Raw genomic sequence first — 72,089 nt, 5'->3', positions numbered from 1 at the left:
CTTAACCTCAGGTTAAGATTTGGTGTTGACGCCGCCGCCGCCGTCGGAAAAGCGGCGCCTATAGTCTCACTCTGCTATGCAGGTGAGACAAAAATGGGTTGGGTTTTGCGGCTTCAGCGACACACTCCCATCAGAACCAAATCTGAGTCCCCCCCCCCCCCCCCCTTGGGTTTTAACATCATATTATGACTGTTCTGTGTTTCTTTGTGGAATTCCTGGGTCTAATATGATTTAAACTCAAAACAGTGAACCAAAATTCACTTGTTAATTAAACAAAGATGGGTTCTCTTCTATAGAAACATCATGTTAAAAAAAGCCCATTTATACAATGAAAACAAGGGAAAATTTTGACAAGAAGAGCCAATATCAAAACAAAGTGCAGTGTATCAAAATGTACAAAATATTTGGCATATTATAGTCATTGAATTTAACACCATCATTGTACAAAAACATTGATATTCTACAGTCTCTTGAACTCTCTTCGTGAACCAAATTGGTCCTACATTAATCTAATTCAAAATGAAGGTTCTCTTTAAGTGTTTTGAACATGATATGCCTTGTATCATGTACATTTTAACAACAGATCATTTTAATTATAGGGTAGAATACCTCATTTCGATTACTTAAGAGTGAATCGACATAAAATCTACCTATTTTAAATTGGGGCTTTATTGCTGCACATACTTCTTTCTTTGGATTGGTTTTCAATTTTGTCTCTTTCTGATGTCAAATACCATTTTGATAAATTTGAGCTCATTATTAAAAGGAAAATTGAATAATGTACATACATCTATATTCATCCAATCAAAGCATATTCGGAGCAAGAAAAAAAATGCAGCGGGAAGTGGTTGTCTCTATGGTAATGTTAGTAAACAGATTTTCCAAAAGTGACACAGAAGATTTGTTCACCTTTCACAAAAATCGTCTATGCCCACCAAAGAGTGAATGTAATGGCAAAATGAGATCATCACTGAATCACGCACACCCAAATTTATCTGAAATGGTGAAATACGTTTATACATTTGGTACCAAAGTTACTTGGGAAGCCATTTTCTGAGAGTACACTTTTGTGATACACTACATTGTATGTATAAATACCAGATTGATTTCTGCATATTAATTCATTCAATATAATTTTTTGGTGTTTCAACACCATATCTGAAGCATGAAGATGTTTAATACTAAACCTTTGCAAATATGCACAATTGCTATCACTGCCATATGTCTCACACCTACAAATTTCAAGCTAATTAATAAATGTAAACAATTAGAGAAGACAGCCTACTTTCATCTTCATAAAGCAATGAGTTGTTCTGATGAAGTTTAATAAAGGACAAAAATAAAGGATTTTCTGCAAAATGTAGTCAGGTAGTGTTATGTTTATGCTGCATATTTAATTAATGATGTATGCTGCGTACGGGAAGTCAACTTTGAACTTGGGTAAGCCTTCATGTTTCTCAAAGCCAATACACCGATATTTGACAGTTTCCCGCATTAATTTAAGATATAAAGCAACAAAATTCAAGATTAAACTTGAAACTGTGCAGTACCCTGGAGGAAATGTACGAGTAACCAGTAACCATTAACCAAAATCAAAGTTCATATACCCTGATGCTAATACACAATCCCACTCTTGGCGAAATTCCCGGTAACTTCCATAGGTACTTGGAAGTTCAAGAGTAGGCCCACATGTATGTGCCACTGGTCGCCTGCCTGCACCTTCTAGAGACGTGAATTGAACCATTATTTTGGAAACGCTCATCACTTCAGATCCTGTCAGAAAATGCATTAATTTTTTCAATCCTTTCTTGTCTTGCCCCTTAATGTACTGCATGAGGAAACGCACCGAGTTTGACTCTTCCTGGTTGGATGGAATAGCTGAAAAGATCTCACAGACTTTCTTTGTTGTAGGTTGGAGCTCTTGGTATATGCTGAGAACTACCGAGGGGGTTGGAAGCTTGCTTAACAACTGAGGAGTCACAACTTCCCTCATACACTGTATCGCATAGCTCCCGTTCTGGATGATGACCTTGTGCGCCAACTGGAACATAAGTGCTAATGATTCCCCTTCTTTTGGTATGGTATGCCCACCTTCTCGGTCAAGGAGGTCAACGAGTGCTTCATGCTCTTCCTCTGTTGTGTTTCCAGACAGTGCAGACTGAACACAAGCTCGATCTCCATCATTTAGGTAAAGCTTGAAAGACTCCATCAAAGTGTCAGGCAGGACTGCATCTTCACCAAATAGCATGCCAATGACGAAAGCTGGTGCCATTCTAAGAGGGAAAATTTTGTGGTCTATGAATCCTTTCACAAGGATTCTTCCAACGGCTTTCCACTCTTCTGGCCCTAGTTCTGGGCACAAACCTGGAACTCTGAAATCTTCCCCATCAGCATACATTTCAAAAAATTGTTTCCAAAAGATTGTGTAAACATCTCTCGACACTCCTTCTGCATCAATTCCAAGTTCGTCCACAAACTCGAATTTTAGAGGGGATGTCATCATATCAGGTGCTTTGAAAATACACAGGAGTTCAGTTATAACCATGCATCTGTGCAGCTTTACCAATGAACGCTTTTCCAACTCTTCTCCCAGAATTTGTAGACCTTGTGTTAGTAGTGGTTCCTCAATAGCAAGACCTTCAGTTCTTGAGGGTGGAGCATTGCTAGTGCTCGGTTGCTCATGATCGGACTCCATTTCCTGCTCCTGTTCTGGTTGTGGTACTAATTCAAAGAGGGTTAGATCAATTACTGACTCAATGGCAGTATGGCTAATACCCGTTTCCGGAGTCAACGGAATCATTGGTAATGTTTCATCCAAGTCCTCATCTGCCTCATCAGGATAGAATGAGATGTCTTCGTCAGTGTCATTGGATGTCTTTTGACTCTTTCCCTTCTTCTTTGAGCAAATATATATCCGCAACATTTTTACTTCTGTCTCTAGGTACAGATCTTCTACATTACCCTCGGAAAATAGCTTTCCTCGAAAATCTTCCACATGGAAATAGAAATCATCCACATGACCTCTGAATGACATATTATCTGGAAAGAAAAGTCTCCTCCCCTCCTTGATGACATCGCCAGCTGTTGCATTTTTCCCCAACTTTAGATGCCTCGTTCCGCCACCCTTAGATGTTCGAATCTGCTTGTACTCCATACTGGCCACATCAAAGTCTTTCCACCCTATCTCCACCCTCCTTTCCTCTTTTTCTGCATTCCTGTTACCAATATTTTTCTTCTGAGATTTCTTGATTTTAATTTTTAATCTGTCTACCATTGATGGCTTTGCTGCTTTTGGTGAACTAGTAGAGTATGATGGCCCTGATTCACACTTGCAAAATGTTACCACTGCTACCCGGTCTCCATATGCTGGGATGTACTGGGATGTTTCTTATCATCAAGCAATGGGATTATTTCAACATCAACCTAATAAGAACAAACAAAAAGATAAAATCTTAGCTTTACTAAATATTGAATTAACATAAAATAATATGATATGATAGACACCTGGATATCTTCCCCAAAAGTCAATATTGTGCACCACCCCCTGCAACCAATCAGAAGCGCACATTTTGGACTTGAGATTCAATTTCAACCAATCAGAAGCACGCATTTTGGACTTGCGAATATTTTTTTTGAGGTGCAATATTAAATGTAGTTTTCCTAATTAAGTTCTTTCTTCCCCATCACAACTCATTGTTTTTTTCTTCTCCAAATTGGTACTGTGCGAAAGGGTGGGTAGTGTCGCGTCATGTTGCGTGGAATGCCCCCACCCCCCTCCACCCCCGGTTTTGCCGAATGGGTGCATTAGGACTTTTCTATTATAATATTGATATTTGATAATAGGTCTTCTGATAATAAAAATAATGATGATGATGATAATAATAATAATATTTATAATTAATAGAAAGAGAGGAGTCTAAAGCCTCCCCCTCCCCTTCTTAAATTCCCATAAAAAGTATCCCTTTATCTTAATATTTATAATTCATTGATTTTATTCATACCTTTTTTAAATTCAAATCTCATGTGCCCCTCTGGGTTATCAAAGGGCATGGCCACAAATGATGTCAGTTCAGCATTCACTACAAATTTTGTTGGGGGAGTGGGGGGGGGGTAGACATTTTTTAATTCGAAATTTAGTCCATAAATTACTGTTAAAAAGACATTTTATGTTTTGAATTTTTGGAAATAAAACCTCATTTGAACTGTTGAACTGAACTGTATATGTCTCTCTTCAAACCCTGCCTTAGTATCTTGTTAGATGTGTGCTTTGTCTTCTGTGTGTGTGGGTGTACATGTGTCCAGGTGTGTTAGGGTGTGTGTGCATTTTTGTGTCTTTGACACAAGACTTGCACCCCAAGCATCACTTCTCCAACAGCATTTCATCACATTTCCAGCAGATGGATGAGATGGTATCATTTTGCCTTCTTTGGAGATGAAGCAATGTAGGGTGCTTCCCAGGCGCCCTTTTGTCATTGGACGGCAGAAAAGTAGCAACACTTCTTTACAGTTATGCTCAAAACTCTGCAGCCAACTCTTGTACAGGTACTAACCTTATCTTCAACCATTTTCTGGATTATGTCTTCCTTCAGCCCTCTCTGTCTGAGGAAATCTTTCAATTTCTCCATGATGACTATACTGCAGATGGAAAGAAAAGTGAATAGAAATAAATAAATGAAAAGTGATGAATAAAAGAAAAAAGTTTTGGGTATGCATAATGCATCCTTACCAGGTTCGAATGTGAAGGGATGGGATGTTATACAGCAGATATATCACATATATTCCACTAATATTTTCATAACTGCAGTATTTTCTTTCATCATTGATATGCTATGTGGGTATCCTAACAAAGTTTCTTATAGTCACATAGAACATTAAAGATGTACTTTTCCTGTATGTTCAAGCCCAGTTACCGGTACTCGCAATGACAATAAAAAAGAACAAAAGTAACAACAAGAATACTACTATAATAAGAACATTAATAGATGTGAGATATTGTGAGTAGGCTATGTACCACATGTTTGTGTACACACACTTGGGTCGACCCCCGTCAATAGCAAATAATCCCTCCAGCCCACGATCATCATTCTATCATTGTCATAAAGTATCCATACCCCCCCCCCCCTGGCTACGCAAAACACATTTCTATACTCTTTCTCGACTGTGAATACGTCTGACTGACATTATAGTTTTATTTTCTCTTTTTGTCTTAACTGAGCACAGGGGCGGATCCAGCCGGTGGCAAGGGAGGGGGCCTAAAAAGGGGCCCACTTCGTGCGAAAAATTGAAAATCGTGCCGGCCGATTTTTGGCCTAGTGGGGGGGGGGGGGGTAGTGAGCACAATTTTTTTTTTGGGGGGGGGGCACCCGAAAATTTTTTTACTATGAGAATACTTTTTTTTTCCACCGCCACCCCCCCCCCTTGGGCGCCAGGGGTAGTGAGCACAATTTTTTTTGGGGGGCACCCCAAAAAAAATTTACTATGAGAAGGCTTATTTTTTTTCCACCGCCACCCCCCCCCCCCCCCGTTGCCCCCTCTCTCCCTCTCTCCCCCTCTCTCTTTTTTTCTCTCTACCCCTCTCTCTATATTGATAGGTTCACATGGTGTGATTACCATGATAATCAGAATAGATTGATATATATGATGACGGTACGTAAATGTAAGGTGAGGTAAATGTAAGGTGAGGTAGATCTAGGCCTATATCAGTATATGTAATTAAGAAAAGTAATATTTCAAAATGATATTGTGTGGGTTTACGTTAATTTTTAAACTCACCTAGCTGGCAATCACATTAACAACAGTACTTGGAAGTGTAATTATTTAAGCTTTGGAAATGTCTGACTTGTTATAGTTATAACAGGACCCCCTCCCCGCCCCCCCCCCCCTTCTCTCGATTCCTCTCTTGATCCAACTCTCTCCCTATATATGGATCGAGGTTGATTAATCATGATATTAAGAAGAGATTGGTAGATATGACCACGGTATATAAATGTTTAGTAAGGTATTCTTAATTAAGAAAATAATTATTATGGGCCTACTCTTGATTTTGGGTATGTTTTAGTAGGATATCTCCACGCCGGAGTTATGGGTCAAATCTAGATACGATTCCGAACTAGCGTCGGCTAGGCTAGACAGAAAAATCTGTTCCGACTCTGAGGAGAACAGACGGATTTTTTTGTCTAGAGCTATAGGCCTACGTCACTCAAGGCTTGGTGATAATGTGAAATATTGATATCAATATTTCACATTATCACCAAGCCCTTAAAGACCCTGACCGGTGTAAAAACAATCATACATCAAAATAAAGGTAATGATTCATACAATACGAATATACCAAAAATATTACATATATCTCCTTCCAATAGTTAAAAATATTAAATAAAAATCAAAGAAACTGCTCCTCCAAAGTACGCTTCGATTGAGCACCCCCACGTCCCCTGGAAATGATGACGTCACGTTGTGTCAGGAGGGTTGTGATTCCATAGGTTTGTGTACAAAAGCATTGGGTATTTTCTTCCATTTCCATGTTATGAATCCATTTTTTTTTTTCGTTTTCGGATGAAAATGGCACTCAAAATTATTCACTGTTCAAATTGTTGTAAACCTACAACTATTCACTACCTTTTTTGTGATTTCTTTGTTTGGCTCTTATTGGGCCTAAATTGCTATGTCAGGAAAAGTTGTTATACATAATCTAAATGCAGATAGAATTGAAATCTGCGCCAAATAAGCAGGAAATAAAATATGGCAAAAACTAGTTCAAAACTGCAGATTTCATAAATTCAAGCTTGTGGGTAAAAATATATGTGATATCCCTCTGTGATAGAAGTGAAGAGAATGAAATGCGTTATCTGGAAAGCAAAAAAATCACCCAGTTTTTCTGTGTACAAACCTATGGAATCACGACGCTTCTTACACAACGTGACGTCACGGTCTCGAGGCAGGTGAAAAGCACAATAAAGCCTATTTTCTAAGCGGGGTTCGAAACCCGATAATTGGAATATTCTTAAGCAAAATACTCAGCTGGGAAGCGGTGAAAATGCATAAAAGCATACCTTGGTGTATTTAGTAGCTTAAAAGCTTTCGATTGGTATATAATTTATCAATTTCATTTCCGGGTCCGGTCTGGATCTTTAAGGCTACTCAAGCCAAGACCAAGCCATAGCTAGCTTCAAAACAATCAAGCTGCATACATTCGGATGGCTAAGCGCTGAAGGAGGAGCTCGCCGGCGATGGCTAACCGGCCTGGGGATGCAGCGGCACCCTCCGTTGATACCCTTTTCGCCGGCCTGGTCGGAACGAAGTCAGTCCTAATTAGACCTAACGTTACAAGACTGTGAAGACTCTCAATTCAATATAAATCGCTCTATCCTAGGCCTATAGGATAAAGGTTTATAGTCGATCTGTAGTCGCGTTAAAAGCAGTAAAATAAAGTAAACGTACCAATACATCTATCCAGGTCTTACTTGTCTCCGTCCTCGGCATGCATGACCGACCCCACTCAGAAAATCGTCAGTAGCATGCTTCTTCTTCTTGTTGTTATAATGTTGGGTACCCAGGTCTGTTGACGTTGGCGCTATATCCATCGATTTCGATGATTTTCGCCAGGCTTGGTTTGAGAGCTTCGGCGTCGGAGCTTCCTGGAGTTAGGGCGCGGCGTACTGCTCCCTTCTTCATAATTATATGCCATCAGGTGGTAGTTATAAATAAGTGGTGGGAACGACTTATAAGTGGTGGGAACCACTTATAAGTGGTGGGAACGACTTATAAGTGGTGGGAACCACTTATAAGTGGTGGTAACGACTTATAAGTGGTGGTAACGACTTATAAGTGGTGGGAACGACTTATAAGTGGTGGGAACCACTTATAAGTGGTGGGAACGACTTATAAGTGGTGGGAACCACTTATAAGTGGTGGGAACGACTTATAAGTGGTGGTAACGACTTATAAGTGGTGGGAACCACTTATAAGTGGTGGGAACCACTTATAAGTGGTGGTAACGACTTATAAGTGGTGGGAACCACTTATAAGTGGTGGTAACGACTTATAAGTGGTGGGAACCACTTATAAGTGGTGGGAACCACTTATAAGTGGTGGGAATGACTTATAAGTGGTGGGAACGACTTATTAAAAAAATATTGTCATGCATGTCCCCTCCCGGGCTCCGTACAAAACAAATCCATTTTTTCCAAAGTTTAATCTTCTCTTCAAATTAGCCTTTCTGAAAGATTAAATTTTCTTACCAAAACAATGTTCATACAATGATATGACCTCTCCGCTCTCCCTTCTCTTTCGTTCCCGTTCCCCCTCCTTTTCTTTCCTATCTCTCCTTTTCGCTTCTCTCCTATTTTGTATTCTCTCTCTCTTTTTTTTACTCTACCCACTGCCGGCACCAAGGAATTGGGGAAAAGTCAGGACCGTGGTTCCCCATGCTTGAAATAGCCCTTTATTCCGTTAATTTTGTTAGTTGCAGCCCCCTAAAATGTGCATGCACCGGGTCAAGCTAATGTTTATCTGGTTGCCCGAGTCGAATTTTACAAGTTATGATACGTGGTTACCCTGGCTAGGCCGTCAGAATATGCCTGGGGGCCTCTTGAAAAAATACTTTTTTTTAATTTAAAAAAATGCTCTAAATAGCCTTTATTCCTTTAATTTTGTTAATTTGAGTCCCCTAAATGTGCATGCGCCGGGTCAAGCTAGTACTTATCTGGTTGCACGAGTCGAGTTCTACAAGTGAAGATACGTGGTTACCCTGGCTATGCCGTCTGGATATCCCTGGTGGCCCATTGAAAAAAAAATAAAAAAAATAAATAAAAAAAATGCTGTAAATACCAATTTATTCCTTTAATTTTGTTAATTTGAGCCCCGTGAATGTTCATGCGCTGGTTCAAGCTAGTGTTTATCCGGTTGCCCGAGTCGAGTTCTACAATTTAGGATACGTGTTTACCCTGGCTAGACTGTCGAGATATCCCTTGGGGTCCCTTGAAAAATTATTTTTTTTAATATTAAAAATTGCTCTAAATAGCCCTTTATTCCCTTTAATTTTGTTAATTTGAGCCCCTTAAATGTGCACGCGCCGGGTCAAGCTAGTGCTTATCTGGTTGCACGAGTCGAGTTCTACAAGTGATGCGTGGTTACCTTGGCTAGGCCGTTACGTAGGGATATCTACGGGGCCCTAAAAAAAAATCATGCCCTTTTTTACTGACGTTTGTCCCCTAAACGTCCTCGTACTAGGGTAAGCAAGTGTTTGTATGGTTGCCTGAGACGTGCTGCACCTGATAAATCCCCTAGTTAGCTTTCAAAACCATTAATTTTTTAATATCGAATATTGGTCTAACTTCACACGCGTTTGAATATCGAACATCCAACCAAATTCATGCCGGTGCTTCCGGCGCGGCGGCTCCAGCTCCCTACTGGCCTGCTGCTAGCTGCCTGACGCGTCCCGTCCGACGTCCCGGTCCCTACGGCGTACGCTAGCCCGGGCTGCTCCACTGAACTGAAAATACGTATTTCTAGTTCAGTGGGCTGCACTAGTACTATCGGCCGGTATCGCGATCGGTGGCCCAGCTGCATGAGGATTTGTCGAACAAAGTTTTGTAGTAAAGTGAAATTTTGCCGAATTAATTGATATTTCATCGAATTAATTGTAGTCGAATAAAATGTTTTTCGCTTTGAACACTATTTTTTCTAATTAAATAAAATGTTTTTCGCTTTGAATACTATTTTTTCGAATTAAATTTTGTCAAATATAAAATTATCAAATGAAACATTGTCGATTTTTTTTTTTATTGAATTTTGATGAATATATTTTTGACATCGCACGTATGGTACGCCCAATGTGTAGGTCAAATGAAATTGTGTCGAATGAATTAATTTTTGTCAAATGAAATTGTGTCAAATGGAATTGTGTCAAATAAAATTGTGTCGAATATAATTTTGTGAAATATTTTTTTGTCAAATATAATTTTCTCAAATATATGTTTTGTCGAATATATGTTTTGTTGAATATATATTTGTCATATATATTTTTTGTCGAATATATTTTTTGTCGAATATATTTTGTGTCAAATATAATTTTGTCAAATATATTTCTATCAAATATATTTTGGTCAAATATATGTTTTGTTGAATATATGTTTTGTCGAATATATGTTTTGTCGAATATGTTTTTGTCAAATATATTTTGTCGAATATATTTTTTGTCAAATATATTTTGTGTCAAATATATTATTGTCAAATATATTTTTCATCAAATATAATTTTGTCAAATATATGTTTTGGCGAACACATGTTTTGTCGAATATATTTTTGTCAAATATATTTTTTATCGAATAAATTTTTTTTCAAATATATTTTTGTCAAATATATTTTGTGTCAAATAGAAGTTTGCCGCGTCAAATAATTTTTTAGTTGGTGTCGAATATAAATATTTGATTACCTTCTGGCGTGCCATAGTATACAAAGGAACGAACTTTTCTTTCCAAAAATATTAATGTTTACTTATGTTTGAGAAAAAAAAATGTTTTTGACCTTAACCAAAAAAAAAAAAAAATTTCCTTTACCAGTTCCTCTCAGGTAGATAGGCCAGGGCATGTACTGACTGATACAATTTTGCATGAAGTTTCCAATGCAATTGATCGCGCGATTTATCCACTAAGTGCATTTGCTAACGATCTGGGATTCGGTAATGCCACCGCAACTGCTGCAGAACAAGTGTCAATACAGACTATGGATCCGCCGAGGAGATACATGATGATTCTTGGCAGGTTTGTCTTGGAGAATGGGCAAGATGCTCAGAAACTCATTAATATATTTACTGTGAAGAAAAAGCAGCTCCTCGTAGACATTATAAAAAAAGGTAAGCTGTAAGATTTACAGATGGAATACCCCCTCCCCCATTCGAATATTCTACATTTATCTTAATAAAACATATGAAGAGGAATTGAAAATCGTGGGTTCCCTTATAATGTAAATATTTTACTGTATATCAGTATTTTTTCCCTTTTCTTAATTTGAAAAAAGGGTAGTCTTGATCAATTATAAATCCAGGCTTTTCTTTTTGTATAAAGATTTTTGTGTGCATGGAGTTAGCTAAGAAAATGTTTATGTAATTAACAGTGTGATCCATCTTGACAGGGCAATGTATTTAGTGCGTCTTTAAAAAAGAAATACTTTAATTATCAACGTGTCGGAATAAGAAATTAGCAGAAAGACTTAATTATCATCACATAATTTTTTCCCTTTTGTTCCCCCCCATCGCATTTTAAATTAAGCAATTATGTCACTGGCAGAGGGATTCAGATAAGTACCTCAACTGCTAAACATCCTCCAAGCCAGGCGCATAGCTATTGTAGGCGGTTAACTAAGCAACTCAGACGGGTTGTCCTCTATTAATATGTTTTTTTTTTATCTTAGGATATTTTTATGCCCCAGCTTACGAAGTTCGGAGGGGGCATCAAGCAATGCCCCTGTCCGTCCGTGCTTCCGTCCGTCCCCACTTGTTTTCCGCGCAATAACTCGCAAATAATTCAATGGATTTTAATTTTTTGGGGTGTGTAGGTAGATGACACCAAAATACAGGCTAAGTTCGAATTCTGAGTCAGTAGGTCAAAGGTCACAGCTCATTGAATTTGCAAATTGGTTTCCGCATGATGACTTATGAAATATTTAACAGATTTAAAAATGTTTGGTGTGTAGATAGATGATACCAAAATACAGGTTATGTTCCAATTCGGACTCCGCAGGTCAATGGTCTCAACTCATTATACATGCGAGTAGGTTTCCGCACGATTAATTTCAATCATACTGAATAAATTTCTGATCGCGTTAAGCGGGGGCATCTGTGTCCTTTTTACACATCAAATCTAGTCACTCTTTGTTCATAAGAGTATAGAACTACGGTACTATCAGGGGCGGATCCATGATTTTTAACTCGAGTGAAGGTCTTGCACAGCAGACTAGTGAATAATAGTCCACTACGTGAACACACTGTGATAACATTGTGTGACACAGTGTGTTTTTCCAGCTGGGAAATAACGTAATGAATAACGATCGGTTTGACTACAACATTAAATTTGGTTTATATTTGTTCCCGTACTAAGGTCTGCAGAAGTCTTAGCGGATTAGACAACATCTTGATCCCATAAAGGCCCGACGAGACTGGGAAATTGAAACATCTGAAGACATCAAAGGACAGTGACTTATCATAACACGTAAACAATTACTTGGTGTGGAAGTCTTCAAATGCTTTGATATTGACGACTGTCACAAGCAACCCCCAGGACACTTCCGCAGTCACTCGTACAACAATGCGTTTCTTGCGAACATAATACCAACCACCGAATAAGAACAATTTAGCAAACTTGTAATACAATAAATCATAACCCCTAACTCGAAAATAACTCGGTACAGACAGAAAATGTCTGAAGACTGCTCTGGAACATGATGAAGAATGCAGGTCAAATTCGTTTTGCTGATACATTCATTCATTCAAGTGATTAGAAATGTATTACATGTATGCCGGCCATATATATATATATATATATATATATATATATATATATATATATATATATATATGCAAACTAAAATACAAAGAATGCATTGAATGGCCTCTGAAAACTAAACATCATTTTGTTATGTACTAGCCGCGTGTGATACAATTATGATTGATTTCCTGTTTATCATCAGACTTGCAAATCTTTTCTTTGAGGGATATCTCTAGACCGTTTTCTAAGCTTTGTCGTAAACCCTTGTCAATCTGATACATCTTACCTTAGAGTAAACATAGGTACTTGTCTTTTCTTGCTTCCTTTGCAGTTTCATGTAATATACTTGTTTTAGCTGTACGTAGGCGTTTTCATCAATGAATTTGATAATATACATTTGATTTTTTTACATGTGTAAGATTTTGCTGAAAATTGAAATAATGTGAATGGCAGCGGTTTATCGGCAAACATACTGAACAAACTAAAAAAAGTTTTTAGCTTACATCCCGTATATCTTTTTAAATATTTGATGTTGCTTTTGTTTATATTCTTCACACTCTCTTGGTTATTTTAAGTTTAACATTTTGTTTCAAATTATGTTTATTGTCTGGTGTTCGTAGATGTTCTGAAGTCGTATATTTTAAATGCAATTTTCGAAAATAGGTTCCGTTCATGCTTGAGCGAACACAAACTGTTTTGGCATGGGATTCGAAAAAGGTTCTTGCGTCAAAATTGCAGAAATTTTGAAATATGATCATCAGATGTTACTTTTGTATATAGCTACCACTTTCTCTTGGTTATCAATCTATTAATGCAAAGGTCAATTGATATTTATAGGATAATTTTTGTATCAATGTAACATTAGTTGTGTGTATATTTCATATATACAAAGACTAGCCGAGAATCAACAATTAGAAATTGATTATATATATGTGATCTCATTCTAATTTTAGTTGCGATTCAAGATTTGATCTTCTAAATAATATTTGTTCCGTTTTCCTTAGCCGTTTCTTATATATATTTAGATTAGAATAAACATAAATATGTAGCTTTATTATGTTAAGACTTAGATACTTGTTTGAGAAAGTTTAAAGCTGTAGGTTTGCGTTATAGTAAGCAATGGTAAGTGTAGGTTACTTGTTGTCGGTTACCAAGGAAAGGTTTATTATATAATTGTATAATTGCAAAACAAATACTGCCATTAAGAACAGATAATGTGCATGATGAAATGATAAGTAGATATTACATACTGGTAACCTTTATGGTGTATAAAATTATTGCAACTCTTTCCACCAATAAGTATTATGAATCTGAGAGAGCTGTTTAACTTTTCAGAATTTGAACGTAATACTTTGAATGATGTCCTGTTTTATCAGTCTGTTTTGCTTGAGTCATGTTATTAAATTCAAAGGCCCTGTAACATTAGTTTTGCCCATCCAAAACATACGAAATATGCACAGATTGCAACAATAAAGTTTACATGTACGTCAAAAATGTTGAATGGAGATTGTTATCTGCCAATATACATGTGCATAAATTGAAATCCAGTCCAATGAACTGAAAGTATCTCGGATAATTACATTAGTGATTTGTAATTGCCTACACTCTATTTTATTCACGATTGTTATATTTGCATGTATACTACCTAAAAGATAACACTTTAAATGTTAAGTAGATACTTGGGGTAAATTCCAAGTTTCTAAACTAGCAATACCTCTTGTGTAAGGGAATGTAACAAATATATTCATTTGAACCCTATATTCATGACAATATTTCGGAATGCTATTTGAATATATTTAGTCACTGTTTATAATTTCGTATGCCTCGCTTTACTGTTTGTATTCATTTTTACAGCTAATGAGTATACCGATATTATAAACATCGACCTTCCGACAATCACTTTTCTTAGTTTAGATTACCATTTTGTTTGTTTCATCAGCACTAACGAAAGGTACCCCTTTTAAGAATAGTCGAGAATCGAAGTCGAGGTAATCTTATTATGATTTTGTTTGTAAATATAGATTTGCTCGTCTAAATTATTTTTTTCTCTTAGTTTCTTTGCAAATATTTTAGCTTAGAGTGAACATAAGAATGTACTGTTTTGCTTATTTTAATCTTAAATAATACTTTGAGGAAGTTTAAAGCTAAATTATGCGTTATGGAAAGTGTGGTTTAATTGTCGGTTACCGCGGAAACATTTATTGTATGATGTATAATATTGCAAAAAAAAATATTGTAATTTCGAACAAATAGTGTGCTAGATGAAATGATAAGTGAATCCCACATAATGGTAAATAGTATGTTGTAGTTACGGAATTCAATGCAACTCTTTCCACCAATTATCAATCTGAGAGAATTTGGACTGGTTAGGTTGGAAGATGTCTTGTTTTATTAGTCATTATGACTTATGCAGTATAAAGCATATTAGTCATGTCATAAAATGTAAACAACCTTTAACATTGTTAAATGAATTACAGCAACAGTTATCTGTTTTGTTTTCTGTATTGCACATTATTGTAAAAATAATTACGCACAGGTTATACTAATAAGGTTTACATGTACGTCTAAAATGTTGAATGATAATTATTTTCTTTCAGCATGTTCAGTAGACATGTGTACACTTTCAAGTACAATCTAATGAACTGAAAGTATATCGGATAAATATATGTGTGATTTGTATTTGCCTCTACTCTATTTTATTCACGATTATTATATTTGCATGTATTCTACCTAAACGATAGGTATATTCTTTTAACTCTTTGCAAGCTGAATTGATTTTGGGGGGGGGGTAATAATGACAAATGTTTCCATGTTATTTTCTTTGATTCAAGGTTTCCATATTGCATCATTGTTACTTATTATTGTACAGATGTTGTCCAAGAACTATTGCCTTTTATTAGCTTATCTAATTCGAATGTAGGGGAGAAATTTAATTATTACGATACATGAATGTAATTGTACGAATGTGCAAGATTGCAACATCAGCACGCAAAGGGTTAAATAGATACTTAGGTGTAATTCCCAAGAATCGAACCAAGCGTTACCACTTCACTAGGTAAGGGAGTGTGAAAAAGACACTCATATTAACAGTATAATAATGACAATATATCGAAAAGTTATTTGCATATTTTGTTCGCTGTTTATAGTTCCATATGTTTCCTTTTATTGTTTGCCTTCCATTGCTTTCCTTTTGATTGTTGATATTTATTGTTCATGAACATTTTACTGATATGTTAAACGTCGACCATGGTACAACCAACATTCTCAGTTTATTAGATTACAATTTCAAAGTTATTTTCTGTTTGTTTCATTCAGCACTTGCAAAATGTGCCCTTGTGGTTCCCTTATGTGCATAGATTTTCAATTTATACCCACTGATTTATCAACATTGCCGTTATTACCTTAATCATTACATTCAATTCAATTTAAATCTCATCTAACATCTGAATGTTTTGCCAAAAGTTTAACAATGTGAATTACATCGATGTATCAGTGAATTGTTAGTCTTACCATGTCCATGACCTTCTTTCTTGTAAATATTTTGATGTTTCTTTTGTATATAGCTATCGCACTCCCTCGGTTATCATTTTTTCAATGCCAAAGTCATTTCATATTCTTTGAAATTTAGTGGTACCATATAAGAAAGCCATAAACAAAGATTATATATCGACATGGTCGTGCTAATTCCACGCTTGAAGAACCTTTTCATATCAGCACGACGAAGAAGACGGAGAAAAAAATGTGCGTGATCAAAACATTCCATAGCAAAATACATCCACTGGATCATGCCTTTAGTACATACCACCCACATCATAATAAAAACTGACTTGATAAAAAAAATAACGAAATACAGACTCTTTTGGGGGATGTGGTGCCGTACTTTATCATAATTATCCGGTTTACTCATTAACGATGTAGCCGTGTTTAGGTATTCAAATATACTGTGTGTTATTTCTTGTCAATTGGTATCATTGTTCAATAGTGTACGAAGCATGATAAGTGCATGTTATAAAACAAATTGACATTCGGCAATCACAATTAAATCAATCTGAGTATTCATAGTCCCCTTTGAACATACATGTATTATATCGGTATATTGATATGTTGATAAAAGACTCGCGGTTTTTAACAGACAAGCAAACATTAGTTTATACTTCTGCCTGTACGTGTCATATTGTCGTTTATCTATTGATCCTACATAATGACGTTCATTCAACCGATATCATATTGATGATAAGGCTAAATGACCATATCAAAACTAGCCATGTATAAATTAATAACAAATCAAGCGATTTCAATTTTGTCGACAAGTATGTTTAAAAATGATTTGAGAACCTTATCTAAATAAATCATTTTGTTAGGTTTAGGGTTCCGTTTACATATCTCTTTTTATGAACTTAAAAATTCATTTCGCTTGCTTAGTATAAGACTTCTTTGAAGCAGTTTGTTGTTGTATCTTTTACTAAGTATGCTTATGGCACTAAGATTAAAGGGACACTCGGGGTGAAAATAATTAAATCTAAATAAATAGAGTAAACTTCAAAATGCAGAAAACTTCATTAAATCTGATAACAAATAACAAACTTATTGAATGATAACAGAAAAGCAGTTGTATGCATATCGTCATGTTGAAATGTCCTAAATTCCTTATTTCTAATGTTGTTACAAGAAATCACAAATTTTACACATTTGTATACATACATTCTATATGTACGTTATGATATGTTTTCCTTGTACAGTTGTATAAGATGGGTTGCAGCTATGACCATTAAATACATTAAAAGGGAAAGTTCACCCTGACAGAAAGTTGATAGTGAAAATAGCACGAATGATAATAAAACATATTGCACAAGGTTTGAGAAAAATAACCATCAAATAATAAAAACAATTATTATAATTTTAATCATTTGATATGTGACGTCATATTAAAAAAGATCTCCAACATATCGTACGGTAAAAAATATCAATGAAATGTCATTTTCTCAGAAAATTGAAAGTGGCCATTACTGTGAATTGAGTATAATTATCACTAATAAGCAAATCATTTTACACCCATTCCTGAAAAGGAAATATAACTTAGTCATTACGAACAATTTATAACTTGAAATTTTTGCATTTTATAACGTATGGGGCGGCTGCTCGTTTATGATGTCACACATCCAAAACTTCAAACTGAAAGAACTAAATCTTTAATGGATTTTTCTCAAACCTTCGCCAATATCTATTACATTTTTTGTGCTGTTTTATAACAATTTTTCAGGGTGAACTTCCCCTTAAAATATGTTGTCCATCCAATGTTTTCTACCATTGGAGGAAAAATTTGAATGACCATTATTTCATATAATACAATACAAAAAACGGAGACGATATGACATCATCAATTTGCTCATGTAAATATCTCACTGAAATAATGAAAATCTTTAGCATGCAATGGTGTTGTTATTGCTTGCACCATGTGTACTTTCGATAGATTGATAGTGTAAATTTCAAAAGAACTTGTTAAATGTATCTTGATAATAAATTGGGAATATACAGTACGTATGGAAATAAAAAAATAATTTATAGATTCGTGTGTTCATTGCATGCTGTTCTTTATGATATTGTACTATAGCCATGTTTTGTGATTTAGTGACCAGAGGGGGAGAACAGTATTATGTCAAGCAATGCAATGGGAGCGCTGTGTTTCATAAATGTTAGAGACCCCCATCACAATGTTAAAGCATCTGAAATTATATTCCAATGTGTTCAAGATTACTTACCTCAAGAGCGATCCAGCGATCACCTTGATTGCCTGACTTAGCAAACACTAAATGCTCTGATGTCAAGACGGTCGTTCAACTATATTACCAACGTTAACGGAACAAGAAGCATTGTCATGCGAAGGTATACTTACTGGGGAAGAATGTCGTAATGCTTTACTTTCTATTAAAAACAATAAGTCGCCAGGTAGTGACGGTTTATCTGTTGAATTTTTAAAGTATTTTTGGGACGATGTTAAATCCCTTATAATAGATAGTGTTAATGAAGGTTTTATTCAAAAAACAGTTATCAGAAATTACCTATATTAACTTTGCTGTACAAGAAAGATGATAAACAATGTCTAGATAATTGGAGACCTATATCATTGCTCAACACTGATTATAAGATTGCAGCAAAAGTATTGTGTACAAGATGAATAGGTGTTATAGATATTGATTTATTTTGATCAATCAGGTTATTTAAAACAGCGCTCTGCTATGCAAAATCTACGTTTGGTTAAAGATATTATTAAATGTTGTGAATATAATAATCACCCAGGCATTTTTATTTTTCTTGATTTTCGAAAAGCTTTCGATATGGTTACCCATCAGTTTCTATTTCAAATATTATACAAACTTAAATCTAAAGAATATTGTATTACATGGGTTAAGGTCCTTTACGCAAATGTTGGAGGGAGTGTCATGAATAATGGTTGGATTTCGAAAAAAAATTGAAATAGAAAGAGGAATTAGACAGGGTTTCCCTCTGTCCGCTCTATTGTTTATTCTTGTTGTTGAAATTATGGCATTAAAAATAAAGCAGAATATTGATATCAGTGGTATCACTGTAGTATCTACTGAACTGGTATTTCAAAAGAATTTAAGATATCTCAACTTGCAGATGACACTGTTCTCTTTTTAAACAACATTCAATCTGCCAACTTATGTCTTGAAGAAGTAAAACTTGTTGGTTTCCTTGCTGGGCCAAGCCTAAATGTGATGAAAACAAAATCTGTTAAGCTCGTCTCGAACTACATAATCATAAGATTGTGAAACATATAACGCAACGCCCCCACCCACCCTATTTTGTCTGTTGTTAACTAAAAGATCATAACCATCGAGAGCGAATGGAAGGCTTGAATCATGAGAAAGCCATGTTTCGGTTAAACCTACTACTGAAAATGTTTGCATGGTGGGATTATCCAAAAGTAACCGTAATTCATCAAAGTGTTTGTTAATGCTCCTAATATTAAGGTGTATAAGAGAAAAAGAGGAGTTATCAAATTCCTTAACAACATTATTAAACTGGTTATGGGTGACGTATTCAGAACATGGACCAGGAAATTGGTTATCAGTGTCAAAATCATAATTCAACTCTTGTGATGATGAATTAAATTTGTCTGTAACATGATTTTCAAAGGAAGTAACATAGGGATTTATGTTTGATTCACTTTCTACTAACGGTGGTCTAAACAAGTCAAGAAAGTCATCATCGTTAATTGTATTGAATGGTGTATCTACCGAATTTGCCATATTAAAGAAAAATCAGAAAACTCATTTTTTTTTTTTTTTAGATGACATTAAAATGTCTATAGCAGGAACAGTGAAATCTGAAATACAAGTCCCGGTCAGAAACAGATAAACAACAGTCACGTGCATGAATGAGAAGAGGTACTGATGACAAACGAGAAATAAGTTGTGTACATCTTATCATGCATGCACTATTTGTTTTATTGAAATCGATTTATCCACCAGTTTTCAAATTGATTTTTTTAATCTTCAAAACAAATAAAAATACATACAAAATGATACATGTGAAATTGACAAATAAAAATGGGAGGATTGCCCTACTCAGCAGTACAAATCATGGTGTTGCTGGTCTACCGAGGGGTCCTCGAGGTGTCAATTTGCCGCCATTGCAATGCCCTATCCAGAGTCACGTGTATGCACGTTGAGATTGTTCATGATTGATTGCCACCCCCCCCCCCACACTATCATTAAAAGAACTAAATGTTCTATCCCAAAAATGACAAAGGGGTTATGTTTTTTTATAACTTTCAGCTGTTAAAATGAGATAACACCAGTCTTTCACAAAAATTAAGATGGTTGTTTTGTTTTAGATGTTTCGTATCATTTCTATTATGCGTGCATTGGATGCTGTGTCTGAAATATGTAATAAACATGCTTCCATACGTTACGCATGTGAGTGAAACTTATTACATGAAGAAGTAACTTGTTAAATTATGGATTATCCATTATGAATATTTCAGAATACATTTTAAAATTAAGATGTACATAAGGCTTAGTATTTTCTTTACTCAATCTGCTTTTATTTTTTATACAGCAACAAGTCATTTTCAGCTTTGTATTATTATTTTACATATTTTTCATGTATATTTCTCTGTTATTTACAAATTATCTCATGTTCTTGTTTTAGAACAATGACTCTTCTAATGAATGTAAATATAATCTTGTTTTAGAACAATGATATAAAACCACTATACGTAAATTAGATTCAATTTACATAAGAGGGATTACTTGGCAATATATATATATATACATGTATATAGGTTATATATTCTACAATATTGTGCTCCAGTCTTTCATAGCATTCTTTAATGCAACAAAGTAAAATAATATTAATTAAAGAATACACGGAGAATTTGTAAAATTATCTTAGGCATTAGGATATATATACAAATGCACGTCATATATGTATTAACCAACACATGAAGAGAGAAGATTGGCAAGGGGTAAAGAAAAAGCAGAAAAATCATATCATCCTCTGTGTAAGACAAGGTTACCTCGAAAAAAAACTATACCAACGTTTCTCTTCGTTATAAAATCATCAACAATTTTAAATAAGAAAACACGATTTAAAAATAGTCAATTGCCTTTTTCGAATGACTTTTTTACTAGAAAAGGCAATATACTATGGCCGCCCCTCCCTTATACAGTTACTTTTGACATCATTAAAATGTTGCACAAAATGCCAGTCTCCTCTCCTTCAAGTTGTCTTTTTGTTTGAATGTACGATTCATGTCATGTTATACTCATTCGTCTTTTACGATTTTCACCTAAATTTGTGTTAGCTTTTTAAATGTGCGGTTTCTTTTTCACTGTGTCATTTTATTGTGTCTATAGAAACTTGTAAACATAAATTTTCCAGCTTCAGCTCTTTTTTCATGTGCGGGAGCTATAAATATATTTGATAATCACAATAAAGACCATTTGTAGTTGAATCGAATGAATTGTTAGAAGATATATGAAAAATGAATAATGCAAGAATTGTATTTTAACGATGTCTCAGGTATAGACCTATTCATGGCCATACGCAGCAGGGGGGGGGGGGCAGTTGACTTCAGAAACTTATACCTTATACTGAAACTTTCAAAATTCACAAAAAATGTGAACGAAATTCAATTTCACTATAGGAAATGCAGAAGTGCCACCCACCCGACAAGCACAGTTGTCCCCCCCCCCCTCCCCGGAAAACATATCTGCGTACGACCATTGACCTATGCCTCGCAAATTTACTTTTTTATTGCAAGCTGCTCCCTTGAATAAAGAACACATAAACACGTTCAATTCGGTAATGAAGAGATTTAATGTAGAAATCTCTTTTGTTTGGATTTCACAGAGATTGTACATAAAATGTTAAGGCGGTACTTTGGAAAAGGTAGATGCATGAATAGGGGATGTGATATTATGTTTAGAATAATATTTGTTTTTACCAGGTAATCAGCAGGATTGGTAACCATGGTGAATATAATCAAAGTACAATAAGAGCCAGGTAGAAATTCAGTGTATTCGTCTTTGAAATATTATTCAAATGATAACACTGGGAAATTGGAGAAATCAAGAAAAAAGTTTAGGAATTCTCTAAAAAGTCATTTATTGTCATAAATTCACACCATCATCATGTAAGTCTACAATAGATAATTAATACAATTAAGATACTTAAAAAATGTTGATGATAATCCTTTAAAAGGGATATATTGCAATTTAAATTTTTGTTTTGTTTTGTGTTTCCTTCTTAAAAGTACATTTTGTAATATTATGGGGCCAGGCTCGATTAGCACCTGTGCTTTTTTCTGGTCCCATTTACCATCGTATTGTTATACATGTGTAACTGTTATGCAATTTGCTTCATAACCTGTAAACATGTAAATATTGTTGGTAAATAAAGAAATCGAATCAGAGAAATAAAATCAAACTTGCTATCCTATCATATGTCAATATTTGAATACGATACCTCATCAGAAGAGCAAACCAAGTAGAATTCATCAGAAAACACTTGACCTTATTTTGTCTATTGCGTATTGCGACACTTGTCCAAGGTCCAAATCATCAATAAATGACTCTGCTCTCATAAGTTATGTATATCCTGACTGTACACAATTAAAACGTGTTTTGAATTCTACTTTGAGTCAATTTTCTCATGTGTTTTCCATAATTATTATTACAATCTACGTGTGGAACGTTGTGGCCCAGTGGATTAGTCTCTGGACTTTGAAACAGGGGGTCGAATCCCAGCCATGGCGTAATTTCCTTCAGCAAGAAACTGATCAACAATGTGCTGCACTCAACCCAGGTGAGGTAAATGGGTACCGGCAGGTAGTAAAGCCTCAAGAAGCTGTGTGCGCTGTGAACGCCTAGCTTAGCCGTGTGATATAGGAGCGCGCCTTGAGCACCTAACAAGGTGGATATGTGCGCAATATAAATACCCTATATCATTATCATTATCATTACTTCAGAGCTCATCTCAGCCTGATTCAACTCCAACATCTAACAAATCAGTACTGGGGACTACTTGAAATCACCCAACTTGTTTAAAACTTAATAATTAGCGCTCCCCAATGGTGTATTTTGCATTTTCACCTTCCATAACAATGATGTAAATGTCTTCATTAATGTTTCTCTATCATTTCTTACGTAATAATATCTTATAAATACACGACTGATTGCATATTTCAATGCTAAGTAGATATAGGAGCGTATGAGGCGAAAATTAAATAAACAAACAAATATGAATTGTGGTTGTTCATAATATACATATATGTATCTCACTTGAAAACGTTTGTATAATATGGCACTGTACCAGTCTGAACATAATTCAACACAGCGTGTTTACATAGCGGATTATGTGAATATGTGATTGACACCGAACAATGTTCAAATTTAATAGTGTGAAGATAGTCGTCCTACACTGTGGACGTATCTATATTGTAAACATAATGTGAACGCAACGTGGGACGTGCACGTTCTTTTACAATGTTTATTTTTCGAAAATGTTATTAATATGAAATATATTGAGATATTAGTCTCGCTGATTTCACAAATTTGTTTATTGACTTAATCTGCTCGAAGGTCTGAAATTTATTTATCAAATGTTATGCCCTTTCTTGGTACTTTGAAAAAAAGTTAAGAGATATTCTGAAAATGTTCTCTCAATTAACTGATGAAGAAATTTCTTTTAAAATCTCTACATTTAAAGGGGGGGGGGGGAACGCCAGGATGAACATACAATTATTTCATAAAGCTTAACATACTTAACAGTAAATTATACCCACTGACATCAGATTTTCTCTAAGATAATGTGTTTATGATTTTACTTTTTCCATTTTTCAAATGACTATTATTTTTAGTTTGGGATTGAATACGTCGTGATCTACAAGGTTAACAACAAAAACAAACAAATTTAATAGGCAATATATAGGTGTATCGCGGGGGTACCTGACACGAATAAGATATGGTTTGTTACGAAAAGGAGCAATGCCATAAGCAATCGATCACTATATATTAAGTCTGCCTACTAATATTTCCATTCAATACACGAGCATGAAAGGCAACGCAAGCTTTCGTTAATAGCGTACCTACATGTACAGACGAGTAAGTAGTGTCTCACACTGAGTACACTGAAGAGTTGCTGTCCCTTCTCTTTGTACCGATCTGTTGTTTTAAAGCAATTTCTAAGTTTTGGTAAATACCCCTAACGTTTTTCACTGTTCCAGGATATAAACATTATATGAACGTGCATGTCCTAAAATCGTTGCGGTGTTTATGATGTTACAGTGGATGCATTTTACGTTACATAGGAATGTTATTTCTATCCGTACCATATATGTACCTAATAAAATAAATCAACGATTGTATAATGATTGTGTTTTTTCTTTCTTTGTTGAAATATCCAAATACTGCTCTAAAGTATGGAAGTGGCTGATAAATTTAGGATATGATGTTTGAATCAAATCCAGTTGGTCTTCTGATACATATACATGTATAATGACTATTTTTGTAATATTAGTGTTCAGATGAAAGTACTCCCCCCATAGGGTTACTAAAAGAAAGTGCTAAAAGTGCAAAAGAAACGAAGGAAATTAAACTTTTTACAAAGAATCAACCTTACAACGTTACATATGAATGTTATTTCTATCCGTGCCATATATATTTAGCTAATAAAATAAATGAACAAATGAATAATTATTGTGTTCTTTCTTTTTTTGCTGAAATATCCAAATACTGCTCTAAAGTATGGAAATGGCGGACAATTTTAGGATATGATGTTTGAATCAAGTTCAGGTGGTCTTCTGATAAGTATACATGCATAATGACTATTTTTGTAATATTAGTGCTCAGATGAAGGTACTCCCCCCATAGGGTTACTAAGAGAAAGGGCTAAAAGTGCAAAAAGAAAAGAAGGAAATTCAACTTTTCACAAAGAATCAACGACTTGGGGAAAAGGTTCTCTGGCGATTTACATTTTCTGTATAAAGATGTGAATAGATGAAACTCCAGTTTAACGCACATTGTTGAACCCTTTACAATAGCTGTAAACGGGCTTTGGTAAAGGTTGCCTAAAAGCATATATGAAACATGAATTGAAAGTGGGTAATAGTCGAAGTACTTTCAATCAAATGTGTTCGGATAGACAAATCACATCTAAAAACAAAAAAAAATTACCCCTTTGATGAACAAATTTGACCTCCGATTATGGCAATGCTGCGCGGAAAAGATTTTAGATATTATACTCGGATGAATTATAATGACAGATGTTTCATACCTCTCGATGATTAGTTTCCTCTTTATATGTGCGAACTTTCGGCTATTCTGGTTCTCATCCGGCGTATACACGTGCTAATAAACTAATCAGGATAGAGTGGATATTATTTAGTGGCCCGTAGGAAGGATTTTCATGGGTCGAGCTGAATGATGAAGAGTAGACAATTCAATACAATTTTATTCGGCAAAATAATAAAAGCAAGAAATTACAAAGAAAAGAAAAGAAAAAAAAACCAGGACGTCTTAAAAGCAGCCTGTGCTTGTGTTTGTGGCTCATTATTAAATAAATACAATGAAATACAAACATATATTAAATTAACTTTAGTTTAAAAAGCATTACCATTACAATAAAAGCGCATACACCCATACACCCACAAGCACACATTGCAATAAAATAATGAGTGGTGAGGAAAGTGTGAATGAGAGAGAGAGAAAGATAATAAGAGAAGAGAGGAATGTAATAATTATAGAGAGAGTGAGAGAGCATGCGAGAAAAAGAATAATTCGAAATAAATTTTACTTTCATAGCCTTGTGTCGTGTTGGGATCGGTAATTATAAGTTAGAAGGGAAGCGTAATGAAGAAACTTTGGAGAAAGTTATACAGTTCAAAATCACAGGGTATTTAATCATCAGTTAATAAAGTTTACAGTTCGAAGTGCATGAAGATTCGGATATAACACGAGACGATGAATACAAAAAAATTTAGAAGTATAAGATTGAGATTGTGAAGGTCAGATAATATTTGATGGACGTCTAAGTCTTGAAGTCAGTCAGTCCATCTCGATGAATCTGGGTCTAGTATTATCTGTATTGTATATCTTTCTAGGAATCAAGAAGTCTTATTTATGTCATTAGTTTTGGGGGTGTAACAATTTAAGGTGGGAGTGATCTAAACGTGATCTGATTGGTCTACAGGTAACTGTCTATCAAACTTTCTCTGGTATGAGGTGTGTGGTGATGCTCTGTGCAAGTGACTGGGGCTGGAAGTGTGAGTCATACTTCTATGAACTTATGTTCCTCGAAGTTAGCTGACGTCACTGAGGGTTGGTATTTTTATGGTTAAGGTTGAGGAGTTAAATGGTATTGGGGGTTTGAAAATTCTTAGATGACATTGGGGGAGTTTGTAAACAAGTGAAGGTGAATGACTGAAAGGATAACATGAAGTTAAATACATACTACATAGCACTTGAAATCAACTCATATTTTTACCCGATTTTTTGTCATTGTTTTAGTTTCCATTTTAATCCAATTAGTATTTGAATTTTTAATTGTCTAATATTCATCACTTTCTAATAGGCCTATTGCATTTTTTAAATTCTGTTTTATTATATTAAATGATTTTTGTGTACCCTTGCTCTTTATAAATTATTATCTATGTACATCAAAAATCCTAACATGTAACTTTTTAAATTGTAATTGTTGCTTTTACCCATGTATGACTTGTAAACATTTTATTGTAAACATGTTAATTTTAGCCTTTTGGCTATGTAACACGTAACGTTTTGATATGAAATAACCCATGATTGAATTGAATTGAATAAGATTAGATGAAGAAAATGAAAGATCAAAATGGAAAGAGGACTTTTTGTAGTTTCGGATGAAACTTTCGGCAATAGGAAGACGGTAAAATATTTTAATTAGGACGGACATCTGAACAATTCTTGCATGCGGGCCAAGAGGTAAAAATTGTTGGAATTTTGTGCTAAAAGTCGAGTTTTTTTTGCACATTTTCAATAAAGAACAAAGTATACGAGCGCGAAACGCGAGGTGAAATTCTGGCAATTAAGATATAAAAATGGGGCATTCTAAGCACTTTTCATAATTTGTAACATGATGGGCATCTTATTTAACAATTTGCAAGCGCAAAGCTTAAAAACGTCCTTTATAAAAGAACAATTCATCAAATAAAAACGATTATTGTGAACGCGAAATGTTCTTTTATTTTTATTTTTTTCAGGTTTCTACCTAAACTGGGATAATGTAATCAATTTTTGTAAATCGGAAAAATGATGGATATCGTGCTAAATGTTGATATTCCAATCAGAAATCTAAACAATTCCAGCTCATTTTGAAATAAAGAACAAGCTGCGTATCTCAACACAGATTAATGTTAGCACGAAGAACGAGTTTAACAGTAACACGCAGTGCAATTATGGAGAGGACATTGTTGTTAAATATGAATTATGCGAGCGCGAAGCGCCAGTTAGATTGAACAGGATTCTGAAACAAATAATGAATCTCGAATCGCAAGCAGAATGATGTGTGCATATTGACTCTAAAAACATGATATTTTAAGGTCTATCTTATGCTCTTCAGCAGATTATCATTTCTCTCAATGCAATGTGGTCGCGAAAAGCGAACGATTTTTATTCGTTTGGTGTGTCGTGACCTAGTTTATTGAATTATTCTTTTTACCTCTGGTTTCATTTTCTTTTCTTCCTTTTCTGATATTTTTGTTTTCCTTCCTTACATCCTCTCGTGCTCTTTTGTCTTCCCTCCTTTTTTGCTCTTGGCAAACGGCGGGGTTCTGCGGAACCACCAGAACCTCTCCCTTGGCTATTGGCTTGAATTGTAATACCAGAAAATGATGAAAAAATGAATAATACATGTGTACATATCTTTTCTTTTTTTGGGGGGGGGGGTGGGGGTGGGGTTGTTTATTTACATTACAAAACAATTAGAGAAAAAATATGTGTCATCTTTGAAAGGGTGCCTTTATTTAAAAGGTTACTGAACAAACTTTGGGTCTTATATTTGAAGAAATACGATTCAATTTCATTAAGACTGATCCATTGTGGGTGTGTTTAATCAATCAGGTTGGAATATTGTCTTAATACTTAATGTAATACGTATCTAAAAAATAAGATAAGCCTTAGCACGGACAATGGCAATAACATCATTCCCAAAATGAAATATTTTATATATGGTTAACTTATCATTTTATAAAATTTAATGTCTACGGCACTGTGTGGACTTTGAACTTTACTTTTCTTGAGCAGTTGAACCAGTGTAGGTCTAGACTCTGAACTTTGTCATTTAAATGTTGAATATAGTCAAACGGATATGTATAAGAACGAGAATGTATTTTTTTTCCTAGGATTTATTACTTGAACTGTTTACGGAGGCAAAATATGAAATTGACACACATACACCAATGGTAGAAGGCAGGCACTCATTCTTTGTAAACGCGTGAAGCAACCACGAGTAGGGTGTATAATCATGATAATTACACGCCTAGGAATTTAGCTGAGGTAAGACCACTACTCCGTTAACTGCGGAATTTGATTTTTTTGACGCATCAAGGAAGATTGTTGCCTGAATTTACTTCTTTCCAGTAAGGTTTGTTTTCACTAATTTCTCTCAGTTACTTACATTCTAAAACCCTTAAGTAAGAAATCTTCCCGAAATAATGATGTTGCATCTTTTAATTGTTTCCGACTATAAGCCATGTAGTCTGAGCGTCTTGGGCAACTAACAAGGTTGATATGTATGTCAGATATACAAATACCCTGTATTGGTATTATTATTGTAAAAATTAGTATTATGACATGTCATATTTCTCATCGATAATCATAAATATGTATAAAATCTTGTTACAGAGAATAGTCAGTTTTTTTGTGAATTTTGCATGTTACTAGTTACTAGTTACTTGTTTACACTGTTTACAACAGTGGTGGTAAACAAGTGACATAATCGATGATGTTATGAACTGTTTTAGTTTATATTATATTTCATTAAGACTATTTGCAGGTTTTTAAATAGAGATTACTACATGAACCCGCCTTAGTGTCATCTATACCTGGAAACTCCATCAAAAGAAAAATGCCCAAAAGGGATGAGAAACTGACCAAAGTCCGCATTAGAAAAAAAACAGATATCATTTCGTTTTTCTTGATTATCTCAAAATGAACTATATTACGGAGGTGACACGATATTTGCTCTTACGACAATTTCTCCAGTTTGAATTTCGTCTAGGATGTATGGTTAGGGTAAGGGTTGCAAATAGGTTTTATGTTAGGTTTAACATGTTCAGGGTAGGGTATAGTGTTAAGCCCAGAGTTGAATTTGGTAATTCGATTGGTGTGTGGAATCTATAGCGGAGCAATCGTCGCCAGAGATAATGTAATTGAAACATCACAGAACTGCATGGGCTGTTATATTGCACAATGGATATTCTGTTGTCGCCATTCAAATTAATATGCTGTTTTGCACTTGAAACTTCCCAGGTGTATATTCCCCCTTATTATCCACCTCTGAATATCGAACTTTTTAAACTATAATTTCGGACATATGCTCCGCAGAAACTGTCGTGTTGACCGGTGTAGATAGATGAACATACCAGTCATTTGACTCCAGTATTAAAATTACGGTGTTAGTAAACATACACCCACGGGCGTTTAATTCAACACATAAAGGGTGTCATTGCAGCACCTTTCGTAGTTACTTTGACACTATTTTGTTTTAATTTATGTATATCTTAAAGTATAAGGCAGAACTTTGACACCTGTGGTCCTCTATTGGTACACCAAACTGGTGTAAGTTTTAAGGTTTATTTCTAATTCGTCTGATGCCAATTCGTCCAATTGCCAACTCGTCTACTATCATTTCGTCTACCATCAGTTTGTACCCTTTCCACATGGTCTAATTACCAATTCGTCCACTCACCATTTCATCTAATAACCAGTTGTTCCAATAGCATATTAAAAAAAACAGATTTGTGTGTTCTTTGGGCCTGGTGTTGCCATCATAAAATGATGACAAGCCGCATATGACTGCCACGTAATAAACCATAATTAAATTAAAAGTACAATGTTATACATGAAGCTTATTATATATATATATACATATAAATCTGTCCATTTTGGGAGCTAAAGGGATGTGTTGGCGGAAGGTGAATTCCACAGCTGAGCCGTCCTTGGTATATATCAAGATTGATGAAGAGAAGTGTTTGATTTTAGGACAGTGACTTTGTAGGGGTGGGCCGCTGCAGTAGAGCGCAACGGACATTTGGGGCCAAGGGGAAGACTTCTAGACAACTCAAGAGATGGTTTCAGGAAGAAGTGGCGGTAGAAAGTACAGAGAGATGCAGCATTTCTCCGGTGCTCGAGTGGATAAAGCCCAACCTTGGAAGGGTCTTCAATTTTCAGGAGATGGAGTGCTTTCCGCTCTAACCAATCAATACGTGTGATTACACAGGTACCTGCGCCAGCCAAAATTGGACATGCATATTCCATTAAGGATCTAATATAAGTTTTGTAGACTGTGACTCCTGCCTTGAATGGAAGGAAATCTCTTGAGAGGCTCAAGGTTAACAACCTCTTTGCAACCTTTTTGGCAAAGTATTGGCGATGGTGACACCGAGTAGGGTGATACTCTTTGTTGGTTTTAGGGCTGAGTTCATAAAGTAGAGAGGAGGTTGGTTCTGGTTTCGTTTCCTACCGATGATCATCTCTTCTGTCTTCCTTGCATTGAAGGTGATGCACCAATCTGTTGCCCATTTCTCAATTATCAGCAAGCCACGTTGAAGACTCTCAGCACAGATGATTCTGTCGTGATAATTTTTATGACAATATGTAGGGTTAATTCATCACCAAAGAGGTGAAGACCGTGTTCTACTTGGGAAGTCAGATCGTCGATGTACTTAAGAAAGAGTAGGGGCCCTACCCCATCTCCCTATTGCACACCAGCAGTGATGGTCTTGGATGTTGAAGTCAAGCCATCTAGAACAACATCTTACTGCCTACTGGCTAAGAAAGAAGAAATCCATCCATATATGTTGCTACAAATGCCAGAGAATGACAATTTGGACACAAGACAGAGATGCCAAACACGATCAAAGGCTTTATTGATGTCCAAGGCGTCGTTCCACCACTGAATGATATATGAAAGTATGTCAACGTTGGATATCTTTTCCCCGGAACCCATATTGTCTATCACTCAAAAGTTGGTGACTTTCAAGATATTTTCGAATTTGGTCGCCAATTATGCTCTCCATTACTTTCGAGATAATCGAAAGCAATGACATGGGGTTCTAGTTCGATGCATCATATGTGTTCGCTTTCTTTATTGCTATCAGTTACAGATTTGACCAGTTTCCACCACTGCTTACTGTTAGCATGCTTGAGTTCTTGCTCTACGTGCTGCGAGAACTTAGGACGAGCTCTGCGTATAGTACGCTGGCATTCAGATTTAGATTCCAGGTATAGGATCCAAGGATCTCTTGTGCGGTTCTTTTCCCACCGTTTTGTGGGCCTTCTGTTTTTTTTTTAACAGCGTCATGACATCTGTCATTGAACCATGGCTTTTCTGAGTACTTGTGTTTGATAGCCCTGGATGGTATGAAAAGGTCCATAGCCTCACCAATGTTTTCTTTCACACTGTTCAAGGCGATATCGATACTATCAGCAGTGTGTGCCTTTGAAAGGGGGGGGGGGGACCAGTCAGCTTCAGACAGGAAAGAGCGCATACCATCCTACTCAGCCTTGTCACACAGCCAGGTTTTGCGCTTGCCAGCTTTGCTTGTAGTCGGAAGTCTGTAGTTAGCTACATCCGCAACCATATAGTGGTTAGGAGTTCCGAGGGTTCAACAACTGATACCACGTGGTTGCCAGAAGAAGTAGTCAGGAAGAGGTTCAGTTTGGAACAGCTTCCATCCCGTCCAAATCTGGTTGTGTCATTTACAAGTTGACAAGTTTGTTGAGTGTGGCAAAGTTGTATGCAGATTCACCATGGGCATCTGTCTTTGTGCTTCCCAGCCACTCTTCATGGTGAGCATTAGGGTCACCCAAAATAATAATTTCAGATCTGGGGTGGAGCTCTTGGACAGTGTCAATGTAGTCTGATATGGCATTATAGACGCTGCGTCAGCAGATGCTGGTCTATACACACAGAACATGAACACCATGGCCCGAATTCTCGAAGGGTGGCTAACTTAGCCCATGGTGCTAAATCGCGTAATTTGACGTCATTTAGCCCATGGTGCTAAATTTTGCATTTCTCGAAGCTCGGCTAACTTAGCCCGGGCTAAATCGTGGGCTAAATCGCGTCATTTGACGTCACAAATTTAGCCACCCCTTTGGCCATGGGCTAAATCGTGGGCTAAATTAGCCCACTGATTTTGACCAATCAGAAAGCAGATTATCAACATAAACAATAATTGTTTTATTTTCTGCATCGCGAGAACGAGCCGACGATATGGACGGGAAGGGGGTCGTAATGCCGTATTTATCTTCACATCTTCGAACAAAACCGTAAGTATGCATTTTGACGTAAGAGTTTTGATCATTGTAGAGCCTTCGGCTGATTTTTCATTTATCTGTGCCAACGCGAAATATCAGAATATGATTCGGAATACCTGATGATGCGGAAGTCTTACATCAAGAGTTACAGCATGAAGTAATGACACAGTCCCATACTTTCAATTTTGTGTGTGACTGACTGACTGTCCTGTGCAGTCTGTCCATACACACTCCAAGGATCACGATCGACCGCGTTCAGAAAAACTGCTGTAAATGAAGTGAACGGTGTTCCCAATATCATGATAATGTCCTTATAAAGCTTAGATCTGCATGGCATGGGCCATTGGATAGGCGGGGGGGGGGGGGGACCTGCCCCCCCTGAAATGTTTGTTCCCCCCTAAAATTTACTATTTAGGTTGTTTGATGACTTTTTTTTTTTTTTTTTGCTTGTCAAAATTTTTTGCGATCCCCTCCTAAAATTTAGGTTTATAACCTTTTTTTTTGTCTTGTCTTTCCGTTAATGCCCACAATCATTATTTTGATTATTATGGCATATGAATGTCAATATTGACTTGACCTGAATTTTGCCGGGACCGGCAGGTGCAATACACCGGGTGAACACCCTACCGTACTCTTTGACGAATAGTGACGGTGTATTGGATTTAACGTGCATAGGTTGGGTTTCTCCTATACATGGGACCAACATTTGCGTCCTTTCCGATGGACGGAGTGCTTTCCAACTGCATTCACACCTGCACTGAATACAGTGGTGAGGCACGCTAACACACAACACTAAATAGCATCAGATTTTTTTGTTAGACGCGTTTCGGCATGAGCGGGACTCAAACCCCTCACGAGTCACGTTGAGATCTACGATCTTATCCGAAACATGCGCTCTAACCGACTGAGCTACACTGCCTTTTTTGGGGCTTGTCAAATTTTTTCCGTGTCCATCCAAAAATTTCAGGTGGCCCCCCCCCTTAATTTTTTGGCTTCCGCCGCCAATGTAGCTATGGCCATGCTGGCCAGGGCAGGGTTATCATAAATGACTAGGCCTAGAGTATAGTAATTACGGTATGGCAACTGCAAAACTCACTCGGTCACTGGCATCGCAAAGACAAGCTAAGTAAAGTGACCTGAAAGTTTACTTTAAAGTTTGATGTTTTCTTTATTTCAATTTTTGAGTCATTACTCATCACTCAATCAATGAACAAGGTCATGATAGAATGATTACTCATTTCTTGGGGGGGCATTCACCCAGGTTAAAAATAGTGGTGGATTGATCCACATGATGGAGCCTGTGTATAAAACTATAAAAAAGAACTGCCCACTCATCAAGTTTTGTCCCCAACCCCTCCCCCCCCCCCCCCCCCCTCCAAGAAGAAAAAATACTGTGACTTTGTGTTTGGGAATGTTGATGTTTCTTTGAAAAAAAAATAAATGCACCCGTGAGGCCATGACTCATCATTATAATTTATAGACCCCTGTATTTCTTATTTTTTTGTATTAATCTCTTCTATAAAGTTCTAAAACTTATGTCACCTAGTACTGTGTATAGATCTAGATTATTTGGAATGACCTTTGTTTCTGGGGATTGTTTTCTTTAACAATTTTTTTATTTACATTGGGAGGCAGCGTAGCTTAGTAGGTTAGAGCGCATGTTTCAGATAAGATTGTAGATCTCAATGTGAGGGGTTCGAGTCCCGCTCATGGGCGGAAATCTGTCCCGAAAGGTAGGGGGGGGCAACGGGCTGATCCAGCCTTCGCCAATGGGGGGGGGGGGGTGAAAACATTTTCAGCCATATGTTAATCCCTGATCGGCTGGTTGAAGGTAATTTTTGTCTGTTTCATTGAAGGAGTAGTCCTCATGGTCACTTTTTAGCTTTATTCTTATAAATCAACATAAATATATGATATCATTGTCCTTATATAATGCTAGCGCGAAGCGCGAGCAAAATTTTTTTGGAAAATTTATGTATTTTTTTCCTAAAATTTGAACATTCTGGGCAATGTTTGTTATCTTGAAAAAGATGTATATACAACTGAATATATATTACGACCGCGAAGTGCGAGCAGAGATTAACTGATGGAAAAGGTACCTGTTAAAGACTGTTTGCAATTAGCCATGAAGACGTTACATATTTCAACAATCAAATAATGCGAGCGCGAAGCATGAGCGAAAATTTTATATAGTGACATGAAAGATTGTTTTTATTTTCCAAGTTTTTCCCTCATCTTATTTTATTCACTCTGGAAAATTTGACAAGCAAAAAAAAAAAAAAAAAAAGGGTTTTCACCCAAAATGTAAGGTCATTTAGTCCAAAATACATGTATTATTTCGAATGTTAATGATGCATTTTTCTCCATCATAAAAGACCAAAAATAGTAGGGGGGACATTTGATATTGTGTCCCCCCTACTATTTTTGGTAGGGGGGACATATCTCCCCCTGGGATTTCCGCCCATGGTCCCGTTCAAGCCAAAATTTGTCTAACAAAAAATCTGATGCTATAGCATTTTGTGTTCCTGTTAGCATGTCTCAGACTCTCATCACTGTATTTAGTGCAGGTGTGAATGCAGTTGGAAAACACTCCGTCCATCGGAAAGGACGCAAATGTTGGTCCCGTGTATAGGAGAGTCACAACCTATGCACTTTAAAACCAATACACTATTCGTCAAAGATGGGTGTTCACCCAGTCATGGTATTTATTGCACCTGCCGGTCCCGGCAAAATTCAGGTCATTGAGGTCAAGTCAAACTTGACGTTCATATGCCATAATAATATAATGATTGTGGACATTAACGGAAAGACAATGCTACCATCAATCATCCCCACTGTAGAGCCAAAGAAGTTCAGCGGAACAACCAATATACAGAGAGTAGAGACTGAAATTTTTGGTCTACCATTTAATTAACATGCAGGTAGACAATTTTGAAGTCATTGTGCATGTTTATTATTTCTATTTGATCCCTAGATCAAATAAATCCCTTTAAAGTACCAACAGGAGCACACAAAATATTACTATTTGTACTAACAAGTAGATTCTAGATTAGACCAAAAGCGTCAGTCTGCGACTCTATCTATGTACATTGGTTGTTCCGCTGAACTTCTTTGGCTCTGCTTACCAATTGGGATTATAGTAAAATGTCAGAAATTGTTGAATAAATCCCCCAAAACAACAGTTATTCCTGTCTAATTCTTGATAAAGATAAATATCATACAGTATTACGATATCAGAATTTATCAAGTCTACTACTGATTGTTATTCATATCATAGTAAGATTTTTATTTCCTTTTTATTTCTTCATTATTAGGCACTACCTAAGCCACAATACTGAAAATGGCTAATGTTCTCCAACAGTGTCGTCACTCATCATTGTTGAGTATGGAGTATGGAAAGAGAGGTTTGTTTCATTTTTTTTTATTTCATTAATTTTCTAACCATAAGAAAATCTTGATATATCGGTTTCCTATTTTATGCCAACTGTAACCAATTATATTTTAGGGGCCATCTTTTTTTGTTATCACAATAAATGAAAACCTGTTTGATGGATAACTGTAATCTTATTATGTTACACTTACTGCAGAACATGTTAAAGTCATTTGTAATTTCCTTTCCATTATTTTGATTGGGTAGGCAGTTTACCTTTAGAGTGACGATGTTCGGAATATGGCAAAAAAGGTGATGATCTCGGAATGCATGTCCACAATCCATATTATTTAACTCGTCCACATTTTAAAATTTTATTTTTTACTTTATCTAACCCACAGATACTTGAACATGTTGGAATGTCACCTTGAGGACCAAGATATGGGGAGAATAATGCTTGAATGGTGCACAGATGAGTCTTTTCAACTCTGGTATGCTTCTCCAAGAAAACGGCCATGCACATCACCAGAATGCTAGAACAGGATCAGGGAGTGAATATCTGAGGAAGGGTTCTTTTCCAGTACTTTGATACAATTGTCTTCACTTCATTTTTTTGCTGTTGGTGAGTTATTTCCCATCTACTTAATGTCCCATGATAATGAGCTTTTGTCAATAGTATGTTTTTTTTTTCCTTAATACAATACAAATCAAACTTATGTAAAAATAATCCAGAATAAAGACAAAATAGTCATAATACATTATGAATACAAAATAACGATGTGAGCTTAAAGCCATCATGAGCGGTTATGCAACTTCACCCAAGCTGACATGATCTTACTTGTATGTATGCAGTCAACTTGGCCCTTACATACTGTATTTCATCCTTTTTCAGTCCTGTTGTTAGTCAAATTTTATTATAATTTGATTCTCTTCATATGTACGATCAGACAATTTTAAAGAGTTAACTGCAAAATTTTCTATTGCAGGAGAAATGAGAAATCGAAAAGAAAATGCATTTTGCTTCTTCAGGTAAAAGGGGTATTACTATTAATTGTTACATCAATGAAGATATATTTCTAGAAAGAATACTGAAGAGCAATTTTTTAAATATGTATTCTGTTCTTGATCCTTACTGCAGGTATCCTTTGCTCTTCTTTTTTGATGAATTCCTGCCTGCATTCTCTCGTCAATCAATCAAGATAGCGTGCTATTTCGCATTCCATTGGCCATGTCATAATCTACGCATGAACATGGACACTGAGTTAAAACTGGTAGCTTGCTCAATCCGGTACATCTCTTGACTGTCACCAGCTAGTTATTCCTAGAGGTTTTAAAGCTACTGTACCACAGCCAATTTGGACAGCACCATCTCAAGACATAAACTCCTGTACCTTGTAACACCAGGATGTAATAAATTGACAGGTTTATTACTTATTTGCAAAGAAAATAATATTTTCTTAGTTGTTGGGGTGTTTCCACGCATTCCTGTATTTCAATAGTGATCTAATGACCATCTTGCTTTTAAAACCCAAATTCACAATATTTTTCTTGTTTGATAAAAGGTTAGGTACTTCTGGGTGGATATAAATGACACACATGTTGGGTTAATAAGCAACAGTTGTATCATACTTAACTCAGTTTTGCCAAGAGATGGACTGACTTTAGGTCATTCTTATTATTCAAGTCTATTGTCTCACTTATCTTTTTTTTAATTAAGAATCAATGCTTAAATCATCATGGTTTCAATTTTAACCCTATAGACTGGGCTATTTCAACGTCTCAGAAGACTGGGGGGGGGGGGGGGGCTGATTCAGCCCCCCCCCCCCCGCCACCCCCAGGTCTTCTTAGGATTAAGACCTGTTTATTCATAAAATAGTCACTTGCCTTGGCATGTGCAGCTCCCTAATGTGTCAAATTTAAATCATATAATTTCATTTTGGTGAATTAATATCCTTTTACTTTCCAGCTTTTCGTAGGCACTTCGATACACTGAAATGAGCACTATATAAATGCAAACTACCAGTAATATTATCAATTTAATATTACTATTATTATGATTGAATCATCCTTCTTTAGTGTCTTTCAGAAATATATTTGACATTTTTTCCGAGTATCTTATCATTCATAGTGATAAATGTAGACAGTAAATTAAATTTTTTGTGTCATATAAACGACTTTTGATCTAATTAAAAAAACAACAATGTACTGAATAAACTAATCTATCTACTATAAATGTACATACGTTTTGTTTATATATTGTATTCCAGGTGTGTTATCAGCAGAAAACATGATTTTTTTTTCTCTCTCTCCATGTGCCTGTGTTCAGTTATTACAGGAGGCAAAAAATAAATTAATATAAGAAATACTTTATTCACTTTCAGATTAAAATTGTGCCAAGGAAAGATTAAGGTTATGTGTAAGGCAGGGGTGGTAGTAATGTGAATGATATGTTGGTAAAGGTTGTGTATGAAGGAAGTAAACTGACTGCTTGTGCAAGAGGATACAATTAGAGAAAATTGCTGTAGTGGGTACTACAATGTTATTTATTATAAACTTTTAATTGGGAGAAAAGTTCTTTGGTATGTAAAGATACATGATAAATGTGCATGTGATGAAAGCAAATGAGAAGTGAAAGGAGGGAAGGTAGCTATATCACTGAGAGAATGACATGTGGGGTTAGCATATCATAAGACTTTGTTTAAATGTTAATTTTTATTGTAGGAATTGTAATCCCCTCAGAAATGATTTTATTTTTTTTCTTTAAAAGCAGGGGCATTTTGACCAAATATCCCAAATTAAGCAATTGGTCTTCGGGAGGGGATGGAGGGGGGCAAAGTTATTACAAGGCAGGGGCTGCGGAACAGTTAATCACAATCGGTCAAGGCCCTCCCCCCCCCCCCCGGTTCCGCAGCCCCTGCAAGCTGGACACCAGGCTGATAATTTCAAAATTGACCATAATTAGCAATTATCTTTCAATCTAGGAGTACCTTGGACATTTTGTCATAATTTCCTCCAATTTCAAATATATTTTTATGATCGGTGGAATACCGTTTTTACTCATCCAGGGTTCATAAGTCAACATTTTTCTGGCTAAAATACTGTATTGCCTTTGAAAAAATGAATACATGCTCTTACGAATGTGCAAGCATGGTGTCTAACTTGGTTACCCCCCCCCCCCCCCCGCCAACTGGAGTAGCAATAACAGAAATAAGTTAGGGATAATGCAATTACGGTGACCAGTGAGTGCTCTTGGAGGAGCTTACCAATTAATATCTTGGCTCCTTCCAAAATTGTTAGCTCTGGCACAAATGTTGGAAGTTTTTGCTCGCGCACAACTTTTTCAAAATTAATTTTACCAGATACGCCATATCAAGCCCCCTTTAAATTTTTGGTTCATCCAGGACTTCATCGATCATGGGGTGCAGAAATTAAATGTTCCTCCCCCCCCCCAAAAAAATAGATAAAATCAATCGAAAAAAAATAAGGTTGAAAAAAAAAAATAAACTAGTTAAGTAAATTATAAGAGGTAGACTATAAATAAAGGAATAAAAATAACGAAATAAACAAATTTAAAAGAATTCTGTTTTTGAAGGTGAAAGATAATTAAATTATTTAAAAATAAATAAAAATAATTAAAAAAGATCTCCAACATATCGTACGGTAAAAAATATCAATGAAATGTCATTTTCTCAGAAAATTGAAAGTGGCCATTACTGTGAATTGAGTATAATTATCACTAATAAGCAAATCATTTTACACCCATTCCTGAAAAGGAAATATAACTTAGTCATTACGAACAATTTATAACTTGAAATTTTTGCATTTTATAACGTATGGGGCGGCTGCTCGTTTATGATGTCACACATCCAAAACTTCAAACTGAAAGAACTAAATCTTTAATGGATTTTTCTCAAACCTTCGCCAATATCTATTACATTTTTTGTGCTGTTTTATAACAATTTTTCAGGGTGAACTTCCCCTTAAAATATGTTGTCCATCCAATGTTTTCTACCATTGGAGGAAAAATTTGAATGACCATTATTTCATATAATACAATACAAAAAACGGAGACGATATGACATCATCAATTTGCTCATGTAAATATCTCACTGAAATAATGAAAATCTTTAGCATGCAATGGTGTTGTTATTGCTTGCACCATGTGTACTTTCGATAGATTGATAGTGTAAATTTCAAAAGAACTTGTTAAATGTATCTTGATAATAAATTGGGAATATACAGTACGTATGGAAATAAAAAAATAATTTATAGATTCGTGTGTTCATTGCATGCTGTTCTTTATGATATTGTACTATAGCCATGTTTTGTGATTTAGTGACCAGAGGGGGAGAACAGTATTATGTCAAGCAATGCAATGGGAGCGCTGTGTTTCATAAATGTTAGAGACCCCCATCACAATGTTAAAGCATCTGAAATTATATTCCAATGTGTTCAAGATTACTTACCTCAAGAGCGATCCAGCGATCACCTTGATTGCCTGACTTAGCAAACACTAAATGCTCTGATGTCAAGACGGTCGTTCAACTATATTACCAACGTTAACGGAACAAGAAGCATTGTCATGCGAAGGTATACTTACTGGGGAAGAATGTCGTAATGCTTTACTTTCTATTAAAAACAATAAGTCGCCAGGTAGTGACGGTTTATCTGTTGAATTTTTAAAGTATTTTTGGGACGATGTTAAATCCCTTATAATAGATAGTGTTAATGAAGGTTTTATTCAAAAAACAGTTATCAGAAATTACCTATATTAACTTTGCTGTACAAGAAAGATGATAAACAATGTCTAGATAATTGGAGACCTATATCATTGCTCAACACTGATTATAAGATTGCAGCAAAAGTATTGTGTACAAGATGAATAGGTGTTATAGATATTGATTTATTTTGATCAATCAGGTTATTTAAAACAGCGCTCTGCTATGCAAAATCTACGTTTGGTTAAAGATATTATTAAATGTTGTGAATATAATAATCACCCAGGCATTTTTATTTTTCTTGATTTTCGAAAAGCTTTCGATATGGTTACCCATCAGTTTCTATTTCAAATATTATACAAACTTAAATCTAAAGAATATTGTATTACATGGGTTAAGGTCCTTTACGCAAATGTTGGAGGGAGTGTCATGAATAATGGTTGGATTTCGAAAAAAAATTGAAATAGAAAGAGGAATTAGACAGGGTTTCCCTCTGTCCGCTCTATTGTTTATTCTTGTTGTTGAAATTATGGCATTAAAAATAAAGCAGAATATTGATATCAGTGGTATCACTGTAGTATCTACTGAACTGGTATTTCAAAAGAATTTAAGATATCTCAACTTGCAGATGACACTGTTCTCTTTTTAAACAACATTCAATCTGCCAACTTATGTCTTGAAGAAGTAAAACTTGTTGGTTTCCTTGCTGGGCCAAGCCTAAATGTGATGAAAACAAAATCTGTTAAGCTCGTCTCGAACTACATAATCATAAGATTGTGAAACATATAACGCAACGCCCCCACCCACCCTATTTTGTCTGTTGTTAACTAAAAGATCATAACCATCGAGAGCGAATGGAAGGCTTGAATCATGAGAAAGCCATGTTTCGGTTAAACCTACTACTGAAAATGTTTGCATGGTGGGATTATCCAAAAGTAACCGTAATTCATCAAAGTGTTTGTTAATGCTCCTAATATTAAGGTGTATAAGAGAAAAAGAGGAGTTATCAAATTCCTTAACAACATTATTAAACTGGTTATGGGTGACGTATTCAGAACATGGACCAGGAAATTGGTTATCAGTGTCAAAATCATAATTCAACTCTTGTGATGATGAATTAAATTTGTCTGTAACATGATTTTCAAAGGAAGTAACATAGGGATTTATGTTTGATTCACTTTCTACTAACGGTGGTCTAAACAAGTCAAGAAAGTCATCATCGTTAATTGTATTGAATGGTGTATCTACCGAATTTGCCATATTAAAGAAAAATCAGAAAACGCATTTTTTTTTTTTTTTTAGATGACATTAAAATGTCTATAGCAGGAACAGTGAAATCTGAAATACAAGTCCCGGTCAGAAACAGATAAACAACAGTCACGTGCATGAATGAGAAGAGGTACTGATGACAAACGAGAAATAAGTTGTGTACATCTTATCATGCATGCACTATTTGTTTTATTGAAATCGATTTATCCACCAGTTTTCAAATTGATTTTTTTAATCTTCAAAACAAATAAAAATACATACAAAATGATACATGTGAAATTGACAAATAAAAATGGGAGGATTGCCCTACTCAGCAGTACAAATCATGGTGTTGCTGGTCTACCGAGGGGTCCTCGAGGTGTCAATTTGCCGCCATTGCAATGCCCTATCCAGAGTCACGTGTATGCACGTTGAGATTGTTCATGATTGATTGCCACCCCCCCCCCCCCCCACACTATCATTAAAAGAACTAAATGTTCTATCCCAAAAATGACAAAGGGGTTATGTTTTTTTATAACTTTCAGCTGTTAAAATGAGATAACACCAGTCTTTCACAAAAATTAAGATGGTTGTTTTGTTTTAGATGTTTCGTATCATTTCTATTATGCGTGCATTGGATGCTGTGTCTGAAATATGTAATAAACATGCTTCCATACGTTACGCATGTGAGTGAAACTTATTACATGAAGAAGTAACTTGTTAAATTATGGATTATCCATTATGAATATTTCAGAATACATTTTAAAATTAAGATGTACATAAGGCTTAGTATTTTCTTTACTCAATCTGCTTTTATTTTTTATACAGCAACAAGTCATTTTCAGCTTTGTATTATTATTTTACATATTTTTCATGTATATTTCTCTGTTATTTACAAATTATCTCATGTTCTTGTTTTAGAACAATGACTCTTCTAATGAATGTAAATATAATCTTGTTTTAGAACAATGATATAAAACCACTATACGTAAATTAGATTCAATTTACATAAGAGGGATTACTTGGCAATATATATATATATACATGTATATAGGTTATATATTCTACAATATTGTGCTCCAGTCTTTCATAGCATTCTTTAATGCAACAAAGTAAAATGATATTAATTAAAGAATACACGGAGAATTTGTAAAATTATCTTAGGCATTAGGATATATATACAAATGCACGTCATATATGTATTAACCAACACATGAAGAGAGAAGATTGGCAAGGGGTAAAGAAAAAGCAGAAAAATCATATCATCCTCTGTGTAAGACAAGGTTACCTCGAAAAAAAACTATACCAACGTTTCTCTTCGTTATAAAATCATCAACAATTTTAAATAAGAAAACACGATTTAAAAATAGTCAATTGCCTTTTTCGAATGACTTTTTTACTAGAAAAGGCAATATACTATGGCCGCCCCTCCCTTATACAGTTACTTTTGACATCATTAAAATGTTGCACAAAATGCCAGTCTCCTCTCCTTCAAGTTGTCTTTTTGTTTGAATGTACGATTCATGTCATGTTATACTCATTCGTCTTTTACGATTTTCACCTAAATTTGTGTTAGCTTTTTAAATGTGCGGTTTCTTTTTCACTGTGTCATTTTATTGTGTCTATAGAAACTTGTAAACATAAATTTTCCAGCTTCAGCTCTTTTTTCATGTGCGGGAGCTATAAATATATTTGATAATCACAATAAAGACCATTTGTAGTTGAATCGAATGAATTGTTAGAAGATATATGAAAAATGAATAATGCAAGAATTGTATTTTAACGATGTCTCAGGTATAGACCTATTCATGGCCATACGCAGCAGGGGGGGGGGGGCAGTTGACTTCAGAAACTTATACCTTATACTGAAACTTTCAAAATTCACAAAAAATGTGAACGAAATTCAATTTCACTATAGGAAATGCAGAAGTGCCACCCACCCGACAAGCACAGTTGTCCCCCCCCCCCCCCTCCCCGGAAAACATATCTGCGTACGACCATTGACCTATGCCTCGCAAATTTACTTTTTTATTGCAAGCTGCTCCCTTGAATAAAGAACACATAAACACGTTCAATTCGGTAATGAAGAGATTTAATGTAGAAATCTCTTTTGTTTGGATTTCACAGAGATTGTACATAAAATGTTAAGGCGGTACTTTGGAAAAGGTAGATGCATGAATAGGGGATGTGATATTATGTTTAGAATAATATTTGTTTTTACCAGGTAATCAGCAGGATTGGTAACCATGGTGAATATAATCAAAGTACAATAAGAGCCAGGTAGAAATTCAGTGTATTCGTCTTTGAAATATTATTCAAATGATAACACTGGGAAATTGGAGAAATCAAGAAAAAAGTTTAGGAATTCTCTAAAAAGTCATTTATTGTCATAAATTCACACCATCATCATGTAAGTCTACAATAGATAATTAATACAATTAAGATACTTAAAAAATGTTGATGATAATCCTTTAAAAGGGATATATTGCAATTTAAATTTTTGTTTTGTTTTGTGTTTCCTTCTTAAAAGTACATTTTGTAATATTATGGGGCCAGGCTCGATTAGCACCTGTGCTTTTTTCTGGTCCCATTTACCATCGTATTGTTATACATGTGTAACTGTTATGCAATTTGCTTCATAACCTGTAAACATGTAAATATTGTTGGTAAATAAAGAAATCGAATCAGAGAAATAAAATCAAACTTGCTATCCTATCATATGTCAATATTTGAATACGATACCTCATCAGAAGAGCAAACCAAGTAGAATTCATCAGAAAACACTTGACCTTATTTTGTCTATTGCGTATTGCGACACTTGTCCAAGGTCCAAATCATCAATAAATGACTCTGCTCTCATAAGTTATGTATATCCTGACTGTACACAATTAAAACGTGTTTTGAATTCTACTTTGAGTCAATTTTCTCATGTGTTTTCCATAATTATTATTACAATCTACGTGTGGAACGTTGTGGCCCAGTGGATTAGTCTCTGGACTTTGAAACAGGGGGTCGAATCCCAGCCATGGCGTAATTTCCTTCAGCAAGAAACTGATCAACAATGTGCTGCACTCAACCCAGGTGAGGTAAATGGGTACCGGCAGGTAGTAAAGCCTCAAGAAGCTGTGTGCGCTGTGAACGCCTAGCTTAGCCGTGTGATATAGGAGCGCGCCTTGAGCACCTAACAAGGTGGATATGTGCGCAATATAAATACCCTATATCATTATCATTATCATTACTTCAGAGCTCATCTCAGCCTGATTCAACTCCAACATCTAACAAATCAGTACTGGGGACTACTTGAAATCACCCAACTTGTTTAAAACTTAATAATTAGCGCTCCCCAATGGTGTATTTTGCATTTTCACCTTCCATAACAATGATGTAAATGTCTTCATTAATGTTTCTCTATCATTTCTTACGTAATAATATCTTATAAATACACGACTGATTGCATATTTCAATGCTAAGTAGATATAGGAGCGTATGAGGCGAAAATTAAATAAACAAACAAATATGAATTGTGGTTGTTCATAATATACATATATGTATCTCACTTGAAAACGTTTGTATAATATGGCACTGTACCAGTCTGAACATAATTCAACACAGCGTGTTTACATAGCGGATTATGTGAATATGTGATTGACACCGAACAATGTTCAAATTTAATAGTGTGAAGATAGTCGTCCTACACTGTGGACGTATCTATATTGTAAACATAATGTGAACGCAACGTGGGACGTGCACGTTCTTTTACAATGTTTATTTTTCGAAAATGTTATTAATATGAAATATATTGAGATATTAGTCTCGCTGATTTCACAAATTTGTTTATTGACTTAATCTGCTCGAAGGTCTGAAATTTATTTATCAAATGTTATGCCCTTTCTTGGTACTTTGAAAAAAAGTTAAGAGATATTCTGAAAATGTTCTCTCAATTAACTGATGAAGAAATTTCTTTTAAAATCTCTACATTTAAAGGGGGGGGGGAACGCCAGGATGAACATACAATTATTTCATAAAGCTTAACATACTTAACAGTAAATTATACCCACTGACATCAGATTTTCTCTAAGATAATGTGTTTATGATTTTACTTTTTCCATTTTTCAAATGACTATTATTTTTAGTTTGGGATTGAATACGTCGTGATCTACAAGGTTAACAACAAAAACAAACAAATTTAATAGGCAATATATAGGTGTATCGCGGGGGTACCTGACACGAATAAGATATGGTTTGTTACGAAAAGGAGCAATGCCATAAGCAATCGATCACTATATATTAAGTCTGCCTACTAATATTTCCATTCAATACACGAGCATGAAAGGCAACGCAAGCTTTCGTTAATAGCGTACCTACATGTACAGACGAGTAAGTAGTGTCTCACACTGAGTACACTGAAGAGTTGCTGTCCCTTCTCTTTGTACCGATCTGTTGTTTTAAAGCAATTTCTAAGTTTTGGTAAATACCCCTAACGTTTTTCACTGTTCCAGGATATAAACATTATATGAACGTGCATGTCCTAAAATCGTTGCGGTGTTTATGATGTTACAGTGGATGCATTTTACGTTACATAGGAATGTTATTTCTATCCGTACCATATATGTACCTAATAAAATAAATCAACGATTGTATAATGATTGTGTTTTTTCTTTCTTTGTTGAAATATCCAAATACTGCTCTAAAGTATGGAAGTGGCTGATAAATTTAGAATATGATGTTTGAATCAAATCCAGTTGGTCTTCTGATACATATACATGTATAATGACTTTTTTTGTAATATTAGTGTTCAGATGAAAGTACTCCCCCCATAGGGTTACTAAAAGAAAGTGCTAAAAGTGCAAAAGAAACGAAGGAAATTAAACTTTTTACAAAGAATCAACCTTACAACGTTACATATGAATGTTATTTCTATCCGTGCCATATATATTTAGCTAATAAAATAAATGAACAAATGAATAATTATTGTGTTCTTTCTTTTTTTGCTGAAATATCCAAATACTGCTCTAAAGTATGGAAATGGCGGACAATTTTAGGATATGATGTTTGAATCAAGTTCAGGTGGTCTTCTGATAAGTATACATGCATAATGACTATTTTTGTAATATTAGTGCTCAGATGAAGGTACTCCCCCCATAGGGTTACTAAGAGAAAGGGCTAAAAGTGCAAAAAGAAAAGAAGGAAATTCAACTTTTCACAAAGAATCAACGACTTGGGGAAAAGGTTCTCTGGCGATTTACATTTTCTGTATAAAGATGTGAATAGATGAAACTCCAGTTTAACGCACATTGTTGAACCCTTTACAATAGCTGTAAACGGGCTTTGGTAAAGGTTGCCTAAAAGCATATATGAAACATGAATTGAAAGTGGGTAATAGTCGAAGTACTTTCAATCAAATGTGTTCGGATAGACAAATCACATCTAAAAACAAAAAAAAATTACCCCTTTGATGAACAAATTTGACCTCGGATTATGGCAATGCTGCGAGGAAAAGATGATACACTCGGATGAATTATGATAACTATATAGATGTTTAATAGCTCTCGATGATGAGTTTCCTCTTCATCTGTGCAAGCTTTCGGCCATTTTGGTACCATTTGGCCTACAAACATGTTAATAAACTAATCAGGATAGAGAGGATATCATTTACTGGCCCGTAGCAGGGATTTCCATGGGTCGAGCTGAATGATGAAGAGTAGACAGTTCAATTCAATTTTATTTGGCAAAATAACAAAAGCAAGAAATTACAAAGTAAAGAAAAGAAAGGAAAAACCCAGGACGTCTTGAAAGCAGCATGTGCCTGTGTTTGTGGCCCTGTAACATTATTTAATAAATACAATGAAATACAAACAAATATTAAATTAACTTTAGTTTAAAAAACATTACCATTACAATACAAGCACATACATGTAATAATTATAGAGAGAGCATGCGAGAAAAAGAATGATAATTCTCAATAAATTTTACTTTCATAGCCTTGGAATCAACTCAAATTTTTAACGGATTTTTGTCATTGTTTTAGTCTTCATTTTAATCCAATTAGTATTTGAATTTTTAATTGTCTAATATTCATCACTTTCTAATAGGCTTATTGTATTTTTTTAAATTCTATTTTATTATATCTAATAAATTTTTGTGCACACTTGCTCTTTAAACATTGTAATCTATGTTCATCAAAACTCCTAACATGTATCTTTTTAAATTGAAATTGTTGCTTTTACCCATGTATGACTTACAGGGGCGTCGATCCATTTTTCAGATTGGGGGCAAAATCATGAATCAACGTTCCAAAGGCGCTCGATCACACAAAACGAACAAACTCACCCACACACACCCCTACACCCCCACACATGTCATAGGCCTAATATATATATGCATATATACTGTAGCCGAACCGACTTTCTTTCCTGACGAGCTGGTTCGTTTCGGCTGCAATATACAACCAGTTGGAACGGTAAAGAGCGTAGAATAATTCTTAATCCATGTATGTAGTTGCATACACTCCTAGTACCAATGAGGTCCAAACATTAACATGTATGGACCTCATAGGCGACAATGCGTTAAAAACAGGTTAGAACTTCTAAACGTACTGTTTCCTGCACCCAAGTATGATATTACTCCCAAAATATGAGTTTTGTCCTCGTTTGTTTATCATTTATTAAAAGATTGCCCATTAAATATATTCCTATTCCTAATTTGAATTTAATAAAATAAAGGGAAACTTACATTTGAGTCATTTTTCGATCTTTTTTTGGCAGTCAGTCCGGTCACCGTCGAGTGCGATCAAAGCGGTATGAAGCTGATTTTCAGATCACGTGATACGTGTGGTCATCACCTGATCAATCGACTATCTTTTTTTAAAGACCGCAACAATTATAAATTTTATTATAAAATATATATAGAATGAATAATTGCATGATATTATATATATTTCTACAATTAAAAATATTTTGTGATATGAATTTAATATTTGACGTAAAAATCGCTATTTAACAAAATATTTATTAAAAATAAAAAATCAAACAAAATAAAAACGCCTTGGACACAGTGCAAAAAACCTAACAATTTGGCCGCGTTCTTAACAACTATCGTAAGGGGCGCTCTATTTATAAATAAAGTTGCATATGTAGTTGTCTACCGCGACAGGAACAGCCGCAGAATTGAAGCCAGAAGCGTGGGAAATTGCCAGAAAATTCAAGAAAAGAACCGGTGAGTACCGATTTAACAGTACTAATTTATTAAGTAACATTTATTGAATCATTACAAGATTTATTTTTTAGTAAAACAAAGCTTAGTTCTAAGCTAGGGCGGCCCAAATGCGCGTGAGTGGAGTCCCAGTTTATTAGCACGGGTAAGTATTGGGGTGTCGCCTAGAGTGGTTGCATAGGGAAATTCAGTAATCGTTTGTAATCGACTATGTAGGTATTTTCTCTAAAATATATGAAAGCAGTATTTGCTGAGAAATAACGATGTTTACAACTATTTGATTATGTTAGATGTTTATATTTATTTGTTTTTTACTGTTTGGGTATAAAAAAATTGTAGTGACAATTACCATAGTTGTTGTTGAAAAGATTTATCTCATGACTTTAACTAGTTTTAAAAGATGATTAAATTTTACCGCCTGACAATCTCCCTCCTGAATTGTTGAACACAATCGAGCTCCATGCTCGAGTATGAGCCATGCGCTATGCTTGGCAGTAAAAGGTTTCTAGTCGAAACTTTGTTCAATTTTCATTGGAACCTGCTGCGACAGGATGAGCATGATTTCTTCAGTAAAGTTATTAAAACGGAATGCCTTGCTTTCTTGTCGTTATTCTGAAGTACGGAGCTACAGTATACATGGTCAGAAGAGCAGAAGTGCGAAAGTGTTGAAAGTACTGACCGACCAGAAGAAGTGAGAGTACGGAAAATACTGACTTTACCGAAATACGGAAAATACCGACTTTACTGAGAATTCTGAAAATACTGAGATGAGTGAGGATACTGAAAGTACTGAAATTACAGAGATGCTGAAATTACTGAAATACTGAAATTACGGAGATACTGATATACTGGAATAACTGAGAAAACGGAGATGTTGAAATACATGAGATATAATCTAAGTTACTGAGAAGGAGCAAAGAGTCAGAAGTAAAAAAGACGGACTTTACACCAACTGGTTGTATATTGCAGCCGAAACGAACCAGCTCGTCAGGAGAGAAAGTCGGTTCGGTTACACGTGGTGTCAGAAGTGGGATTGTTGGTGTAGAAGTTCAGAGGAAATGGATGTTCGAGGACAAAGATGGCGGCCGGTATCGCCGGCTGAGGTGATGGAGAAGTTGGAGAGCAGTATGGCGGAGATTGATCAGATGATGGCGGAGATAATAATAATAATCCGTTTTTTATATAGCGCTTAATACATCGGAACGACGTGTCTAAGCGCTTTACAGATATATTATTACCCCGGTCATCGGATTCAATCAGTCATACCCGCACACAATGTGTGCACATCCTCCACTCCCTGGGGAGTATTCCAGTCAGTCGCCGGTGAGGCGCACACAGTACTGGACAAGCTACAATGACTTTCACATCCTACCGGGTACCCATTTAGCACCTGGGTCGAGAGTGGCAAAGTGTGGATTAACGCCTTGCCAAAGGACGCCAGACCGCGGTGGGATTCGAACACACGACCCTCTGTTTACAAGGCGAGAGTCAGAACCACTACACCACGGCTCCTCCACTTATACGGACCAGGATGGGGTTGACGCCATCATGGGGGACTGATGAGGCGTGCGGTAGGCATGGGCCGAAAGTTCAGTTCCGATCTTCACAAACTGACAACTTCAGAGCAGCAAGGATACCGCAGCGTACCGAACTGGAACAAGAATTTTTCAGGACTAAGCTACAAGATACCCGACATAGACGAGCACCTGAGATGAGAACCGAATCAGGAAAATTACTGCTAAATCATCACGAAGTTAGATTAAAAGAACCAAATATTGTACCAGATCAATTCAATTGCCGCACTCCGGTTGAAGAATATCTGAACCATTTTCAGGCGTGCATGGTGGTGAATCATTCGGGAGAATTTGAGGCAATGGAATATCTGGCTGCCAGCCTGAGAGGTTCTGCGGTTACACTCCTTACGCAGAAAACAGGAAGGCGACTCAGTTACTATGAACTAGTGGACAGAATGAGGAAAAGATATGGTCCAGGTGGTAAGGCAGAGGTCTACCTTGCCGAGTTGCGACAGCGACGGAGAGGACCAGGAGAGAAACTTCAGGAATTAGGACAGAGCATAAGAGATCTGACGGCTCTCGGCTATCCTGAATTTGATGAAGTCGGACAAGACCGGTTGGCGAGAGGACACTTTCTAGATGCAATTGTAGATTGCAAAATTCGAGAAAGGGTTTTCCGCTCGCAACCAAGATCATTGGACAAGGCAATAGAAGCTGCTCTGAATGCGGAGGCGTTCTCCAAGGATGGAGGATGCAAGGTGGGAATACCAGCAAGCCAGGTACAGTCCTGCTGTGACCCGAGATGGCGACGGAATTCATGTCCGTACTGGAAAACCTTTCTGGAAAGTGGGAATAAACAGGCTTATTCAAGACCTTCTTCTGGAAATGGAATCGGAAGAGCCAGACTCAGATGACGGAAATTCAGGAGAGAAATATTCCGAAGCTGATCAGGCAGGTGTTTGAAAATCAGAGGGAAACACCTTCGTTTGCGGAATTGTTGGACAGCAGTTGGGTACTATCTCGACTGACTGTGAGGAACCAGAGACAAGGAGCGCTAAACGATGTACTGGTACAGCAATCCCTGGAGGACAATTCGATAGAGCTGGAATATCGGTCACAGGCCTGATGGACAAGGGAGTCACAGGTGTGGAGCCAATTGGTGGGTGCACTTTTGCGGGTGGGCCGAAGCAGTTGCAGGACCAGTTGGCTGAGACTGTGCAGGATGTTCCAGTTGAATGTCTGGAATCGGTGCCAAGATCGTTTGAGGACTTCAGTAATGTCTCACCTAAGGGCCGGTTGCTTGACCATGAGAAAGTCTGTCTTGTGCAGCTAGACAATGAAACGGAAGAGGTAGGACCATCCAAACCAAACAGCAGGAGATATCTAGACCAGATGAAAAGCGATGGAGGAAGGCAACAGACATCACAGACGGTTCGCACGAACAGGCACCAAGGTGTTGATCTGAAAACCTGGACATTCGCACAACCGTTGTCAAGTACCGCCACTCTGTTTGTTGGACCAATTAAGGGAAGACCTCCGGAAATGCATTCAGTATCCGTGATGATGTTAAGAAGGGCTGGACATAATAGCCTTCCAGTCTATCCATCTATGTTTCCAAAGAACTGATAAAGGACTAAATTTGAAAGACATCGTTGCACTGGACTTTAATTCATAAAACATTGGACTTTTAGTTGCCAAACTGAATTATTACGTTCTTGTTGCTATTTTGTATACATGCCGTAGTTTAAGCATTTTAATTTGTCGGTTTTTCTAATGCAAAAAATTGAAGTCAGTAATGCAATTGTTATGACTGCCGATAAACATCTTGTTAGAAATTGATATTTGTATATAACAATTAGCATTATGTTGATAAAAGCAGGGAAAGGAACATATTCGAAATCGTTTGCACAAGTACGGATAGCAATATTTAATCTGTTGAAAGTTGTAAATAAACCATGTAGTGCAGTTTTGTTTAGAATTACATTCTGGTATATTTCTGTTTTGTTACTGAATTGGTCAGCTCGGGGACCGAGCTTTTCGAAGGAGGGAGTTGTGTAACGAAATGAAATGTTTATTTAATGTACATCATGGTTTTGGAACGGTGAAGAGCGTAGAATAATTCTTAATCCATATATGTAGTTGCATAGGGAAATTCAGTAATCGTTTGTAATCGATTATGTAGGTATTTTCTCTAAAATATATGAAAGCAGTATTTGCTGAGAAATAACGATGTTTACAACTATTTGATTATGTTAGATGTTAATATTTATTTGTTCTTTACTGTTTGGGTATAAAAAATTGTAGTGACAATTACCATAGTTGTTGTTGAAAAGATTTATCTCATGACTTTAACTAGTTTTAAAAGATGATTAAATTTTACCGCCTGACAATCTCCCTCCTGAATTGTTGAACACAATCGAGCTCCATGCTCGAGTATGAGCCATGCGCTATGCTTGGCAGTAAAAGGTATCTAGTCGAAACTCTGTTCAATTTTCATTGGAACTTGCTGCGACAGGATGAGCATTAATCATTCAGTAAAGTTGTTAAAACGGAATGCCTTGCTTTCTTGTCGTTATTCTGAAGTACGGAGCTACAGTATACATGGTCAGAAGAGCAGAAGTACGAAAGTGTTGGAAGTACTGACCAGAAGAAGTGAGAGTACGGAAAATACTGACTTTACCGAAATACGGAAAATACCGACTATACTGAGAATACGGAAAATACTGAAATGAGTGAGGATACTGAAAGTACTGAAATTACTGAGATACTGAAATTACTGAAATACTGAAATTACGGAGATACTGATATACTGGAATAACTGAGAAAACGGAGATGTTGAAATACATGAGATATAATCTAAGTTGCTGAGAAGGAGCAAAGAGTCAGAAGTAAAAAAGACGGACTTTACACCAACTTGTTGTATATTGCAGCCGAAACGAACCAGCTCGTCAGGAGAGAAAGTTGGTTCGGCTACAATATATATATATACATATATATATATATATATATATATATATATATATATATATATATATATATATATATATATATGTGTGTGTGTGTGTATGTGTGTATATATATATATATGACTCATGAGAAAGATACACATATCCACCCTAACCAACAATGCGAGCGCGAAACGCGAGCTGAAATTTTTTAGCATGACATGAAAACAGGAAAAATGTACCTGTTTAGGTTTGTTTGTAGTAACTCATGAGGAAGATAGATACATGTATCTCACTAGAGAGCGAGCTGAAATTTCTTTATATTCTGACCTGAAAGCTTGATATTCTAAGTATTTTTGGTTCCAATGATTAAGATGGGTATCTAGAAGAACAATAGAGTCGAGAGCAAAGCGCGAGCTTGATATTTCGATCTGGAAAAAAAAAAGAAGACAGTTTAATGGACGCTTTTAATAAAGAACAAAATATATATTTAAGAAAAGATTTTTGCAAATCGAAGCGGGAGTTCTTTTGAGGTTCAGAACTGAAAACGGGACATTCTATTCACCTATTTAATCATTAAAAAGTATGGGTTTTGGGTACAGAAATGATGTGAGCGCGAAGCGCGAGCTGAAATTTTTTATATTCCAATCTGAAAAGCAGACATTTTGAGCACGATTTTAAATCAAAATCGAGTTGGTATCTCAATCTCGCTTGCTGATTTCAGTGTAGCATTACAATCTTATTTTATTTTTTAGTTGCACATGCGGAATTATTGGGGGGGAAACGATATGTCCCCCCCAATATTTTCATTGGTGGGGCGATCGCCCCCCTACCCCCCCCCCCCCCCCCCCCAGGATCGACGCCTCTGATGACTTGTGAACATTTTATTGTAAACATGTCAATTTTAGCCTTTTGGCTATGTAACACGTATTGCTTTGATATGTAATAAACCATGATTGAATTGAATTAAATTGAGTACGATAATATGAGGCAAATGAAAGATCAAAAATGGAAATAGGACCTTTTGTAGTTTCGGATGAAACTTTCGCCAATAGGAAGACCGTAGAAATATTTTAATTAGGATGAACATTTAAACAATTTTGTCCTAAAGATTCAATTTTTTTGGCACATTTTCAATAAAGTACAAAGTATACGAGCGCGAAACGCGAGGTGAAATTTTGGTAATTAAGACGTAAAAACGGGGCATTCTAAGCACTTTTAACAATATGCAATCGCAGAGCTTTAAAACGTCCTTCATAAAAGAACAATCCACCAAATAAACAATTATTGTGAACGTTAAATGTTCTTTAATTTTTTTTTGAGGTTTCTAACTAAAATAGGATATTGTAATCAATTTTATAAATCGGGAAAAGATAGACATCGTGCTAAATTTTGATATTCGAATCATAAAACTAAACACTTCCAGCTCATTATGAAATAAAGAGCAAGTTGTGTATCTCAACACAGATTAACTTGGGCACGAAGAACAAGTTTCACAGTGACATGCAGGGTAATTATGGAGAGGACATTGCTCTCAAATATAAATGATGCGAGCGCGAAGCGCCAGTTAAATTGAACAGGATTCTGAAACAAATAGTGAATCTAGAATCGCAAGCAGAAAATTTTGTGCATATTGACTTTGAAAACAAGATATTTTAAGGTCCATCTTATGCTCTCAATGCAATAAGGTCGCGAAAAGCGAACGATTTCTATTTGTTTGTGTGTGTCGTGACCTAGTTTATTGAAATAATCTTTTTACAGTCATTCATTGCCTTTGGTTTCATATTCTTTTTTTTTTCTTTTCTGCTATTTTTCCTTCCTTACATCATCTCGTGCTCATTTGTCTTCCCTCCTTCTTTGCTCTTGGCAAACGGCGCGCCGCGGCGGGGTTCTGCGGAACCACCAGAACCTCTCCCTGGCTATTGGCTTGAATTGTAATACCAGAAAATGATGAAAATAAGAATAATACATGTGTGCATATTTATTTTTTTGGGGGAGGGGGGGGGTGGGGTTTCGTATTTACATTACAAAACGATTAGAGAAAAAATATGTGTCATTTTTGAAAGGGTGCCTTTATTCAAAAGGTTACTGAACAAACTTTGGGTCTTATATTTGAAGAAATACGATACAATTTCATTAAGACTGATCCATTGTGGGTGTGTTTAATCAATCAGGTTGGAACATCATTCCCAAAATGAAAAATTTTATATATGGTTAACTTATCATTTTATAAAATTTAATGTCTATGGCACTGTGTGGACTTTGAACTTTACTTTCTTTGAGCAGTTGAACCAGTGTAGGTCTAGACTCTGAACTTTGTCATTTAAATGTTGAATATAGTCAAACGGGTATGTGTAAGAACGAGAATGTTTGTTTTCTAGGATTTATTAATTGAACTGTTTACGGAGGCAAAATATGAAATTGACACACACACACCAATGGTAAAAGGCAGGCACCCATTATTTGTAAACGCGTGAAGCAACCACGAGTAAGGTGTATATTTACACGCCTATAGGAATTTAGCTGAGGAAAGACTATTACTCCGTTAACTGCGGAATTTGATTTTTTTTTGACACATCAAGGAAGATTGTTGCCTGAATCTACTTCTTTCCAGTAAGGTTCGTTTTCACTCATTTCTCTCAGTTACTTACATTCTAAAACCCTTAAGTAAGAAATCTTCCCGAAATAATGATGTTGGATCTTTTAATTGTTTCCGACTATAAGCCATGTAGTCTGAGCGTCTTGGGCACCTAACAAGGTTGATATGTCAGATATACAAATACCCTGTATTGGTATTATTATTGTAACAATTAGTATTATGACATATTTCTTATCGATAATCATAAATATATTATGAAATTTTGTTACAGAGAATAGTAAGTTTTTGGTGAATTTTGCACAGTTTGCATGTTACTAGTGACTAGTAACTGGTTACTTGTTTACTTACAACAGTGGTGGTAAACAAGTGACATAATCGATGATGTTATGAACTGTTTTAGTTTCTATTATATATCATTAAGACTATTTGCAGGTTTTTAAATAGAGAACATGAACCCGTCTTAGTGTCATCTATACCTGGAAACTCCATCAAAAGAAAATGCCCAAAAGGGATGAGAAACTGACCAAAGTCCGCATTAGAAAAAAACAGATATCATTTCGTTTTTCTTGATTATCTCGAAATGAACTATATTACGGAGGTGAGGGGGAATTTGCTCTTACGACAATTTCTCCAGGTTGAATTTCGTCTAGGATGTAGGGTTAGGGTAAGGGTTGCAAATAGGTTTTATGTTAGGTTTGGGGTAGGATATAGTGTTAAGCCCAGGGTTGAAGTCGGTAATTCGATTAGTGTGTGGAATCTATAGCGGAGCAATCGTCGCCAGAGATAATGTCATTGAAACATCACAGAACTGCATGGGCTGTTATATTGCACAATGGATATTCTGTTGTCGCCATTCAAATTAATATGCTGTTTTGCACTTGAAACTTCCCAGGTGTATATTCCCCCTTATTATCCACCTCTGAATATCGAACTTTTTAAACTATAATTTCGGACATATGCTCCGCAGAAACTGTCGTGTTGACCGGTGTAGATAGATGAACATACCAGTCATTTGACTCCAGTATTAAAATTACGGTGTTAGTAAACATACACCCACGGGCGTTTAATTCAATACATATAGGGTGTCATTGCAGCACCTTTCGTTGTTACTTTGACACTATTTTGTTTTAATTTATGTATATCCTAAAGTATAAGGCAGAACTTTGACACCTGTGGTCCTCTATTGGTACACTAAACTGATGTAAGTTTTAAGGTTTATTCAAATTCGTCTGATGCCAATTCGTCCAATTGCCAACTCGTCTACTATCATTTCGTCTACCATCAGTTCGTACCCTTTCCACATGGTCTAATTACCAATTCGTCCACTCACAATTTCATCTAATAACCAGTTGTTCCAATAGCATATTTTAAAAAACAGATTTGTGTGTTCTTTGGGCCTGATGTTGCCATCATAAAATGATGACAAGCCGCCTATGGCTGCCACGTAATAAACCATTATTAAATTAAAAGTACAATGTCATACATAAAGCTTTATATATATATATTAATCTGTCCATTTTGGGAGCTAAAGGGATGTGTTGGCGGGAGGTGAATTCCACAGCTGAGCCGTCCTTGGTATATATCAAGATTGATGAAGAGAAGTGTTTGGTTTTGAGACAGTGACTTTGTAGGGGTGGGCAGCTGCACTAGAGCGCAACGGACATTTGGGGCCAAGGGGAAGAATTCCAGACAACTCAAGAGATAGTTTCAGGAAGAAGTGGCGGTAGAAAGTACAGAGAGATGCACAATTTCTCCGGTGCTCGAGTGGATAAAGCCCAACCTTGGAAGGGTCTTCAATTTTCAGGAGATGGAGTGCTTTCCGCTCTAACCAATCAATAAGTGTGATTTCACTGGTACCTGCTCCAGCCAAAATTGGACATGCATATTCCATTAAGGATCTAATGTAAGTTTTGTAGATTGTGACTCCTGCCTTGAATGGAAGGAAATCTCTTGAGAGGCTCAAGATTTACAACCTCTTTGTAACCTTTTTGGCAAAGTATTGGCGATGGTGATACCGAGTAAGTGATACTCTTTGTTGGTTTTGGGCTGAGTTCATAAAGTAGAGAGGAGGTTGGTTCTGGTTTTGTTTCCGACCGATGATCATCTCTTCTGTCTTCCTTGCATTGAAGGTGATGCACCAATCTGTTGCCCATTTCTCAATTATCAGCAAGCCACGTTGAAGACTCTCAGCCACAGAGGATTCTGTCGTGAGATTTTTTTATGACAATATGTAGGGTTAAGTCATCACCAAAGAGGTGAAGACCGTGTTCTACTTGGGAAGTCAGATCGTCGATGTACTTAAGAAAGAGTAGGGGCCCTACCCCATCTCCCTATTGCACACCAGCAGTGATGGTCTTGGATGTTGAAGTCAAGCCATCTAGAACCACATCTTACTGCCTACTGGCTAAGAAAGAAGAAATCCATCCATATATGTTGCTACAAATGCCAGAGAATGACAATTTGGACACAAGACAAAGATGCCAAACACGATCAAAGGCTTTCTTGATGTCCAAGGCGTCGTTCCACCACTGAGTGATATATGAAAGTATGTCAACGTTGGATATCTTTTCCCCGGAACCCATATTGTCTATCGCTCAAAAGTTGGTGACTTTCAAGATATTTTCGGATTTGGTCGCCAATTATGCTCTCCATTACTTTCGAGATAATCGAAAGCAATGATATGGGGTTCTAGTTCGATGCATCATATGGGTTCGCTTTCTTGGGCACAGCTACAAAATGGGCAGTTTTCCACTCTGAAGGTATGGTTTTTTTCTGTTCAAAGACAACCGGTATGGCTTTGAGAGAACTGGTGCAAGTTCAGGTGCACAGTTCTTAAGTACTGTGGCTGTTAAGTAATCTGTGCCAGTTGCCTTTATTGTGTCAAGATTGCGCAGGTTCCTGAGGACAACCTTAGCCAGAATCTGATGGTAGAGATGGATTCATCAGTTTCAACTTTAGCTTAAGAGAAAATTTACCCTTAACGTCGAGATGTGCATTTGCACCAAAGGTGCTGTTTAGGAGCTCTGCTTTGTCTTTAGCTTCATTAAAGATGTAGCCATTGCCATTTATAGTAGAGGGACAGCAGATGCCTTATTGCTATCAGTTACAGATTTGACCAGTTTCCACCACTGCTTACCGTTAGCATGCTTGAGTTCTTGCTCTACGTGCTGCGAGAACTTAGGACGAGCTCTGTGTATAGTACGCTGGCATTCAGATTTAGATTCCATGTATAGGATCCAAGGATCTCTTGTACGGTTCTTTTGCCACCGTGTGTAAGCCTTCTTTTATGGATTTAACAGCGTCATGACATCTGTCATTGAACCATGGCTTATCTGAGTACTAGTGTTTGATAGCCCTGGATGGTATGAAAAGGTCCATAGCCTCACCAATGTTTTCTTTCACACTGTTCCAGGCAATATCGACACTATCAGCAGTGTGTGCCTTTGAAAGGGATGACCAGTCAGCTTCAGATAGGAAAGAGCGCATACCATCCCACTCAGCCTTGCCACACAGCCAGGTTTTGCGCTTGCCAGCTTTGTTTGTAGTTGGAAGTCTGTAGTTAGCTACATCCGCAATCATATAGTGGTCAGGAGATCCGAGGGTTCAACAACTGATACCACGTGGTTGCCAGAAGAAGTAGTCAAAAAGAGGTTCAGTTTGGAACAGCTTCCATATCGTCCAAATCTGGTTGGGTCATTTACAAGTTGACAAAGGTTGTTGAGTGTGGCAAATTTGTATTCAGATTCACCATGGACATCTGTCTTTGTACTTCCCAGCCATTCTGAATGGTGAGCATTAGGGTCACCAAAAATAATTATTTTAGATCTGGGGTGGAGCTCTTGGACAGTGTCAATGTATTCTAACATGGCATCATAGACGCGGCGTCAGCAGATGGTGGTCTACACACAGAACATGAACACCATGTGACCAAGTAGATTAATCTTCAGGCAGATTAATTCATGATGTAGTCCTTCATATTGAGGCATTCTTGTAGCAGTGAAGGCATCACTGTAGTACACTATAGTCCCACCCCAACTAGAGTCAACTGGACGATCGCGTCTGTGAAAGGGGTAACCAGGCACCGTAAACAAATCATCATCAATCTTGCTATTCAAGAAGGTTTCCAATAAGCAGAACATATTAGGTCTGTATCCAAGCAAGGAAATTTCAAAAGATCCCCAGTTTGTGAAACATACAGTAAGTTAATTATGTGTGGACCTTGGTTTGGATGCGTGTCTCCGCAGATGAGTAATATTTTTTTTCTCTTTCACCCATAACAGGGGCATTTATTTTCAACAAAAATTCATTTCATATACACATCGTTTTTAGACAAAACTCATAGATACATTTCCAAAGCAACAGGCAAATTATACATTTCTTTCTTTCTTCTTTTCCTCAGAATCTTATTGATATCTAATCTTAATTTCAATTCTCTGACAAAAGTAAACCATAATTTATTTTCTCTTTCTTCTTTTCTATGTAAGTTTCACAAAATTAACATCTTATAAATACTCCAAAGTGCTATTGTTATAATATCATCAATCTTCTTTTCTTTGTAATTTTTCAACAAAATATCGACATGAAAACAAAGGTCTACGTCATACACATTTTTAATCATTATGAATAAATTATAAAAGAAATGCCTATTCAAACTACAATACAAAAAAGCATGTATTAAATCTTCTTTGATATTACAAACTTCACATTTATCATCATTATCCAATTGCCATAAAAACAACATCCTCTTCGTAGGAATCAAGTTATACAACAATTTTAAATTGAATTGTTTCAATTTGTTTTCCCCTATATTTTTCAAATTTCTCTGAAAGACATTTTTCCAATTTATAGGACTATCGGCAATGTCAGCCCAATATGTAGGAGCGTCGTTTGTTTTGTCATGTGTTAATAAAATGTGGTAAAATAGCTTGCTGGAACAGAACTTAAGTTGTTTGTCTTTTCCCTTCAGTGGTATTTTTGGAATGTCCAACGTAATACCATCTGTTAAATCATTCAACCATATTTTCGGTATCGCCCTTTGTAGTTTAGAATAATCAAACAGGGCTCTTGCTTTTGTTTTTTCGGATTCAAAATATTCTTTCGGTTTCGTAAGAGATACAAATTTTCCTTCGATACAAATATCTTTCAGAAAAATTATTTTGCTAGCGTACCAATCTCTATAGAAAAATGGTTGATTATGATATACAATATATTTATTATACCATAGAATCTGTGTGCTCGATAACAAATCATCTTTTTTTGTGGATTCTTTCAAGTGTGACCATGATTTTATAATCTCAACATAAAATTTTGGCAATTTGTTAACAAACCATTTTTATATCATGTGATTATCCATAGTACAGTTAAGAACTAGTCTGACACCCCCTACTGATTCCAAATTCAATAAAGCAAAATCTTTCCAATAACCACTTGTATCGTCAACTATTCTCGCCAACCATTTTAATCTGAAACTCTGTATTAATCTCTGAATGTCGATCATTCTAATACCACCATCCTCATATTCCTTTACAATTGTCATTTTCTTAACTTTGTCGACTTTCGCGTTCCATAAAAAATTGTAAATTATTTTCTCCAGTTTCTTTACTATCTGGTGAGGAACTGGACAAAACATAATTAAATTAATTATTCGACTTACAAGTAGAGTCTTGATAATAAGGACTTTTCCTATAACTGTGAGATCTCTTTTCCTCCAATCGTCCACGATTCTCTGTATCTTTTGTAATTTGGTTTCCCAGTTCAATTTCACAACCTTATCTAGGTCATGGTCTATATGAACTCCAAAATATTTAATACAACCTTTCGTCCACTTCAAACCATATTTATCAAAATTCCAATAAGTTTCCGTAAAGCCTAACCATTTCAGCATTGTTTTGTCTTTATTAACAACCGGCCCGGTCACATCTCTAATTCTTCCATAATATATTGCATAGACGATTTCTCTCTCTAAAACACAGATGTATCGTTTGCATATTGTAAGATTTTTAATTCTGTTCTTTTGTTGTGTCCAAATAGAATTCCTTTAATTTTGTCATTTCTTCTGATTCTTTCTGCTATGGTTTCTACCACCAAGATAAACAACATTGCCGATAGGGGGCAGCCTTGTCTTATGCCTCTACAGATCTGAAATGTTTGCGTTCTCCAACCATTGATTAGTATCGAACTCTCCACTTTTTCATACATTAATTTAACCCAACATCGGAAGTCTTCGCCGAAATTAAAATGACTCAAACAGCTTTCAATAAAATCAAATTCCACGGAGTCGAATGCCTTCCGAAAGTCAACTAACATTAAGGCACCTTCTAAATTGTACTTTTTCATATAATCAAAAACATATTGCGTAAGTCTAATATTAAAACCACTCATTCTGTTTTTTATGTAACCTACCTGATTTTCATGAACAAGTTTTGATAACACTTTAGTAACCTGTTTGATAAGGCAGCCGCCATTATTTTGTAGTCGTAATTTAACAAGGTTATTGGCCTCCAGTTATTCAAATCTTCAATCTGTCCTTTTTTGTGAATCAACGTTATAATTCCTAACCGTTGGGTTTTTGACATAACCTTATTACTAAAATTTTCATTTAGAGCATTGACCAACATAAATTCAATATCGTCCCAAAACTCGAAAAAGAATTCGACGGGTAAACCGTCTGCTCCCGGACTTTTGTTTTTGCTCATCTTAAAAGCAGCAATTCGACATTCTGAATATGTTAATAGTCCTTCACATTTTTCTTTGTCTGTTTCATTTAACTTATTTACAACGGAACCTACAAAATATCTTTCACTGTCTTCTTTTCGTATATGTTTACTGGCGTATAGTTCTTTGTAAAAAGAAACAACCTCATTTAGAATCTGTACTCGTTTCGTAATAATCTTATTATCTTTCGTATTTTAGTTATATTTCTTTTCTGGGCGTTTTTCTTTTCTAGACTCAGAAAATATTTTGTATTCTTTTCGCCCTTTTCTAGCCATTTGATTCTAGCTCGTACACTTGCTGCTTTACAATCTCTTTTATACAGTCTATCTAAATCACTTTTAATACAGAGGTACTCTTTTCTAGTCACATCATCAATGTTACCTTGTTCATCAATTTTCCTAGTTATCTTAGCAAATCTTTCTTCTAAGCTTGTCTTTGATTCTTTTGATTTATGCTTCTTTCCAATACAGTATGTTTGTGTAAATTCACAACATCTAATCTTTGTAAGTTCCCATCTTTCAGAGAAACTAAGATTCATATTTTCAATGTTTCTAATAATTTATCTTACTTTACTTTTACACACATCATTTTTCAGAATATGCGTATTTAATTTCCAGGATCCTGGACCTTTCTCCACTTTACCTATCAACACCTTTGAAAAAATAGCGTTGTGGTCACAACGTACAGATGGACGTATATCACACATCATTATTTTTGCTTTCAGATTTTTTTTTACCAGCCAATAATCAAGGCGTGATGCCAAATCTAAAGATACATTTCTCCAAGTAAACTGTCGTTTGTTTGGATTAAAACGTCTCCATATATCACATAAATCAAAATGTTTGATAATAGCTTTAAGATTTTGTGGTGTCTTATAATAAGTATTCGGATTTCTTTTCATGTCTCTAGTTGGGGAGAGGATGGAATTAAAGTCTCCACCTATTACTAACTCGCTATCTAGAGGGCTTATTATATTCACTCGCGTTGGTAATCACTCGCGTCGCGTTGGTAATCACACGCGTTTTTGATTTTTGGCGATTTTTTTTTCATTTCGGTGCGATTTTTTTTCTAACGGTGTCTTCAATGGGACAAACACGCTGGGAAAATAAAATGAAATTGAAATTCGAGTTTCGTTTTAAGCCGGCAAGTGCCTTAAATAAGATGTACTCGACTACTAGCTGTTTTAACATAACAAACAAGCAAATCAGCCATGTGGCTCAACTAACTTAGAATAGATCCGGACTTCTACTGTGTCTTATACGAGGACTCCGAGTCGGAACTTGCCATATCTGCCACATCGATATAACATCGTATCATTCCCATATGCGGACATGCCTGCATGCAATGGCCCCAAGGCGGCCGGACCCGGCCGCGGTCGGACACGACGTGCATCGGTAGCATGGAGCAAGCCAACGTGAGCCTCGAGCTGAGTTAGATCCCACGTTACATATGAGGCGCCGATTGTACCAATATTATATAGAACAATTATTTGTTAAATAATCATTATTCATTAAATAATAACTATTATTTATATATAATTTACATTCTATTTGTAAATAATTACTATTATATAGAATAACATTTCTAATTATTTATATATAATTCCAAGTAATGCTTCATTATTTGTAAATAATAATAGTTCGACATTCTATTATTTATAAATAATGGGATATTCAAACAAAAATGTTATTTATAAATAATGAAACACGATGAATTTTCATTATTTATAAATAATGGGAAACTCAACAAATTATTCATAAATAAAGAAATGTGCACTGGCATTGTTAATAGATAATTATCATTTACAAATAATAGAAAACTCGACAAACTTATTTATAAATAATAAAAAAACGAATTGCAATTATTCATAAATAATGAAGTAGTATGCAGTGTCGTTATTTATAAATAATGAAACACAAAAATTATTATTTATAGATAATGAAAAACAAATAATCATTATTTATAAATAATGGAATGTCGAACTATTATTATTTACAAGTAATGAAGTATTACTTGGAATTATATATAAATAATTAGAAATGTTATTTTATATAATAGTAATTATTTACAAATAGAATGTAAATTATATATAAATAATTATATAATATTGACTGGTCTTGATGGGCACAATCCATAGCCTTAATTGTGACCAGGCTGGGAACACTTTCTGCAAACAACATCGTTGACACATCTTGAAGCATGATGCCCCTGTGTTAGAGGCTGTTCTCACTACGTTCCTAAAACTAGTTTACTGGAAACTAGTTTAGTGGAAACTAGTTTAACGCGTAGTGAGAACGGTCAAAGCGGTCTGGGAATCGATCTTCCAAACCAGTTTGGAAAACCACCTCGCGATGTAGTTTTCAAGATCGCTTTGCCTCGTTAAACTGGTTTTAGCGTAAGTGAGGACACAACCGTTCTTCGGGAAGCGATCTTCGCACATTTTGAGCGCGCTACTCCACACGACAGGTGTAGAATGCCTATGCTGCGGTTTCGAATTTCGCGCGAAACGTGTCACCCCACTGAGAGCGTTTCCATAGCAACAAGAGCGCTTTACGTGAAGTGATTTTGAAAACCACTTTCGTGTGATCAAGTGAGAACGCTAGCAAAGCGATCTTCCAAACTGGCTTTCTGAACCGGTTCCCAGTAAACTAGTTTTAGGAACGTAGTGAGAACAGCCTCTTAGACACCTATAACACAGGGTGGGGGCTTTGTCCTGCCCTTCATGGTAAATACGTGCTTTGAATCCACCCATATTCATGGCTCGCGACAGAGGCGTTGTGGGGGGTGCGATGAACAGCATTCGATCACCTGTGTAGCAGTCGGTCAGAAGACCATTTACTCTTAATTTCATCCTTTGCACTCTACTTAGCACTTTGCATTTCTTTTTTTCGATTTCGTTAGCAATTACTTCGTCTTTCACAGACAAAGGGATATCCTTCACGATGACTTTCAAAGATGTAGTAGGGTCATGGCGATTCTGGAAGGGGTTTGTGTCGTAGATGGGGGCAGACACTCCTCTTATGTTGAGTCCTGTAGATATCAGAGCAATTCTATCGACTCTATCTACAAAGTAGATCCTCCAGAGTCCTCCAATTTTCTGCAACCCTTTCAGGTTTTTTGTTGAGCCAAGATGTCTGTGTATGGCTAGATATATTTATTCATGCTGAAGCGGCTTTCCTTCGGGCACGTCTCTGTTCTTTAGGAAGACAGGCTTGACCCCGTTCTCCACGCCCGTACGACCCGTATCACGTGCCATTGTTTTGGTTGCGTCTGCATACGTGGCATCCGACGTAGCACCATACTCAACAGGCCGGGTCGAATCGTCACTTTCATTTATGATATTCTTTCCACCTCTTTATCAATTTGCCTTTAACTAGTCTTATTCGAAGCTATTGTTCTAATGTTTTCAAATTTTCGGTCTTAAATTTGACTTACCAGTCTGCAAAAGTCAAAAGTAACTATAAAATTCTCCAATTCCAGGGAAGACGTGTCTATATCTTGATAATGACGAGCGCCCTCTCTCTCAGATGAGTAATATAATCAAAAGAGAAAACATAGCTAAAACAACAATCCAATAATCTTAGTCATTTGTTTCAAAATTTATCAATATGTAATCAGTCCGTTTCGAGTCTTTATTTTTTGGTAACGTGACAATATTAATGAGCTGGACTGGGCAGTCGACCCAAACCAAATATAACCAGGGACCAAAGCCACTTGCTCCTGGTACTGATAAAAAGTTTCTCCCTTCACGCCCATACGGGTGCAAGCTAGGGTTGTCATCCCCGAAGTGAGCCTGGTCAGCGAGGAGCCAAGCTAGACTAGCTAGTAACCTTGACTTCTAACCTCCCCTTTTCAGTCCATGTACCATTTGATCTAATTGGACTAAGTGTTATCAGTGCAAAATGAATGAAAACAAGTGGAATGCCTCTGGCGGTCTCACCTGCATCACGCGATTCAATACAACAGCAGTGTTTTGAAAACTTTGAAAACTTTGAAAACTACTAACATTCGCACAAGATGTTCAGTGATACTTAATTACTCTGTCCAAGTTTCACGAGTCAGATCCATAAACTTTCAAAGTTATGATGGTAATTCAACAGATACCCCCATTATGGCCAAAGTTCATTGACCTTTGACCTTGGTCATGTGACCTAAAATGCGCACTGGATGTTCAGTGACACTTGATTACTCTTATGTCCAAGTTTTATGAACTAGACCAACATACTTTTAAAGTTATGATGGTAATTCAACAAATACCCCCAATTTGGCCAAAGTTCATTGACCCCAAATGACCTTTGACCTTGGTCATGTGACGTGAAACTCATGCAGGATGTTCAGTGATACTTGATTAACCTTATGGCCAAGTTTCATGAACTAGGTTAATATATTTTCTAAGTTATGATGATATTTCAAAAACTTAACCTTAGGTTAAAGTAGAAATATATTGAAAATCTTAAAAATGGAGAATCATATATCAAATTAAAGGAGAAAATAAGGAGAACACGATGGTGTACATCATTTATCATGGAGACCGATGGAACTCAGTTAATTGATAGTTTAAAATTCTCTCACTGAATCCTTCAAACACGCAGAATTACGTCCGCGAAATTGGGGATTTTTTTATGACGTCACTTTCTGTACGAGAGGCGTGATTAGCTCTCCCACGTGACGCTCCACTTGCATGCAAAACCTGTTGCGAGGGTACGTTTTCTCCACATTGTCACTGAATACTTCGATCCCAAAATGAAAGAAAACCCATAATTTTATCTAGATTTGGATTTTCAAATTGATGATTTTGAAGATGAAGAGAATGATGATGAAGTGAACAACAAAGTGACGTAGTTGGGGGTAAATTGGGGGAATTACGCCGATGATGATGAGTCGGACAATTCAACTTGCAACACGATCACATGCCGATTCGCTACCAACTCATGCAGCTGCTAAGTGCTAGCTACACCGCGCGGGCCAAATTGAAATCATGAAAATGAATTACCACACTGTCCAGACAGAGTCTCTTACCTCTGTGACTATGAAGAAGGAAAATAATGATAAAGCTGTACTTACAAACAAGTGAATGTAATCCGAACCTGAAGGCAAATCAACTCAACGAATAGTAGCAGACGATATGAATCGCCGGTAAACTTCGTGTGGCTGGGATAGATTGTCACTCGTTCTGTTAGATGTAATTTTTATCTCATTAATTTGACAAAATTACCTCAACGTTTTCCTTCAAAAAAAGTTTTATCGTAATAAAAAAAAAAATTCGAGATGTTACTATTTTTTTATATAGATAAATAATTCCCCGAGTTTCGTAATTTTGTCAAATTAATGAGATAAAAATTACATTTAACAGAACGTCTATAGAACAATCTATCCCAGCCACATGAAGTTTATCGTCGGTGCATATCGTCTGCTGCTATTCGTTGGGTAGATTTGCCTTCAGGTTCGGATTACATTCGCTTGTTTGTGAGTACAGTTTTATCATTATTTTCCTTCTTCATAGTCACAGGAGTAAGAGACTCTGTCTGGACAGTGTGGTAATTCATTTTCATGAATTCAATTTGGCCCGCGCGGTGTAGCTAGCACTTAGCAGCTGCATGAGTTGGTAGCAAATCGGCATGTAATCGTGTTGCAAGTTGAATTGTCCGACTCATCATCATCGGCGTAATTCCCCCAATTTACCCCCAACTACGTCACTTTGTTGTTCATTTCATCATCATTCTCTTCATCTTCAAAATCATCAATTTGAAAATCCAAATCTAGATAAAATTATAGGGTTTTCTTTCATTTTGGGATCGAAGTATTCAGTGACAATGTGGAGAATACGTATCCTCGCAACAGGTTTTGCATGCAAGTGGAGCTTCACGTGGGAGAGCCAATCACGCCTCTCGTACAGAAAGTGACGTCATCAAATTCAAGTCAATTCAGAGACCGATGCGAGGCATATTTCGGAGAGGCATTTTAGCGTTTTTTAATCGGCGATTTTCACCTTATGTATTATTTTCGTTGTTTTTAAATGACCCACTGATAATCCCCACATCATTACCTTTCCATTGATATATAATAAGACCACATTCATAATCAATATATTTCTCCTTTAAACAGGAGCTCTTGTTCCTTATACATGAACCTGTCTCAGTGTCATCTTTATCAGGAAATTCAATCGAAAAGTGCCTACCCATTTCCGCATTAGATAAAGACAGATATAATTTCGTTTTTCTCTAAATATATCTCTTAACTCCATGGTCGTTCTATATTCAATTTTATGTTATCGAAATTCAAATTAATCCAAGGGGGGGGGGGGGGGACTCCCTCAATTACCCACCTCTGAAATATCGAACATATATTGATTTTCAATCTATTCGGACGAGTGCTACGCAAAAACTGTAATGTTGACCGGTGTACATAGAGGGTTCAATGACATTTGCTACGGCGACAATTACTCCACTGTAAATTCCGTACTAATGGAATGACCAATTTCAACCCTGGATTTAACGCTATGTACCATATTCTCAACCTAAACCTAAATCTAACATAACACCCAATTGCAACCACATAACCCTAACCCTATATCATCGAAGAAATAAGCCCGTAACAATTGTCGCTGGAGCAATTGTCGTGTCACCACATAAAGTAAAACACCAGTCATTTTACTCCATTGTTAAACGGTGTTAGTCAAACACGTATTCATTGACGTTTAGTTGAACACATAGAGGGTGTCATTACAGCAACTTTGGTTGCTACTTTGACACTCATTGGTATTATTGTTACGTTTTAAGTATAAGGTATAAATTTCCGCCCTTTCACATGGTACCAAAATCGTAATTTGAATGATGATTCCAGAGATAAATAATTATAATGACGATTTTTAACAAGTGTGAAACCAAACTAGAATCACGACCGCTAATCACAATCACGAATTCAAATTCTACTCCGGATGTAAATTCCAGTAGAGTTTCACTGAAATTACGGTACGAATTTTACGTGTGAAAGGGTTGACCTCCAAAACGTATTTTAAGGGGCGGAGCTTACATGACCTTTCAAGAACTTGGTTTCTTTTTTGCTAAAGATGAATTGCAATCATCATTACAATGACGGTTCAACATTCTCGTGTGAAAATGCCCTTAGACACCTAGCTTAGGGTATAGGGCCCTCTTTATGGACACAAAACTGGTGTCAGTCTTAACACCCCCATCAGTTTTTACAGTGTGTATATTTTGACTAGTGTCCAACACAACGCACTGCAGTACGGTCTCTGTTGTAAAATGTTTCGCACTCATTCACTGTAACAATATATATTGAACTGGCAGCTCAGCTTATTGGATAAATACCTGGCCAGGATCCCTATGTCAGTGCGATGTTGTATGATATTTTCATTTCCCCCTTATTTTCAATAAGTGCAGCAGTGCTTGTCATTTCTTTTCCTATTTCCTTCTCACTGTGTGCAATAGTAATATATTATGACCTCTCACACGGGGTGGTGACTGCGGAGTGCACTTATCATGTTCTTGCTATTACCCAGTAATGCACCAAAACTTAGCGGTCGCTACTTTACTGAGCGCCATTTTGATCGCGAAGTGAAACATTAAATGAAATTTACGAGGTTTCTGTCTGGTAAGACGCTTTTATAGTGCCATTTCCTGGCCTTGCCACTGTTCTGCTATGGTTACATTTCCGAGTGAAGACTGTAATAGTTTTGCTGCCAATCAACTTGGGTAAGAGGACAACATTTACTATATATTGCGCTGACTTTTAACAGATTTATATAACACGGAAATCAATAAAATGCATATGTCCCAAAGTTGCCTATTCAAATTAAACTGTCAGTTTTCATACATTTCAGTTTTGCAGAGTGGGGCAGGCCATTAAGCTGGAATTTAAACATTGCTTTCCTTTAGAAAGCAAAGAAGATCACGGTGATATAGGTGTCCATAATTGAGGGATGTTTGACATAATTTAAAAGACTCAATGTTTTATGAAAACTGTGTATGATTAATGATTCAATCTTGAAGATATGTATAGCAGAGGCGTCGATCCTGGGGGGCAGGGGGGCGATCGCCCCACCAATGAAAATATTGGGGGGGGGGGCAAACATATCGGTTTGCCCCCCCCCCCCCAATAATTCCACATGTGCAAAAATAAAATAAGATTGTAATGTTAAACAGAAATCAGCAAGCGAGATTGAAATACACAACTCGTTCTTTATTCAAAATCATGCTCAAAATGTCCGCTTTTCAGATTAAAAAATAAAAAATTTCAGCTCGCGCTTCGCGCTCGCATCATTTCTGTAGCGAAAACCCATACTTTTCATGATTAAATAGGTTAATAGAATGTCCCGTCTTCAGTTCTAAACCTCGAAAAAACTCCCGCCTTGGGTTGCAATAATCTTTTGTTGGATATATATCTTATTCTTTATTAAAAACGTCCATTAAACTGTCAGTATTTTTTCAGATCGAAATATCAAAATTTTCAGCTCGCGCTTCGCGCTCGCATCTATTTTTCAAATCATTGGTACCAAAAATAGTTAGAATGACAAGCTTTCAGGTCAGAATATAAAGAAATTTCAGCTCGCTCTCGGCACTCGCATTATCTGTGTAGTGAGATATGTATCCACCTCATGAGTTACTACAAACAATCCTAAACAGGTACCTTTTTCATGTTTTAAGTTTAGTATAGCAAAAAAAATTCAGCTCGCGCTTCGCGCTCGCATTAATTTGTTGGTGAGATATGTGTCTCTTTCTCATGAGTCATATATATATATATATATATATATATATATATATATATATATATATATATATATATATATATTTAGGTTTATGTGTGTGTGTGGGTGTTTGTGTGAGTTTGTTTGTTTGTGTGATCGAGCGCCTTTGGAACGTTGAGTCATAATTTTGCCCCCCCCCATCTGAAAAATGGATCGATGCCCCTGATGTATAGTGCAAGGGTTGGCTAATGCTGCGGTCACATTTCCCCTACGGCGATTCGAAAACGGCTGTTTTATTTTTTTAAACAAACCACACATGGTACAAAACATCTTGAAATGGTTTTTTTTTTCGCTTCGCCGTACAGCAAATTTGACTGAGGTATAAGCCTTAAATTGGTGTGCTCACTCTAAACGTAAGGACAGGGAAAACCCCAACACCACATAAATCCAAAATATTTAGATAGAAGTACAGTTCATAGATCACTTTTTAATTATGTTACAACTCTGCCTAGGGACACCGTAAAAACTATTTTCCTCT

General features: G+C 36.1%; 1 protein-coding gene and 1 long non-coding RNA gene across 2 annotated transcripts in view; both read left to right on the top strand.

Moving 5' to 3' along the window:
• Positions 1 to 32,427: 32,427 nt before the first annotated feature.
• Positions 32,428 to 37,645, top strand: LOC135154947 (uncharacterized). The gene is made up of 4 exons (XR_010294337.1): positions 32,428 to 32,536; positions 35,839 to 35,928; positions 36,296 to 36,516; positions 37,033 to 37,645. It is a non-coding gene; the product is annotated as an uncharacterized LOC135154947 (long non-coding RNA).
• A 32,585-nt stretch (positions 37,646 to 70,230) lies between these two features.
• LOC135154946 (uncharacterized) overlaps positions 70,231 to 72,089 on the top strand; it is a 20,381-nt gene continuing 18,522 nt past the window's right edge. The window contains exon 1 of the mRNA XM_064103191.1: positions 70,231 to 70,559. The gene's annotated coding sequence lies outside the window, so the exon portion shown is untranslated. The remainder of the gene's footprint in view (positions 70,560 to 72,089) is intronic.

The sequence above is a fragment of the Lytechinus pictus genome, chromosome 8, assembly GCF_037042905.1.
Source record: "Lytechinus pictus isolate F3 Inbred chromosome 8, Lp3.0, whole genome shotgun sequence".
In the NCBI taxonomy this organism is placed as follows: Eukaryota; Metazoa; Echinodermata; class Echinoidea; order Temnopleuroida; family Toxopneustidae; genus Lytechinus; species Lytechinus pictus.
This window is presented reverse-complemented; position numbering and strand designations above follow the sequence as displayed.